The sequence below is a fragment of the Vigna unguiculata genome, chromosome 8 (assembly GCF_037176805.1).
Source record: "Vigna unguiculata cultivar grain cowpea cultivar isolate G323 ecotype 2 chromosome 8, ASM3717680v1, whole genome shotgun sequence".
NCBI classification, from domain to species: domain Eukaryota; kingdom Viridiplantae; phylum Streptophyta; class Magnoliopsida; order Fabales; family Fabaceae; genus Vigna; species Vigna unguiculata.
This window is the reverse complement of record NC_140799.1, coordinates 39,188,192-39,260,011: the sequence shown is the minus strand read 5'-3', so window position 1 is coordinate 39,260,011 and position 71,820 is coordinate 39,188,192. Positions and strand designations below refer to the sequence as shown.

General features: G+C 31.7%; 6 protein-coding genes and 1 pseudogene across 12 annotated transcripts; 1 reads left to right on the top strand and 6 right to left on the bottom strand.

Moving 5' to 3' along the window:
• Window positions 1–1,086: 1,086 nt before the first annotated feature.
• Window positions 1,087–4,564, top strand: LOC114194508 (F-box protein At2g26850-like). Its single transcript, XM_028084779.2, has 5 exons — window positions 1,087–2,059; window positions 2,223–2,302; window positions 2,464–2,642; window positions 2,837–2,911; window positions 4,101–4,564. Exons 1-5 carry the CDS (start codon window positions 1,382–1,384, stop codon window positions 4,286–4,288), a joined length of 1,200 nt encoding a protein of 399 aa, XP_027940580.1. The 5' UTR covers window positions 1,087–1,381; the 3' UTR covers window positions 4,289–4,564.
• Window positions 4,565–10,834: 6,270 nt separating this feature from the next.
• On the bottom strand, window positions 10,835–12,463 carry LOC146884475 (uncharacterized; annotated as a pseudogene).
• A 3,240-nt stretch (window positions 12,464–15,703) lies between these two features.
• On the bottom strand, window positions 15,704–16,889 carry LOC114195159 (uncharacterized). Its single transcript, XM_028085550.2, has one exon. The coding sequence runs from the start codon at window positions 16,884–16,886 to the stop codon at window positions 15,861–15,863; it is 1,026 nt and encodes a 341-aa protein (XP_027941351.2). The 5' UTR covers window positions 16,887–16,889; the 3' UTR covers window positions 15,704–15,860.
• An 8,793-nt stretch (window positions 16,890–25,682) lies between these two features.
• Window positions 25,683–30,275, bottom strand: LOC114193871 (hydroxymethylglutaryl-CoA lyase, mitochondrial-like). 4 transcript variants are annotated; one of them, XM_028083838.2, is made up of 10 exons: window positions 30,127–30,210; window positions 29,399–29,453; window positions 28,796–28,987; window positions 28,466–28,655; window positions 28,188–28,367; window positions 27,884–27,964; window positions 27,650–27,813; window positions 27,067–27,203; window positions 26,742–26,857; window positions 25,683–26,085 (listed from the first exon to the last, which is right to left on the bottom strand). In XM_028083838.2, exons 3-10 carry the CDS (start codon window positions 28,960–28,962, stop codon window positions 25,840–25,842), a joined length of 1,281 nt encoding a protein of 426 aa, XP_027939639.1. In that variant the 5' UTR covers window positions 28,963–28,987; window positions 29,399–29,453; window positions 30,127–30,210; the 3' UTR covers window positions 25,683–25,839. The 4 variants fall into 4 exon arrangements, with proteins under 4 accessions (XP_027939639.1, XP_027939638.1, XP_085521504.1 ...); XM_028083837.2 differs by lacking the exon at window positions 29,399–29,453 and having other exon boundaries at window positions 30,127–30,275; XM_085665378.1 differs by lacking the exon at window positions 30,127–30,210 and having other exon boundaries at window positions 29,399–30,098.
• Window positions 30,276–33,803: 3,528 nt separating this feature from the next.
• LOC114193393 (octanoyltransferase) lies at window positions 33,804–37,273 on the bottom strand. Of its 4 annotated transcripts, none has more exons than XR_003606262.2 (7): window positions 37,059–37,273; window positions 35,631–35,681; window positions 35,481–35,553; window positions 35,266–35,306; window positions 34,485–34,544; window positions 34,127–34,234; window positions 33,804–33,973 (listed from the first exon to the last, which is right to left on the bottom strand). XR_003606262.2 is itself a non-coding variant. In XM_028083166.2 (6 exons), exons 1-6 carry the CDS (start codon window positions 37,122–37,124, stop codon window positions 34,181–34,183), a joined length of 345 nt encoding a protein of 114 aa, XP_027938967.2. In that variant the 5' UTR covers window positions 37,125–37,273; the 3' UTR covers window positions 34,003–34,180. The 4 variants fall into 4 exon arrangements, 2 of the variants coding, with proteins under 2 accessions (XP_027938967.2, XP_027938968.2); XR_003606263.2 differs by having other exon boundaries at window positions 33,804–33,970; XM_028083166.2 differs by lacking the exon at window positions 33,804–33,973 and having other exon boundaries at window positions 34,003–34,234.
• Window positions 37,274–38,693: 1,420 nt separating this feature from the next.
• Window positions 38,694–68,865, bottom strand: LOC114193160 (ARM repeat superfamily protein). Its single transcript, XM_028082869.2, has 35 exons — window positions 68,460–68,865; window positions 67,552–67,719; window positions 67,235–67,324; window positions 66,595–66,731; window positions 66,105–66,195; window positions 65,405–65,487; window positions 65,168–65,274; window positions 63,155–63,307; window positions 62,315–62,379; window positions 61,531–61,618; window positions 61,367–61,445; window positions 58,471–58,579; window positions 57,069–57,128; window positions 55,257–55,375; window positions 54,174–54,540; window positions 53,848–54,023; window positions 53,677–53,746; window positions 52,234–52,378; window positions 51,964–52,133; window positions 51,301–51,648; window positions 49,658–49,825; window positions 49,239–49,532; window positions 48,695–48,871; window positions 47,088–47,351; window positions 46,291–46,389; window positions 46,013–46,197; window positions 42,906–43,241; window positions 41,912–42,065; window positions 41,687–41,797; window positions 41,396–41,563; window positions 40,480–40,603; window positions 39,825–39,983; window positions 39,628–39,740; window positions 39,491–39,550; window positions 38,694–39,086 (listed from the first exon to the last, which is right to left on the bottom strand). Exons 1-35 carry the CDS (start codon window positions 68,643–68,645, stop codon window positions 38,901–38,903), a joined length of 5,409 nt encoding a protein of 1,802 aa, XP_027938670.2. The 5' UTR covers window positions 68,646–68,865; the 3' UTR covers window positions 38,694–38,900.
• Window positions 68,866–69,663: 798 nt separating this feature from the next.
• ENODL18 (early nodulin-like protein 18) lies at window positions 69,664–71,613 on the bottom strand. Its single transcript, XM_028082954.2, has 2 exons — window positions 71,210–71,613; window positions 69,664–70,318 (listed from the first exon to the last, which is right to left on the bottom strand). Exons 1-2 carry the CDS (start codon window positions 71,424–71,426, stop codon window positions 69,822–69,824), a joined length of 714 nt encoding a protein of 237 aa, XP_027938755.2. The 5' UTR covers window positions 71,427–71,613; the 3' UTR covers window positions 69,664–69,821.
• Between the last annotated feature and the right edge of the window lie 207 nt (window positions 71,614–71,820).

Genomic DNA, 71,820 nt, shown 5'->3' with positions numbered 1-71,820 from the left:
TATATACGTTATCCAACGTAGTTGCCTTTTGTAGTCAGACACGTTTCCCTCCAAGTAGAACTTGGAACAACAAAAACAAGTTGTACAAGATTTTGCAGAGATAAATAAATAAAAATAGTACTATTGATAGAAGGGTTTAAAATTCATGGTTTTAATTATGAATAATTTTTTGTGGAAATCCGTGGATGATTGCATGATAAAGGAAGAGCCATAGGTGATGACATGGCTATGTTTAAGAGTAGAAATGTGTTTGGCATCCACAAAAATCTAACGTAACCTCAGCCTCCCATTTCATTATTTGTGCATAAATTACTCTGCCTTTTCCTTTCACTGTCCACCAATTGTTCTCTATATTGCCCCCCCCACACACACACACAACAAGAACAACAACAAGAGGAAAAAGAGAGAGAGAATTGTGTGATTGCATTTGCAGAAGAGAGGATAATAATTGAGGTGAGGTGAAGAATTTGGTGGAGTGAGGGGAGGCCCTACCACCCTTCACCTTCATTATCCTCTTCACCAGAGTCTCTTTTTAATCCTCTTCTTCTGTAACTGTCTATCCATCAATCTTACCCACCATCTCACAGATTGTCCTTTGCCTTCGTTCCATTGTTTTTGTGGATCTTGAGGCTGCTCTGTGGGCCTCTTTCTGCATAACTCCCAACTAGCTAGATCTATTTTATTCTAGCTGCACGCCAATTATATTCCCAGAAGATTTATTCACATACCAATAAGATTTAGAGATTCTGCAGATATACATATAATATATTTATACGTATATATATATACATACATATTTGGTTCTTGTTGCATAGACTCATCTTCCATCTTTTTTTCATTTTCAATTCCATTTCTAGGCGTTATAAACTGCTATCAGATCTTGGTGCCCCCACCTCCATTTTTCTTGCTGTGTTGATGTTCCCATCTTCTGAGGACTACTGTATACAGATTCTTCATTGAATGACAGCTGTTTAGGTTGACTACACGGTTGTGTTGTTGTGTTGTTCTCTCTCTTTATTGAAAGCCAATAAGAGAGAGTTATAATATTCAACTACTGTGGGTTTATTTCCATGGTTCATTCGTGTGGTTGTCTACCTAATTTATTCTGATCTAACTTCGGCCTAGGAGGCCCACCATTGGGTTTTGGTGGGCTTTAATTGAACCAATAAAACCCCCATCTTTAAAAGGTGTTTTCTTTTGAAGGTTCCAATTTGCTTCTTGTGTTTCTTTCCAACAGGGAAGGGAGGGTGTGCCATTAATCTGTGTCAAGTAGTGAGGTTATTTTGGTTTTCCTCTTGATACCCCATTGTTGTTGCACAATTGGCATTAAGGTTGTGTTATCCTATATGCCAAACTCAAACTTCACCTGTGAACCGTGCTAATGCTACTATACTTTATCACCTGCATCTCCTTCTTTCTGTTTCTAAAGCCTATCGTCTCTCTCAAACCACTTCCATCATGGGCTGGTGAGGTCAGGTTGATCTCCCCTTTTTTTTACAAAGACTTGTTAGTGAAGTTCATCTCTAAGCTCTTTAGGAACCAGTTTTGGATTTCTTTTTCTTGTCCAATTCCCACACCAATGTCTCTAGTCAAGAAGACTCTTACTTCCAAGGTGGAGAGTGTTGAAGACTCCCAAAACATGTCAGTGTTGGATTTGCCAGACCTGGTGTTAGAATGCATTCTTGAAAAGCTCCCTCCAGCTCCACTTTGTCAAATGGCTAGTGTTTGCCGCTCCTTGAGGGAGAGGTGTGTGAGTGATCACCTCTGGGAGAGGCACATGAAACAGAAATGGGGTAGAGTTATTGGTGAAGCTGCTTATAGGGAGTGGAAATGGCATGTTGCTTCTAAAGGGAATGCTGAAACTCTTAGATATGGCAGGCAGAGGAGCTTGATGAGGCTTGTGTCCCTTCATTGGCCTTTTTCATGGATGAGAACCAAGGTGGATACAAATAATACTGGCAAAGAGTCAACTTATTTGCCTCCTGATTCACTCATGAGATGGTATCTTGCTCTTGAGACTGGCGACTTCTGGTTTCCTGCTCAGGTCTATAACCGTGAGGTATCTACACTTCTGAATCAACCCTTTTGCGCCTATTCCTTTCCAAAACTTGTATTCTATCATGCCACCCTCAATACTGAATCAAGTTTCCATTTTTATGTTAACTGGAATACAAAGTTATTGTTTTTGTTAGTAACAATTTTTCCTTTCTTTTTTCCTGCAGAATGGCCATGTAGGATTTATGTTATCTTGCTATGATGCTGAACTTAGCTATGATCCTCAAACTGACACCTTCCAAGCCAGGTAATTGGACATGATTCTTGGTGGTTCTATGTTTGTTCCCATCAGCCACTGAAAGAAAAATTCTCTGCATGTTTTGAAGAGTTTCTACAAGGATTATTAAAAAAAGGAAGAAAAATAGGATAGATCTAGTGGCCTAATTATTGATTAATTATCGGTTTCAGGTATCCACCACATGGAAGAAGGGCTGTTGCAGTAGAGCATGGCATTCCATGGGAAAGGCTAAGAGCACCACCTATTGATACTCCTCCACATGATCTTCATGTCTCCGATTGTCTGCATGATTTGCATCCAGGCGATCACGTAGAGATTCAATGGAGAAGGAACAAAGAATTTCCTTATGGTATGTTCTTCTACTTTTACTGTTATTATAGATAGTCTTGTGATTGTTAAGCAAAAACATTAAACAAGAATGACCATGGACAGAAAAATCAAAACTTGATAATACTAATTACTTAATTTTATTTATGGGTCATCGTTTACATTTAATTACCCTTTCTTTGAATAGTTGCGTGATGAAATGCACCTTTATGGCAGGTTGGTGGTATGGTATTGTAGGCCACTTGGAGTTATGCAATGGGAACGAAAGTTACTGCCGCTGTCATAGTAGTGGTGAGTTCATGACTTTTCCTTTTAAATGAATGTGTTTCATCATTAGTTATAATTTCGTGGCTGTGTAGATTTTACCTTCTATCATTCATTTAATCAATGTTCTGTTCCTCAGTTCAAGTTGAACTATTTTCTGAGTAAAGTGGATCAAAATAAGGAGGATGTGATTTAGGGAATGATTGAAAGAATGACTCTAGAATTTAGATGAATTGTGTTGTCTTGGATTCAATTCAACTGAATAATGTTTAAACATTCAAAAAAGGTAACAACAACCCTTGCAGAATTTTGAAGAAAAAGGAATTGAGTGAAGGTTGAAGTATATTGGTTTATGGATTGATGTTTTGAAGTTTTGTTATTTACCATCATTATGTTTTTGATTGTGGAGAACAAATGGTGAAAAGAATGAGTTGAATGTAAAGATCACTATGGCAGACCATACCACAAATTGTGCTAGGTTCCTTTCCTGATAATATATCAAAATTTGGACCACCAGCTATGGTATATGATTGGTCCCCTAGACATATCATGGTCCTCATGTCATAATTCCACCAACACATTGATAACTTATGTCTCAGTGGATACATTCATGGCCAACTATGTTACAATAAACAAAATTAAATTAGTTTCTCTTGTAGGTTCTGTTTTCCTTTTATGTAATGTGGGGATACCAATGTCACTATAAGCTTCAAAAGTTTGCTTCCATTATCTGATACGACCAGAATAATCCACAACCTCTACTTAGCTACCCAATTTGATGTTTCATTTAGCATTCCCTTAACCATGGATAACAGTAGCAATAGGAGAATAATAATAATGCAAAAACACTAACTTCCTGGCCATGATTACACATTGCTTTTAGCTGTTATCTTTCTGACAGAAAACCTTTTTGTGATAAACTCTGTTGTCATTCCTTCATCACTTTGTGCAAGCATGATGACAGTTTTTACACATGTTCCTGTCTGTTTTTGTTTTGGGGTTTTGGACTGGACTATGTGATGCTGTGGACCACACAGCCATACATATATTACCATCAAAAACTTTTCTCCACCAATATTGAAAAAATGGGCCAAAATGAAAACTGCACATGCCAATTCTGTGAGTCATGGCATGAGGGTTTGTATGTTTACATTTCTTTTCTTAGGATTCAAATATGGTTTATTTGATTTGACACTGCATTATGTGTTGGTTGCAGACATGGTGGTGTTAGAGTTCAATCAATACACTTCTGACTCACGGTGGAGGAAGACAACTATCAGTAGAAAAGATCATAGAGAAGAAGGAAATGAAGCAGATGGGTTTTATGGTGGAATCAGAAAGCTTAAGACCGAGGCTGAGATTTCTCTTTGGAAAAGCCTTTGGCCTTCTGAAACCTTGGATTGATCTGATTAATCTTCCACATAGCATTATGGCAAGACTAGCATTCTTATGGAGCATTGGCAGAGCAGGTTCTTCTGAATTAGAGAAAATGGGATATAGGATTCTCATTCAGCCAAATGAGTGTTTGAGACTATCCTATATTCACTTCCCCTTTTTATTGATACATTTTTTTCATGGTCAACTTTAGCCTGTGATTTCAATCAATGTAAATTACTCATTTATGCACTGCTGCTGTAGAATATTCATTCCACAACATATAGAAGATTAAATTAAAACCTATCTGCTTTTTCTCAACTTAGTAAGCGCTGAAATCAGATAACAACATGCCTAAAAAGTTCACTCTCTACGCTAATTGGTTTTTCTTTTGGATATAATTTATGATTGAAATGGAGTTGCATTGCACCTAATATCCATTCAGAGTTTTTGTTTGATGCAAGAAGAAAAAGAGCTACAAAGGGAGTATATAGATTGTTATATATGAACATTCACTTGGGAAAAACTCCAGACAAAAATCGATACACAAAACCAATATCTGAATAACATTGCTATATGTGAACTTCTAATTTCGTCTGGAATAATTAAAATTATTTTCACAAAAATAAAAAAATAGGTTTTGATAAAAAAAAAATTCTTTCAAAATTTTAATTTTCTTTTAAGAAAAATGAAAATAAAAAAGGAAAAAGAAAAGAAATTTTTTATTTATTGTTTGATTTTATTAGTTCCAATTTAGTTTTGACATTTTTAATCTTTTATTTTTTCTTTTATATCTTTATTATTATTTTGTCGGTCCAATACTTTTATATTTTTATTTCTTTCTTTTTTTTTATCATATTTATTTTAAATAGAAAAAATAATAATTAGAGAAAATATTTTTTATAATAATTAAAATTAATGTTAATGATGTTGATCGATATCATCGGTTGACTTTCATGTGGAATTACGTTTGGACTGTAGTAAGGTCTCCACATCAACCCATTTCACTCTTCTCATCTCAAATCTCTTTGGAGGTGTTCATGTGCATGGAATTTTCCATCACGTTTTTTTCTTATATATGGGGTGCATTGTTATATGATTTTACCACATTTTAAAAATTTAATTTGCATCCTGGTAATTAGCAAATAAGAGAAATCGATGCACTGTGTTTGTGAATGGATTCACTTTTTACTGTAATGCCTTGATTCTGTATTGATTGTGTGATCCTAATATAATAATATTTTTCATCCTAAATCCACGATGTGGTTCTATTTCTTTCTTACAAATAGTATAATGAAATTAATTTATGTACTAAATGTGGCCCGTTTTGATCTAATATTTTTGGGTATGAGTGGGTTAATGAGTTTTTATGAGAGTAATGATTAAATGAATCTTCCTTTTTCCTACTTCTCATACCATCTTATTTGTCCTGACATATTTAATTTTTTATTTTTTTATAATTTTATTAAAATTTGAATTCATTATTTGGAAGTTCAATGTTGTCATTCACGTGTGTGAAACCCACCACAGACTCATTCCTCATCATCACAGAACCCTTCCCCAAACCCGATTGCATTTTAGTTTTCAAAAACTCCGAAATCCTGAACCTTCAATTACGAATCCTACCCACGTTTGACGAACTCTACTCCGCACACACACGAAACAAAATCTGCTCCCCTCCACCGTGAAAAATCGAAAACCAATCTCTCTTTTCCCTTTCCCTCCATTATCTCCTTGAACTACACAAGAATTGCGAAATCGTCGAACCTAGGGAGGAATCCCACCTGCAAGAAGGGCGAGAAATTCTTGTGTGATTCAAGGAGATAATGGAGGGAAGGGAAAATGAAAAATTAACTTTCGATTTTTCACGGTGGAGGGGAGCAAGTTTTGTTTTGTGTGTGTGGGGGGTTCATCAAACGTGGGTGGGGTTCGTAATTGATGGTTTAGGGTTTAGGGGTTTTTGAAAACTAAAAAGGAGAGAGGGGTTTGGGGGAAGGGTTCTGTAATGGAGAGAAATGAGTTTGGGGGTGGGTTTCACACACGCGCGAGTGACAATATTGAGCTTCTGTATAATGAATTCAAATTTTAATTAAATTATCAAAAAATAGAAAATTAAATATGTAATAGGTAAGGCGGTAAGAGAAGTAGTAAAATAAAGGAGTTATTTGATCATTACTATTTTTATAATTGGAATGTAACCGAATGGAGTGATGTAGCGTGTAATAACCCCATTCCTTCTGTTATTATCTTATTCGGTGCACCCTCACATTCACCGCACATCTTCATATTATTTTCTTTTGTTTTGGCCCTTGTTTATTTCTTGGACCCACACATTTACTCATATACTTCATATTCTTTTCTTTCCACTTTTAATTTTCTCTTAATTTTTTTTTCACACATACATCATTTCTTTTAAAATAATAAAAATATAAAAAATAAAAAAATGAAAAAAACAATTTTCTTTCTTTTCTTCTTGTTGGTATCTATTCGACTGCTTGCGTTACATGACACTCATTTCCAAATATTGATCGAAATTGAGATGGCATAAGCATAGTCAAGTGCAGAACTTTGTTTTCATCATTGTCCACATCTTCGGGTAAATACTTTGATAGATAATTAATTTTAAACTCTTCAACTATATTAGATCAAATAACATTAGCATAGGTTTATCCATCAAACTCCAAAACTCTCCTATTTCCAAATATCCAGCTTTCGTCCATATTTACTTTAACACTTGCATATTGGTCATTGTTAATTCTTTCATCACTGTAAAAAAAAAATAACAAAAAATTCATCAAACATTTTTCCAAATATGTTTTTTCTTGTAGGAGTGGGGAACATCCTTAACGAACCCAAAAATTAAAAAAAAAAAATTTGTTTCTTTCAATTATCTTTTATTCTTATTTCATAGGAAAAACACACATTTCAAAAAATCACATCATTTTACATATTTAATTAAGGGTATTGTCTTCTGATGGACATTGTGAGGTGCAAACACATCTCCTAAGTATAACCGACTCTCGGACCAAAAGTCTAGTTTCTTTAAATCTTTAAGTAAAAACATATTTCCTAAGTCCACGTCCTTCTACGTTCCCATTATGACCGACGTCATTTTTGGAAGCTAAACGTTAACGTTCTTGTAGTGTTTGTAACATCCCTTACTGCTTCCGATAACAACAAAAAATCATTGGTTTAGTGTTTTCATCATGACAAATGGAACCACATTGTTTCTATGGAGTTGTCGCCATAATTTATTCTGGAAAACTACGAAAAAATCAAAAAGATAAGAACAGGGTTTACGAAATCAAATTTTGGGTCGGGAAGTTGATTATATGTAAGGAATGTGTTTACACCCCATAGTGTTTATGTGAAGATGGTACCTTTAATAAAATATGCAAAATGATGTGATTTTTCAAGATCTTTATTTTTCCTATTAAATAAGAACAAAAAATAGTTGGAATGATTCCATAAATTTTTAATTTTTGTAGAGTTTGAATGTTTAACCGTGACTGAGTGACTGCTATATAGGTGCGGAAGGAAATAAGGATATGAAAGTTGGATATTTGGAAATAGAAGAGCTTTGGAGGTGGATGGTTAATCATGTGCCAATGTTATATAGTTCGACTTCTTTTCCAAAACTGTTAACCTTCTTAAAGAACTGTAATGGAAGAAACCCCTTCCATTTGCTTATTCTACATAACGATATGATATAGTTAGAGTTAAAAATGACTAACTTGTCATAGTATTTACCAGAAGATGTGGACAATGATGGAAACAATGTTATGCACGACTTTGCTTATGTCACCTCAATTTCGGTCAGTATTAGATTTAAGAAGGGCAATAGTTCAAATGGGAAGGGAATATGTATGATCACTATTTTATGTTTTCATATTCCTATTCAATCATTTTCCTTTTATTTATCAAAATCTAGTTTTGATTATAAAAAAGAAATGGAGAAAAGATTTCCTTATGCACTAACGAATGTTAGAAACTTGAAGGGAAAGACACCATATGAAGTGTTTTATGAACACAAACTCTTAGCCAAAGAAATCAAAGAATCTGCTAAAAGAATAATAGATTTTGGGATGATTGTCTCAGCTCTAATTTGTATTGTAACATTTGTAGCAGCCCTCACTACTTTAGATAACAACAACAATCATTAGTTCGTTGTCATAGTTTACTTTGGAAAACTATGGAAAAATCGAAAAGATAGGAACAAGGATTACGAAATTGGATTTTGGTTTCTGGAGTTAGTTACGTGTAAGAAATGTGTTTACATTCCATAACGCATATCTTAAGACGAGATAGTACTTTTAATTAAATATTTAGGAATAGAATATTTAACATTGAATGTTATGTAAGTGCAGGAGGAAATACGGAAGAAAGCTGATATTTTGAAATAGAAGAGCTTTGGATATTGATGGTTAAACCTAGGCTAGTGTTATTTTATGCACTTGAATCAAATAACGATGACATGTAATATGACTTCTTTTGCATGGAGGCCAAATACCAACCGTCGTAAAGAACTCAAATGGACAAAACCTCCTACATTTGGTTATTATACGTAGACTATATGATATAGTTGAAGAGTTTGAAATGAATAGTTTGTCATAGTATTTACCCAAAGTTGTGGACAATGATGGAAAAAACATTCTACACTTATTTGTGCTTATACATCAACATCTTAAGCTCTTTTATTTCCAAATATTCAACTTTCATCCATATTTCCATAAGCACTTGCATAACATTTATTGTTAAACCTTCCATCCACACAAAATTAAAAGTAAAAAAAAAATTAATCAAACATTTTTCTAAAAAAGTTTTTTCTTTAAAATTTATGTAACTATGATTTATCATTATATATGAAGATACATAATGGCGAAGTACATCCTTTATAGACTCAAAAATAACAATTATATTTTTGTTTCTTTCAATTTTCAACTTGTTATTATTTCAATGAAAAAAATAAACATTTTGACAAATCATATCATTTTACATATTTATTTTAAGGTATCGTGTTCAAATAGATGCTATGGGAGTGTAAATACATTCCTTACACGTAACCTATTGATGTGACCCCATTAAGGCTCGTAGCTTGGGCCATTGGCTAGACCCATTCCTTTTAATTTTCTTTTATTTTTAATTAAATAAAAGTTTTTCTAATTTGGTTTGTTTTGTTAATTCACAAAGTTCTGTTATGCAGAGTTGAATTTTAAGCATTCTGTTTGGCTGAATCATAACTGGCCTTTATTGTTGAGTGAAGTTTTGTTGGCGATCTCTAATTCCTTGAGTTAGTATCATGTCGATCTGTTTTTCTACAAGTGCAACATGTGTTTTGGAATTAGTTGTATCTTTGTGCATTGAACTAGTCCTTGATTCCCTACACCTAAAATTTGATTTCTTATGTCTTGTTCTTATATTTTCGATTTTTTTGTAATTTTCCATAATAAATTATGGTGTGGACTCCATACTCTATTTTTTATTTATTTTTGATTTGCTGCCCATTGCAATTTCGCTCGTGAGTTTACCGAAAAGTATAAAATGGAAAAGATGACAACCAATGAGAAAACAACCATGTACGCTCATAAAAAATAAGGTACTAGTCTGGGATGTTAATATGTGGATCAAATCAAGGCGTCGGAGAGACTAAGTTGAACGTAAAGAAACAAGAGTAATAAGAAAACTTCCATTAAAGTCACAAAATAAAAAACCTACTCACTACATAAGAAACCCACTCGGTTGTGATTACAAATATGAGTAAAGACGATGAAAAGCCATGATCATAGCAGTCATGGATATAAACCATAACACGATTCCAATAGTTAAGCGATGATGGAGTGCTATCACAAATTCACTATCTGCAAAACTAGATGTGAGATTTGAAAGAAAAGATGATATATAAACAGAAGAAGACAACAATGAGATTTCATTTATCATGAAGACACTAAAACAATGATGGCTCTTCAACTTCTATTTCCAAGTATTCAGCTTTTGTCATATCTCCTCCAACACTTGTATAATAGACATGTTAAACCTTCCATCCATATAGAAATTAAAAGAAAAATAAAGCCTCATCAATCACTTTTTTAAATATGTTTTTGCTTAAAGATTTACGTAATCTAATTCTTCATTTTTAATAGAGATACGTGGGAGTGAAATACATCTTTGTCGAGGCCAAAAATTAAAAAAATGTATTTATGTCTCTTTCAACTGTCTTTCATTTTTATTTCATGAAAAAACAAATTAACATTTCAAAAAATCACATCATTTTGCATATTTAATTAAAGGTACCATCTTCAAATGGACATAATGAAGGAGTAAACACATTCCCTACATATGCATAATCGACTTCCGGACCCAAAATCTGGTTTCATAAACCATGTTCTTATCTCGTTGGTTTTTCCATAGTTTTTCAAAATAAATTATGGCAGCGACTTCATACTCATTTCTAAAAAATTTTTGTTTTTGATTTGTTGTCCCGTCTCGATTTCGCTTACGATATTACCAAACAATACAAAATGGTTAAGATGAAAATCATTGAGTAAACAACCATGTACGCTCCTAAAAGATATGGTACTAAAGTCTGGGACGATAATATCTAGATCAAATCAGGGTGTCGAAAAAGTTAAAGTTGAAAGAAAATAAACAAGAGTAATGAGAAAACTCCCATTAAAGTCACTATATAAGAAACTCACTCGGTTGTGGTTTCAAATATTAGGAGAGACGATGTAATAAATGCCAAGATCATAGCAGTCGTGGACATGATCGGTAACACGAGACCAATCTTTTGACTAGGATATAGTGTTATCACAAATTCACTATCTACAAATCTCGAAGATGTGAAATTTGATAGGAAAGATAACATAAAGTAGAAGAATACAACGTGATTCCATTTGTCATGATAAAGATATTGAACCAGGATTTGTTCTTGTTACTTGGAGTAGTGAAGGATGCTGCAAATGTTACACTACAACCTAGAGCGGCCATAATCATTCAAGAATTTGTTATTCCTTTAGTAGATTCTTTGATTTTTTTTGGCTAAGAGTTTGTTGTCATTATAAAACACTTTAGTTGGTGTTTTTCCCTTCAAGTTTCTTGCATTCCTTAGTGCAAAACTAGAAGATGTGAGATTTGATAGAAAATATAATATAGAAACAAAAGAAGACAACAATGAGGTTCCATTTGTCATTTTGAAGACACTAAAATAATGAGGGTTCTTGTTACCTGGAGTAGTGAGGGATGCTGCAAATGTTATAGATCAAACCAGGGCTGCAACAATCATCCCAAAATTTGTTATTCCTTTAGCAGATTCTTTCACTTCTTTGGCTAAGAGTTTATGCTATCATAAAATACTTTAGTTGGTGTCTTTCCCTTCAAGTTTTTTACATTCTTTAGTGCATAAAGATATATTTTCTTCACTTCTTGTTTCTGTTTAGGTTTAATTACTCGGATGGTACCCACTTTGATAGGAGTGTGTGAAGTCCATGTTTTGACACGTGGCAATGTCAGTGCCACGTGGCAGGATAATGCCACGTGTGACAATTGTCATTGTACTGATTTCAATTTAATACCCATATGTATCTGGTTGTTTCAATTTAGTCCCCACTTTTGTGCCTTTGGTTCAATTTTATCCCAATTTTTTTAAATAATTGAAGATGATTTTTTAAGTTATTTTTTTTATAAGATTAAAAGTAATTAAGTATAAATATTTTTACAACATTAAGTACTCTGATATTTATATCAAAATTTAGTTGTACAAAAAATGTTATACTAATAGAACAATATAATCATCTACTTTGTTTTCAAAGTAAAACAATATTGTTTTTGTCCAATTCATGACCAAATCTATTATTTGTATAAATGTTATACTAATATTTTTTTTTATTAAAAATAACTTTTTAGCATATTATGTAATTGTATATTATTAACCCATATCTTGTCAATGTATTCTTTGACCACTAAGTTTTAAGATAAATATAAGTACTTAATTTTGTAAAAATATTTATACTTAATTAGTATTAATCTTATAAAAAAATGAATTAAAAATTATACTTCAATTATTAAAAAGAATTGGGACAAAATTGAACCAAAAACACAAAAAGTGGGGACTAAATTGAAACAATCAGGTATATATGGATACTAAATTGAAATTCGTACAATGACAGTTGTCACACGTGGCATTATCCTGTCATGTGACACCGACATTGTCACGTGTCAAAATAGAAACTTGACATGTGACAACAAAAATTTTTTACAAAAATATTTTAAAAATTAAAAAAAATTAAAAAAACGTGAGAGTGACACGTGGCTTACCGTTAACGGCATTAATTATTATTATTTTTTTGAAAGAGACCTGATTGATGCATTTTTTCAAAAGTGGGGACGCAATTGACACTTTTTTTTCGGCGGGTACCAAATTGACACACTTCTACCAAAGTGGGTATCATCCGAGTAATTAAACCTTCTGTTTAAAACCAAAAATATGTTTTAATACATATTTCAAAGAACGTTAAATAAAAAACAAATGTTTGAATAATTATACGGAAATGAATAAAGTGTTAATCTATATTCCCTTTCCATTTGAACTATTGCCCTTCCTGAATCTAATATTAATTGGAATTGAGGTGACATAAACACAACCAAGTGTAGAACATTGTTTTTATCGTTGTCCACATCAATTGGTAAATACTTCGACAAATTATTCATTTTAAACTCTTCAACTATATCATATCTTTATGTAAAATTAGCAAGTGTAAAAGGTTATGTCCATTAAATTTCTTTAAAGAGGTTAGAATTTGACCTCCTTATAAAAGAAGTCAAACTAGTTGGTTATCGTTTGATTTCAGTGCATAATAAAAGATTGACGTAGGTTTAACCATTAACATCTAAAACTCTTCTATTTCCAAATATTCAACTTTTGTAATATTTCCTCCAACACCTGTATAATAGACATATTAAACCTTTCATCCCTATAGAAATTAAAAGAAAAACAAAACCTTATCAAACACTTTTTCAAATATGTTTTTTCTTAAAGATTTACGTAACCTAATTCTCCATTATAAATAGAGATTCGTAGGAGTGAAATACATCCTTGTCGGGGCCAAAAATTAAAAAATCGTATTTTGTCTCTTTCAATTGTCTTTTATTCTTACTTCATGAGAAAAATGAACATTTCAAAAAATCACATCATTTTGCATATTTAATTGAAGGTACCATCTTCAGATGGACATTGTGGGGGTGTAAACACATTCCATATGTACGCGTAACCGACTCTCGAACCTAAAATTTGATCTTGTAAACCATGTCCTTATCTCTTTGGTTTTTTCATAGTATTTTTAGAATAAATTATGGTTGCAACTCCATACCCTATTTCTAAATTTTTGTTTTTGATTTGTTATCCCGTCTCGATTTCGCTTGCGAGTTTACCAAAAAGTATAAAATGGTAAAGATGACAATCACTAAGTAAATAACTACGCTCCTAAAAGATATGGTACTAAAGTCTGGGACGATACTATTTGGATTAAATCAGGGTGTAAAAAAAGTTGAAGTTGAAGGAAAATAAACAAGAGTAATGAGAAAGCTCCCATTAAAGTCACCACATAAGAAACTCACTCGATTGTGGTTTCAAATATTGGGAGAGACGATGTAGTAAAAGCCAAGATCATAGCAGTCATGGACATGATTGGTAACACGGGTCCAACAGTTTGACTAGGATGTAGTGCTATCACAAATTCATTATCTACAAATCTCGAAGATGTGAAATTTGATAGGAAAGATAACATAAAGTAGAAGAATACAACGTGATTCCATTTGTCATGATAAAGATATTGAACTAGGGTTTGTTCTTGTTACCTAGAGTAATGATGGATGCTGCAAATGTTACACTACAAACTAGAGCGGCCACAATCATTCCATAATTTGTTATTCCTTTAGTAGATTCTTTGATTTTTTTTGGCTAAGAGTTTGTTGTCTTCATAAAACACTTCAGTTGGTGTTTTTCCCTTTAAGTTTCTTGCATTCCTTAATGCAAAACTAGAAGATGTGAGATTTGATAGAAAAGATAATATAGAAATAGAAGAAGACAACAATGAGATTCCATTTGTCACGTTGAAGTAAAACTTATTTCCGAAAATTTCAAAACATAAATAGTAAAAAAATGGGTGAAAAGTTGTTTTTTTTTTTTTGGCCCAAATCATTTTTAATATCTACACCATCCATATTTTCTTTTTAGACTTTATTTTTGTTTCTTTTATTATAATCTATATTTTGTTTTTAATACACACACTTTGCTTTTTTAAATTTTTTTTATACCCATTTTCATTTCTCTAAGAGTTAATGACCCAAGTCTTCTTATTACCCACACCACTCAAGATTTTATCCACACCTTATTTTTATTTAGTTAAGGGTCCAAAAAGTTTCTATCATGTTTAATACAACAGGTTCTACTTGCAGACTATCATCTCTCCTGCACCATGCAAACCCATCCATACACATTATCAACCTTGTTGCATGTGGCATCAATTGTCCCGCGATGGAGGCTAAGTGGGCTGAGTTATAATCGAATCGTGACGCTTGGCCTGTTATACTCTTAAAGTAAAAAGTGGTGCGTCCTGACTAATAACTATAGCTTTTGGCCTAGTGGTAAGTGTTCGATCCTAACAATTAGTATCAGAGCCAAGGTCACAAGTTCAAGGTTCATAATTTAGTAACCAATAATTTTTTTATTTTGTAAATTAGTATCTAAATGTGTCATTATAGTGACCAACAACTTTTGATTACTAAAATTGATTATTAATGAAACATTTTCTTGTATCTTTTATTATCGAAATGTTATAGACATTTTACTTTAATTAATTATTTATCTTTCAAAATATTTAATTTATGAACTTGATGGATATATTTCGCTATGTATTTGTTTCTTTAGTTAATTTAGTATCACATATTTCTAATTTTTTGATATACTAAGACATAATTTTAACACAATATTTTAAATAAAAAAAAAGTATAACTGCATTTATCTTTTAATAAAATAAATGTAAAAGCTAGTTATTTAACTATGAAGTACATAGTAGTTTATGGTTAATTATAATTTTCCGTCATTATAATATCAACATTCATTTATGCACTACTGCAGTAGAATATTCATTCCAAAACATATACATCACTAAATTAAAACCTGCTTTCCTCAAGTTACTAAGCGTTGAAATCAGATAACAACATGCCTAAAAAGTTCACTCTCTACGCTACTTGTTTTTTTCTTTTGGATGTAATTCATGATTGAGGTGTATAGCTTCATTGAGATGGAGTTGCATTGCACCTAATATCCATTCAGAGTTTTTGTTTGATGCAAGAAGAAAAAGGGCTATAAAGGGAGTATGCAGATTGTTATATATGAAAATTCACTTGCGAAAAACTACAAACAAAAATCGATATACATGACCAATTTCTGAATAGCATTGCTACCATAGGCTTTACAAGACAGTATAAAATGGTAAAGTATAGTCAAAAGCTATTACACAAAGAACGAATTATAAACTTTAATTTTCACCATTCCTTTCGGCTATAACTTCTATATTCTACTGACACGTTGTATGGTTCCTCCTCATAACCCAAACAGGGAAAAAATCTTTGGCTTGTGGCATACCATTCTGGTTTTGGTTAACTCTCTATCACATTGCTTTGATTCTGTAGATGTCACACCTTTCAAGTCCTGTGCTTCCATTTTATCTTCTAACTTGCTCTGAGCATTGGCTTTTCCCATGTTACGAAGCCGAAACAAAAACTTCTTTATGTATTCCCTCTTCTTATTCCTTCTCCAAAACCCACTTTTTCTCTCATCTTTCTTTGTTCCCATACCAAGTTTTGAAACTGATGCCACCAGTCTCATCTTTCTAGCAAACACCAATCCTTTCGACTCAGATAGCACACTCATTCTTTCTGATGCTTCCTTTTTCTGAACCTCCTCACAAACCAGTTCAGCTCTGTCACTACACTGTGATTGACTTGACTTTGCTACTCTCACACTTTTCTTAAACTTGTGCCTGAAACCCCTGAATGAAGAAAGTGATCTACTCCTCCTGAAAACATGTTTTCTTCTCTTTTCTCCTCTCACATTCTCCAAAGCCACCATGAAGGGATCAGAGTCATTGTTATGCCGTGAAAGCCCAAGTCTAAACACCGAGGACCTTGAAGAAGACCTTGAAGACATGAGTTTTGATCTGTAAATGCTACCAACTTCAACTTTGTGAAGCCTTGGAGGAAGTTTGAGAGGCGGCATCAGTGGCAACACTTTGCCATCACAGAAAAGCTCATCAGCAAATGCCATAGTCTGCAATGAATCACCAAAAGGATTCTCATCCTTCTGCTTTCTCTCAGAGTCCAACTCACTCACACTAACATTGAATCTGCGACTTGTTTCAAATTCAAATTCAGACTCATCCCCAGTAAAGTCTGAATCTTCATATGCTGTTTCCGTCGGTGTTGTTGTGGGGTCTGTTTGAGAATCAAAGGGTGATCTCAGTTTGAGCCTGCTGGTAGGACTATTTGGTTCACTGTAGAAATACATTTCTGAGATGAAACTACATGCACTCGTGTAGCATGATTCGTTACAGCAAGAGTTGTCTGTCATGTTTCAAACACAACACAAACCTTAACAGACTTGTGTAGGGATTGTTGTTGTTGTTCCTGAAATGAAGGGATTTGAATTATATATATTTGAAGAACTTTGTTGTGATCTCTGAAAGTAATGTTCAAAGTTCAAAGGTCTACCTGAATTAAATGGAGTTTTTCTGCTCTTCTGTCTCTTTCTGTGTTGGCCTTATATTAATTCTGCATTTCATAAATTTCAAGCAAGTTAATGTTAATTCTAAGCAACTTAATTCACGATCTTTGCTTCTTATCATGACCCTATTGTTGTCTTCTTATGATTTCTTAATAACAATCTTGCACAATACACCAAGCCTATAATTTATCTTCATATACTCTCCATTGTACATATCATAGAATATACCAAAAGATCATAATAACAAGAAGAAAAAAAAGTTTATTTTAACAATATTTGACTGTGTCAGTGGATAACCTTTGCTAAAATATCTTAATAAAAATTCTGATATCAAAATATTGTTCCAATAACAAATTCAAGCAAGCTTTTCTATAACCAACTTTGGTCCATGGAGTTATTCAAATTCAAACAATTAATTAAATTAAAAAAATTTCTTAAAAAAAAATATTGTTAATGCATGTTTGGTCAACTTCCTATTACCTATGACATAGGACATTCCTATGTTGTCACAGGTCATATGGACAAATGAATATAGTGGGACTATTACCCTTTCACCCTTCTTAGGAGTCTACACTATTGGGAATATATATATATATATATATATATATATATATATATATATATATATATATATATATATATATATATATATATATATATATATATATATATCCATAAAATTCGTACAGTGGCACCGAATTTCAGGATATGCAATAAAAAAAATCATATATGTAATTTCAGTATTTTCAAAATTAAAATTGAAAAATCTTGTATTTTGTTTTCCGATCAAATAAACAACCATCTTGTCACTTTTAAAAAAACATTTTTTAAATTTTAAATATGTAAACTTGAATGTAAATTTTGGATGGTAGAAAATAAAAAATAAAAAAATTGAATTTTAAATATATTTTACAGATTTTAAAGGACCCAGTTTTGCTTTACACACAACAAACGAAAATTCAAAGGATTATTAGCAATGAAGACGAAAAAGTCAAGCAACTAGTCATATGCATCAATAGTTTGAGAAAAATATTAGAATAACTCAACAACTAAATTAAATGATGAACACTACAGATAACTGAATTATAGCTTTCAAACATTGGATGAAAAACAAATTGAACCAATTGAAATAGTAAAAATTATTAGATTGTTCTTACCCAGAATAAAATGTCTTTTGACTAAGAAGCAAGGGAGGCAAAATCTCCAAACTTTATGAACTGAGATGTTAAATGTGAGTTTTGGTTCACCTTAGATGTGAATATATAGTTTTTGAGAACCTTATCATAAATAAAGATAAAATTTATATATTCTTAAAGATAATTCTAGAGATAACATAAATGATCTCCTAAGAAATTATGTTTTATTATATCATAACAGTTTGGGAAAGATATTTTAAATATACAAATATTAATGAATCTAAACTCTTATTTATTAACTACTTGATGTGTTAATAATAATAACTTATCTAAACAAAGATTTAATTTTAAGTATATTGATATTGCAATATATAGATGTGTTTTTAGAAACAGTTATTATATAAAATAAGATAAAGTTTGAGTATCTTCAACTATAATATTTTTAGTTTCAACTACCTGCATTTAACTTTTTAATATGTAAACCTATTATTTGTTTTGTGTTTATTTTATAAACCACACACATACTTTAGAGGAAAGAACGTGTTTGAGTGGAGTAGAAACATTTTCAGAGATAAGAATAAACAATATGTTTAACACGATTATAATTATTTTATATAAATTCACAAATAAGCAACTTCCATGTTGTCATTTTAATAACAAAATTATTATTATTATTATTATTATTATTATTATTATTATGATAATAATAACTATGAAATTAAATATAAATAATTTATATAGATAATTTTTTTTTATTTTACAAATAGTTTTATAACTAAAAAGTGGTTAAATTTAAAAAATGTCAAATTAAAAAAATTAAAAAAGTATAAAATTGATAAAATAATTGTTTTAATTTAAAAATAAAATAAAAAATAAATATAAACACAAAAAAATGATTTTTTTATTTATATATAAATATATTGTTATTATTATAATTATAAAACTAAATATAAATAATTTTTTTAATTTTATAATAATTTTTATTTATTTTATTGATAGTTGTATAATTAAAAGGTGATTAAGTTAAAGAAACTAGTCGAATTGAAAATATTATACTTAAGAAACGGTATTTAAATAAAAATTTTAAAAAATAAACGTGGATATCAAAAAAACAGAATATATATATATATATATATATATATATATATATATATATATATATATATATATATATATATATATATATATATATATATATATATATAAATAAGTATAGATAACTATTAAATTAAATATAAATAATTTTTTAACTTTACTATAAATAGTTTTAATTTATTTTATAGATATTTTTATAATTACAAAAATAATTATGTTTAAAAAATAATGAAATTAAAAAACGGTTAAATTTTGAAAAACGTTAGTATTAATAAAATAATTATTTTAATTTAGATTGTTTTTATTTAAAGAATAAATTTGAAAAAAAATATAAACATAAAAAGAAATTGATGATAAATTATAACGTGGCATATATATGATTTCTGTAATTTTAAAATTATATTATAATATTATCACCTTATTATAACTTTATAGTTTAGAGATGATGTTAAATATAACCATGTCTTCTAGATTTTATATCTTATTTGTTATCTATAAGTCAGTAATATTTAATTTGAGATACAAGATAAAATGGAAGTATTTATTATGAGCACTCTAAAGTTTTTGTGTGAATTAAAATAAATATAAAAATATTTTATTTAAACTAATATTTTTATTGTGAATAAAAAAGTTTCAAATAAATTATTCATTTTTTATTAATTATATTTTAAAGTTAAGAATAATATAATCTGATTTTAGAAGTAATTTATATTAATATATTAAAATCTTTGAGAAGGTGTTTTGATTCAATAAGATACAATTTAATATATAAAATTATAATACTTTTGGATAGATAAAGTAATGTTGATTTTTATTTATTGTATAAATTATGAATAATATATTTCTCTTCAGTAAAATAAAATTATAAATAAATAAAATAATATCAATGGTTGATAAAATAAATATTTTAATTTAAAAAATAAAATAATTATTTTATTAATATAATATGATGTGATATTTGGATAATATAATCTAATATTAATAATAATTTAAATTATATAATCCATTGAGTTTGTTTTTTTAGAAACGTATTTGTACATAAGATGAGATTTGATTATATAAAACTGTATATAACATATTTAGTATCAATTATCTGCCATTAATCTTACTAATTTCTTAACCTTTAGATACATAGAGTAATATTGATTTTGTATATGTTTTATATTCATCTCTTTAGTAAAATAAGTATACGAATACCTTTTTTGTGCACCTTATTTTCAAATCATCTGCAGTAGTACACATGAATAATTTCAATGATAAAATTCGGGTTCAAATTCATGTTATAGACATTTTATATTAAAAATATATTTAATTTTTTTCACATAATTTCAATTATATATATATATATATATATATATATATTCTTTAATTTTAAATTGATCCTTTTAATTAAAAATTTATATTAATAATATCATGTTATTATATTATAATAGGTTAAAGGTAACATTAAAAATAATCATGTGTTTTATATTTTTTTTCTCTTTATTTGTCGGTAATATTTAATTTGAGATATAAAATAAAATCTAAATATTTATTTTATAAACAATATATTTTGTATTTATTTTGTAAACAATTTACATGTATTAGTAAGCGAAAGCAATAATAATTAAATAAAAAGAATTGAACATTTTATTAATACAAATGTTCAACCCATTTTTTATTTATTAAAAGATTTTTATTTTATCACTTTTTACATTATTACTTCTAATGTTAACAATTCAATATAACAACTTGATAAAAATAAATTTAAATATTATCTTTTATTTTTTTAATCAGTTTTTCTTAATTTATTAAAAGTATTTTATTTTACCTCTTTTTAACATTTGCATAAAAATGGATTTTAATATTTTTTTAATTTTTTAATTATCAGTTTTTCTTCGAATTAAACTTTTAAATAATAATTATAAGAAATAAAATATTTTTAAATAAGATGCAAACTGAATTTTAAAATATTAATATAATGAAATATTACAACAGTTTTAAAAGCATAAATTATAAAATAAAATATTGATAGTATAATCATACTTAAAAAACACAATAGCTAACTATTGAAAGTAACATATTAAATTTATATTTTCTTATTTTGTTTATATATTAAGTGTTTTCAATTTAAATAATATTTATTAATAATTTATCAATTGTAGTCTTATCTTATATTTTCTAAAATAAAACGAATCTTATCAAATACATATCTTATCTGATAATATGCAACTAAGATATTAATGATGCAAACATTGCATCTCCTTTTCTTTTCTTTTCTTTTTTTTGCATTTATTCCAAGAGTAAAAAAAAAAATAGAGTAATACATGAACTTGCACATTTTTTTCATAGTCTCTACCAGGAATTGTCATTTGTGATAATTATGTTAACTTTTTTACCATAATTGCTTAAAATTTACAATTAAAATGACCAGTTAACAACATAAAAAAGAAAAATCCTTCCCATTCTCTTTCTGTACACAGAAATTAAACTTCATTCCAAAAAAATTCTGGAATTAAAAACCAATCAGCCAATTTTCTCTTCTTTGATATTGAGTTGTAACATAACATTCTCACACATTGTTATTGACAATACACCAGAAGAAACTGGTCTACGAAAAATAAGTCACAGATTCTCACAAGAAAAGAAATGGCAGAGAAAGAACAAGACAAGAAAGAAAGAAAAAACCTATATATGTATATATACAAATTACAGAGAGAACTGAAAATAAACAAAAAAAAAAAAAAAAAAACCCTTTAGAACTAAAATCCTGCACTTATCTGTTATGCAGAGGATTAGGACCAGTGTAGATTATCCTTTTCTCATCACCAAGAACAGCTTCACCATTATTCTTCAGTCTTGAACCTTTATGACTGAGATTTGACAAAGGTTCACTTGCAAGGCTTTGAGATTCTGCATAACCTTCAGCAGCAGAGGAAGAGAATATGGAGAAGAACAGAATCAGCAGTAGGACTGAGAAACAAGGTAGTAGAGTCATCAACCTCATGCTCTCAGTTAGGAACAGATGGTGCATGGAAAGCTTATAATTGGCTCAAAACCCGGTAAAGTAAGAAACAAAATCAGGTTCTTTAGGATCAGATTGAAAAAGGGTGTCACCAGAAACACTCAGAAAGAAAAAATAAAGGTTAGAAGAAGAAGGGAAGGGAAGTAAAGTTGTGATTTTGAAGGAGGGTGACCCTTTTTGCTATGGTGTGAGGAACCTTGAAGTGTGAGCTCTGAAAATGAGGATCGTGAATGAATGAGAGGTGTGAGTCAATGAATGTGCATAGCATAGCATAGGGGTTGGTGCCTAGAAGCAAATAAATAAATAAATATGTAGCAGAATGTGTTTGGATGCTTTTTTACTTGGGAAACAACTATGGACCAGAGAGAGAGGGAGAGAGAGAGCTTTTGCTATTTTTGTTGGAGCTTAGGTAATGTTCCTGTGATCACTTATTATGGCTCATGTATCAATATTTTTCACTGCATGAATGTGTGTGAGAGAGAGAGCTTTGAACTTCAATAATATCATTGCATATCTATCTAACTCAGTTTATCAAATAAATCATCACTAGATTGTGTTGTTCTTTTATCTTCTGTGATGTGAGCACAATTATGCAGAAACTCATCATGTATACAGGTTACAAGAACAGAAGAAATTGAACAATATAAGTAACAAGAACAACTTCTGTGTACATATAACTTTATTTTTGTTTCTGAGATTGAACAGTAGAAAGATATAATTTGGTCAAACTGGTGAGGGGTTTGACAAATAAGCGATGAAAGTGTTAATAACCAGCACATGAATCTTTTTCTTACAAAGAATGATGTTGTCTTTACTCACTTTACAAAAGTGGAAACTTTCATGGCTTTTGGTTGTGGCCATTTTTATATTTGTTTTACTCCCTTGGTGAATGCCCCCCATGGCTTTAAGACAAGAACAACTTGACACAAATTTTGCTGAAAAATCTACTTTTGTAGATTACAAGCTTTTTCCTTTTTAATTTAGTTGAATGTGATGCCATGGTTTCTATAACACTTAGTATATATATTTCACTAGGATCTAAACATGAATTTCTGTAACCTCTCTATTGGAAAATGGAATTGATGAACATGGCAGAGACATGTCATTCTTTCCCATGCCCTTAGAATGAAACACAAACGTATCTAGAAGTTTTCACATGGAGCTGCTCTTATAAAAAAATACTAACTCAATATGAGTTTTTAAAATTAGATATATTTTTTCACCAATTTCAAGATAAGTCACCATAAAATAATACCCTTTTATACATTGCAAATATACTCTTATTTTCTGCATGTAATTAGTTGATGGGTAAAATTATTATCATGGATTTTTAAGAAGTAACACCATAAGTTATAAATAAAATTTCCTTGAAATTATATTGACATATGACAATAAAAAAGTAGAACAAAGTAAATGTATAACTCATATATTTTTTAGTCAAAATAAAAAATATAATTTCGACTTCAAACTCGTCAAAATAACATGGTCATCAATTATTACATTTGATTTATATCTGTTTTAGAGTTCGATTATAACATGATATTTGTAGGTAAATATCTTGTAGGTAATGTTATTTACAAATTGTAGCTACGAATATATTACTATTAAATCTTATCGATAAATAAATCATAATTTCTTTCATTAATCGTAAAGGAGATTTAGAAAAGATACATCAAATTCAATAATTGATCTTAATAATTTTATTTCAACAAATTTAAAGTAAAAACAAATATAATAAAATTTAATCTTGAATATAGCAATAATTGTTGGAAATAGTTGTGTGAGTCAAAAAGTCTCACATTAGATAGAATAAATAAAGTTAAATACTATATAAAAATAAAGACCCTTAACACCATATTGTCAATCCAGTAGAGAAACCAAATTCATTTAATACTTACTTTGCTAATTATTTGAATTTGTTCACCATATGATATTATTGATGGACTATATTTTTTCATATATGGTTATAGTCTATTCTGACCCCTTTTTCTATAGTTATGGTTATCGAAAAATTGTGATTATATATATATATATATATATATATATATATATATATATATATATATATATATATATATATATATATATATATATATATATATATATATATATATATATATATATATATACTACTCCAAAAAAATAAATTTGGCTTCTCTAGTGAATTTTGTTGTGTTGTTTATTTACTGTGTCTTCATAATACACTGACCACTAATTTTGATGTTTTAAAATCTATTAAAAAAATATTTAAAATACCAACACAATGTATTTTTAATACTCAGCAGAAGATAACATTAAAAAAAAAAAATCAGTAAAAAATCTGAACTCATTAAATAACTGCAATTTCGGAATGGAAGCAACAATAGGATTGCCTCTTACAAGACGAAAGGTCCCATGCATTGCAGGAGCCATGAGCGATGAAGAAATCATGTCATTTATTCTAAGCAGAAGCATTTGAGATTCCAATTATGGTAAAGGGGAGCCATGGCTTTGACCGGTAAAAAAGGTAACCAAAAGAAAAGCAAAAAAGAAACCTTCATTATTTCATTTTGCTTGTGCACCAATTTATTTCCTTGCCTTAATCATAGCCTCATGTACTCAACAAATTGCATGTTTTTTTCTTTTTAATCTTTTGACAGAGAAGAAAAAAGGAATAAGAAGAAGAAAATGTGTCTCTTGTGAGTGAAGACTTAACAGGGTGAGAAGATGATGATTTTGCTAAGTTGAACTTTGAGAGTGGTGGTGTCCCTCATCATCATGACTTATTAGCTTTGTGTTTGATAATGTCATAATTAAGTTTTGTGAGTGTTATACAGATAATTTGAATTTGCATGGTAAATTTTGCAGCATGATGGCATGGGCATGCAGTTTTTGAATTATTATTATTTTAGAATTGACATGATACGTAGGAAGATGAAATCATCCTATGAGTGTTGTCAGATTCCTGTTGTCACGAGCTACTAAGAACATCATCACACAATGACACAAACTACAATTTCGTATTTCAAAAACACCAACACTGTCAAACATTAAAACTTCTTTATCAGCATGCTCGTAAAAGGGGTAACTATGTTTTTCTTGCTTTTCTAAAGTTTAACTTAAAGAACCCTAACTTGAATTTCCCAAGATAATTAACAACTTTGTTGTAGAAATTTAAAAATAAAATCTTCTTCTTAAAAGAAAAAAAAGAAAAAAGCATGGCCTACATGCAGAAAAATTGGAATATATAACTTGAGAATTGTGTTGACCTCGTTCTCTCAGTTAAACATTATAATATTTTGTATCTTTTAAAGGTACACTTCATATATCAGTTTCCTTTTATTTTTATTAATTAACACATTTGATCCTTTTAACTTCGTACATTTGATCTTTTGTTTTTACTTTCATTTAGTTTTAGAGACTAAAATATAATTTCAAAGACTAAATTAATTATTTACTTAGAAGTGATTCCAGAGTGAAGATGTTGTTGCAGAAGACGAAAGGAACATAATATATGTATGCAAATGCAGTGGTGAAGTGTGAGTAGTTGAAGCATGATAATGTAAATTCCTTTAGTGATAAACTCTTAAGAAGATGAATCAGTTGTGACTCGGTTGAAGGCAATGGCAGTTTTTGAAGTTGAAGGCCTTCCCAAATGGGTGCTGATAAAGTCACCAGCCATCACAAGTTTTGGAAGGTCAACGTTGGTTTTCACACCAATTCCATTCAACATGTACACAACATCTTCACTCGCAACATTCCCAGAAGCTCCTTTAGCATATGGACACCCACCAAGCCCAGCAACTGACGAATCCACTATGCTAATCCCCATCTGTTCACAAATAAATCATTATTCCTTTTCTTCACGGTGCCAAAAAAAAAAGGTTTAATTAGTAATTTGATCTCTGTAGTTTGTTCCTTATATTTGTTTTTGACTCAATACAGTCGTTATTTTTGTATAAAAACTCGATGTCGTCTGATTTGTTAAATTGGTGTTAATACTCTTTGGAAGTGTCACTTGTCAAAATTTAGGTCTAACACGTGTCAAAATCTGATTCTAACACATGGCACCTTTCAAGTAGAAGATGACCTAGATTTTAATACGCGACAGACCCAGATTTTGAGACATGATACCTCCAAATGATGTTAACATCAATTTAATAGAATGATCACATCAAAATCTTTTTATAAAAATAAGGACTCAATTGAGTCTTTTTCAAATACCGAATCAAAGGCTTAAATATGACCAAATTAATAATTAAGACATAAAAAGTACAGTTCAACCATAACCAAACATGTTACATATGTAATGAGGTTGAGGTCCATATAACATTGGACTAAAGTATAACTATTTTTCTTACTGTCATGCATTTACTCCAGTGTTCCTTTTGCTTATTCTTTCTCAAAAAATCATAATGAAACAAGTAATAAACTGAACAAGTTTTACACAGTGAAAGGTCGAACCAAGCAATTTAGTTGAGGACTTACTTGAAGGGACACAAGTATATTTGGAAGGGATTGGCCATAAGTGTCATGGAAATGGACAGCTAGTTTCTCTATTGGAACAACACCCATCACAGCCAAAAGCATAGGAACTACACTTCCTGAATATAACACAATGAATATGACACAATATAAGTTTACAAGGAGCCAATAACAAAGTCTCAGTAAAAGACAGAAAAAAGACACTTAGTTTTACATTCATCCACCTTATCAAGTTCATACACAGAAAGGTCTACAACAATAGAGAATCTTGTCTATGAAGCATAGATTGCTCAAACTTCCAAAGTTCAGAACTCATCTAAGTTGTTACCTGGTGTGCCAACTCCAATTGTGTCAGCGAGGGAGATTTCAAAGCAACCCATATCATGAAGTTCTTTAGCAACATATGCCACTTTTGAGGGAGGGATTAGTCCTTCTACCGGGCATCCAACAACACATGATACATACCTATCACGTTTCAATATAAAGAAATTGATTGTCATATGGAATAAGAGAATAGAAAAAGTGAAGGTTTTTATTTTGTGGAGTTTCATTAAGAAGAGATTATATATATGCGACATAAGTCCAACTCATTTAAGGGATTGTCACCACTTTTAACGCAAAATCTCAAGACAACAGGTTTATTGGTTTTTGTTCTTATTTGTCTGACTTTGTCAGTCATTTTTACTCAATATATGACATAGACTCACATTTAGATTATTCTCAACAAAAGAACGTTGTGTCAGCAAAATCTACAATATCAACTAATATGACACTTTCATGCATCCAACTAGTGGACATTGACCTTGACCTTGCCACCTTTTGCAAGGTTTTACCCATTGCAGATATTGAAGCAGACAGTGATATCTTATGATGTAATCTTAGAATGATTAAGAAGAAAAATAAAGGCATACCCTCGAACAGGAATTGAGAGTTGTTTAGCAGCACGAATAACAGCTCGGTAACGAGCAAGGCTTTCTTCAATACTACAATTAATGTTGGATTTTGAAAATGATTCAGAAGCTGATGCAAAAACAGCAACTTCTCTGGCACCAGCAGCTACTGCAGCTTCAAAACCCTACAAATGTAACATGTCAGAGATCTGAATATAAATCGTATGGTTTATGGCTTTATCAAGATATTTGTACCTTTAAATTAGGGGTCAGAACTGGCATTCTGATGCTTCCTAAGTTATTTACCGCTTGCATTACATCCTTTGCATCAGCCAACTATAAGATAAAGAAAGAAACGTAATTGAAGTCATTAGCTTTTGTTCAATGCAAGATATTCAAACATTGTACAATTGAATGACTTTTATCCAACAGAAGCCACGAGATCCATGAGATTGAGAACTAATTTCAGATACAAGCACTTTGGTACAAATTTACTTCAACCAACACTCTTTAAAATCATCAATATCAATTTAGCACAAATAAGGTAAAACAGTTGTACCTGAGGGACCCATTTGGGAGACACAAAACTTGTAGCCTCAATAACAGATAACCCTGTAGAAGCTAGTCTATGAATCAATTCAATCTTTACAGCTGTAGGCACAATGTTCTTCTCATTTTGTAATCCATCCCTTGGACCAACTTCTACTATCTTAACAAACTTTGGTATATTGTTCAGAAACTGCATCAAGCCATTATCCAATTAAAAATTTAACAAAGAGGGGTAGCTGAAAACTTGAATAAAGAACACTGAAAACAATACAGCAGCCACTGAATTACCTTATATGCCAAACCTTGCAAATCTTTGGTATAGCATTTTGGACTGCTTTGGCTATCAGAGAATGAATCATCAGTCATCCCAAATTTCATTGATTTCCTCCCTTTGGTCATAGTCTTCTGAGTGAAGGAGTTATCTTGGGATAAGTCTCTTGTTTGTCTTTTCCATGGGAATGTCTCTTCATCATCTTCACTACATAAAGATACAAGGTACTATGATATAGTAGGCAGGTAAAAATCAAAGACTATATATACAATGAAAGTGATAAAAGTTGAATTGTAAAGCAATGAAATGTCTCAAGTCTCTAGCATGAATTGCAATATATGACTCACTTGCAGCTGTTAGATGTGCTGCAAATTCGTCCTTCAATCCAGCAGTTTCCCATGCCCAAATTCTCTACTCTGGGACGACAAGCCCCAGATGAGAACCTCTGAATCCTATCAATGGTGTTCATACTTGGTAACTTGTCAAGACCAAGTGGTTCCTCCAAACTTGACATGGTGAAGTGGTTGGGTTAAAGGGAGCTACCAAAAGATATCAGAGAGTAAGTAATGTGTATGAAGAACCTGTTCAAACTCAACTTAGCTATTTTCATCTGCATATCATGCTTCTATTTATCTTCGCAGAAAGAGAGTCAGTGGCAAGTAATACTGTTCCGGATTGAGATTTTGCTTCATAATCAGTTAAAATTGCAAGATAAATAAGTTTCCCTTTAAGAAATCCATTTACTACATATAAAAAACAGTTAAAAAAAAAGAATCATAGTTAGTTGCAGTTGATTTTGAAGTGATATGATTCATGTTTAGATGTTTTAATTCTAAAAGTATGTCAGCAGTAAAACTGAATAATTATCTCAGTTCCAAAAATAAATTCTTGAAGCAAAATCAAAATCATCATGAAACCTAACAAGTAAATCCAAACATTAGACAGCATACCAACGTGGTTGCAAATCATCTAACGTGAATCCAAACATATGGGGACAATGTTTGTCTGAGCATGTGGAAAAGGAGGGAAATGAAATGAGTTAGACAGAAGAAATGTTCAAATTTTCGATACTCGTATCCTCGTTTCATTGTAGTGGGCAAAAAATCACTTCCAACTTGCTTTGGTGCAATAATGAGGGCCAAAATTAGTGGTTGTAATGTAAAGGAGTTTCTTTCTCCACTTACAACCTTTCCGCATTTTGCAAAAGCACGTTTGAAGTGATTTTCGTTCCTCATTTTCCACCGATTCAAATAAGGATAGCCATGGTCACAAAAATGGTGACCAATAATAATCAGCCACAAGGTTATAAAAATTTGCTTGTTCTGTTCTTAGTATCTCAACATCAAATCAAAACCTTTTTAAATGGAAAGCAGAGTATAAATGAGAAAATGCATCCCTTCTAAGATCATCATGAAGATAAACTATGCTTCTGGGAATTTTAATAGCTGCTGATCACAGCTGACAAAAAAAATAAATCTAGAGCAAGAACTCAGTGGAAACTTGAAACCCAATTCCACAAAAAAATTAAACTTCGAAAAATGGGCATTCAATGGAAAACAACCATGCTCAATGAATAACCCAGAAGAAGACAAATTTATGTTTTTTCTTGTAATTTTGAGAGTTTGTTTGGCAAGTTCATATGAGGGGGAAGAAAATAGAAAATGGGAAACAAACAGACCTGAAAAAGTGTAGAGAGGAAAACCAAGAAATTGGGGAGAATGGAAAGAGGAAGAGGAGGTAGATGAAGAAGAAGAGTAGGAACAAAGGGAAATGACATTGACTTTTTATTTGATTATTTGAATTGAATGAAGACAGAGAAAGAAGAACAAGTTTTCAGTTGGTAGTTAGGTCACTAGTTAGTTTAGGTCACTAAGGTTTTAAAATAAACAAAGGTGTCTTTGATACAAAGAATTGCTTTGAAAAGAATCACTTTTTTTTTTCCTTTACAAAACACTTATTTCATAGCTCACACTCTTCCTTCAGTTGAATACAATTCTTATGAATGAGACAAAACTTTATGCACACTTCAAACTTAAAAGTGAAACTACTTTTGCTAAACTACAACAATTTTTTTATACCAAAGTTTTTCTTTTTCTCTCTGAAAATGCTTTTTTAGAGAAATTTATCTAAACATACTTTTAGTATATTTTCACAACCATATGCATAGATTGAGTGAAAAAATTGTCACCCTCTTTAAAAAATCCTTGTTCATTAATAAATGATGGATTTTTCTATTATGTTACAACTAATACATATTTAGTTTATTGTAGTAATATCAATAAATGTAAATATATTATTAATATTTAAAATTTAGTGTAATAATTATATTAAAAGTAATAATTAATTCAATATATAAAATTATACAAAAAGTAGCATATTTAGGGTTTTCATTTCAATATCCTAGAATAATGATCACTATCCTGTATCACTACTTAATTCTATTCTAATAACAATAGTGAAGTCAAATGTGTTGTAAAGTATAGCTATTTTTCTTACTCTTTTTTTAATTACAGTTATATTTCTAAAGAAAAAGAAAATATTTTTGTTTTGAAATGTATCAATTAATTAAAATAATTAACATTATACAAAAAGGTTGTTAACAATTGAAATAAGTATTCTCTGTTGTTATTCTTTTTTAAAGATTTTCGTTTTTAAATGATGTTTTTTTTATTGGTATTCTTTATAATTTATTTTTGATTTGTTATTAGTGTTATACCATCTTAATTAATAATATTTATGTTATCCGCATTTATAATATTAATGTCAAATTTTCATTTTGTGTTATGCATTCATTTCAAAATTAAACAATAATTTTCAACACATATTTATTATATTAACTAAATTATAATTTAGTTTTTGATGCATACATATATACTAAAAATTAATATCTTATTAAATAATATTCAGTTTAATTTTATATTTACCCTTTTATTATGTTATTGATAATACATTAAGTTTTACAGATGTCATTAACAAAATTCAAAATATAAAAATATATTTTCAATTTTTATAATATATATAATTCACTACAATTGAATAACTTAAAAATTTTGTTGTATTTAAAAAAAATAATCAAAATTCAGTTCCTCAAAATTTCCGTTGCTGCCAAATTCTTAACGCCAGAAGATACAAAACAAAACCATTTTGGTTTCTTATAATTGAAAAAGGAGACAGTGTGCAACACGATTGGTCCTGTGATATACCAAATCATTTGAGAGTCTCTTTAATTTTTTCAACTTCCTTTAGTTTTATCTTAGGTCAACAAACTATTTTAACATATTTTAAAAAAAGTAAACATAAAATCAAAGAAATTCAATTAAAAATTGAATATATATTTATCTAAATTTAGTTCTTACTAATAAAATTAATTATAATTATAAATGCAATGATATTTTTAAAAATTAAAAATTATTTTTTGAAATTTTAAAATAAAATTATTATTTTACAAAATAGATGTGCGGTAATTCTAACTCTAATTTAATTCATGTTTAGTTAGTTAGGTTGGAGTATCTGGACACGTTTTTTGCACAAGATTTATGATCTCAAAGACAAACGTTTTTAGGTTGAGTTCTAAGGAGAGAGTATTCCTACACACATTTATACGGAATGGAAGGTGGAATGGGTATAGGTATAGATTTTATAGGATAAGTATTAAAATATTTATATAAATATATATATATATATATATCAATTTTAAAAAAATAATATCATATTTATATTCATATCCATGATTAACGTGAGAATTCACATTAAAATCAATAAAAATTCACACAATACCAATACCTATAATAGATTTATTTATCATCCTTAACCACTATCTATAAAGAATAGTAGCATAGATTTAATGCAAGATATCACATTATTTTGTTTAAATAAATTTCAATATAAAGGATTACGTTAATTTTATTTTAAATAAAGTTAAAATCAAATTGAAAGCCTTTTAAAAAACATTAGAAAAACGTGGAATAGAGATAAATGTGTATTTGTCTTAATATAGTTTAAGAACTTTTCACTCATGTTAAACATATTTTTGCAGGTCTAAGTTGTTAAATATTATAGGGCAAAGTAAAAGGTGGTGATTTTTGAAGTTTTTGTCTGTGTATTTCTACGAAATAAAAGGCCATAAATTCGGTGGAAGCAAATGCCATTCTTTCCACACCACCGACCAACTATAGCAATATAGAATGAAATTATGATAGATAATTTTATAAAACATAGATATGGTTTTGTTATTTTTATTTGTAAAAGTTATACTTCGCTTTCTTAAGATAGGAAAGGTATAATAAATGAATGATAGTTGTGTAAGAATTATATAAACCGTGATTTTCTTTTAAGTAGTGATAACACATTTAAACCGATTAGATAAATAAAAATGTTAACCCTTATCAAGGATTTCCATGGGAGGCTTGTACATTTTCTAAAAGCAATAAAAGTATAATGAAGAATTTGAATAGATGAATGTAGTTCAAAGACAAGGTAAAGTTAGAGATAACCAATTGATTGATTATTTATATATAATTGTGCTTAAAGAAAGGGAAAATATATTTTAGAAGAAAAGGAAAAAATGACTAAGCACCAAAAAATAAGGTTTGATTGATAATGAAGTTATTGGAAGAGAAAGAGAAGAGGAATTGGTAGTATATTATGTATGGAAAATGCTTTGAATTCAAAATAGTTAAAAAAAAAAAGTTTTTAAAAAACTTTTCATTTAAGACACTCACGAACATGTAGGGTAAAATTTACATTTCTAAAGAAAAGTTTAGTAACTTTTTTTTTCATATGATATTTTTCAACTTCATTCCTATTTTTTTAAGATGAGTCAATAATAATTTTTTTTCTTATAAATTAATGGTGACATAGTGACAATTGACATTAATTGTTCATGTCACATGTTATCCCTCTCCATACCATATATTATTATTTAACATTATCACTATAAATTTGATAAAAAAAAGTAAATAATTTTATAAAACATCAATATCTTGATCATTAAAGAGGTTGTTGGCTTGTCCACTTTAGCCTATGCTGATTTTATAAGTAATGGTACCAGTGGAATTTTGTGGATCAATTTTAGACCAAGTTACTCCAAGGAAAAAAAAATTGTTAGTTAATTTATAATTTTTTATATAATTTTCGAAATCATTATTTTTTAGACTAATTTAAATTTATATAAAAAAATGTTATTTAGTGACAGTTGCCCATTAACTGTTACCATCATTAATGACTTGCCATAACCCAAAAGACAAGATACATATGAACATGACACAGACACGTTTCAATAATAAATTCAAAATAGTTTTTATTTTTTATAAATTAAAAATAAATTAAAGATAACTTTAAAAAGTAGATAAAAAGTGAAAAACTTTTGTAAGCACTTATAACATGCAACATGTCTTTTCTGTTTTCTGTTTACAGTTACAATACTCGAGAATGTACAAATTGTGTAAGTATCAATGCCAACAAACAGAGTTAATGGATGATGCTGACACGATCAGAATGACACCGAATGATGGAAACTCCAGCTTCTAGGCACATAAAAACGAAGTTCAAACAATTGAAATGAAGAAAAAAGATATATTAGTTCTTAATATTACAAAAGTAATAATAACTACAGATAAAAATTAAAAGGTCACAGGTATAAAATTATAAAATACTTTGATACAGTACAAAAGAATTACAATGGCCGATTGTTGAATCACAAGGAAAATGTTGAAAGCATATTCTTTGGAACTCTAGGATGATTTTAAGAAGCTTCGAGCAGCATCCAAACCCAACTCTTCATTCACCTAAAAGATCAAATATAATGGAAAACATAAAATCAAACAACAAAAATTTTCGTTAAATGCAATACTATTACGGAAACAGTTTCTATTTATTGCATTAGAAGCAACATTTTTAGTCTCTTTTCCCCTTTTTGCATTATCTGTAATTTCAGGGAGAAAATCTATTACTTTCTACTTTCAACTTGTGTAAGATATATTTTTGGTAGTGTTTATTATGGAACAATGACATATATGAAACTTAATTGGCACATACTAGTTTCTTATGGATTTGTCTGAATGCCTTGCAAAATCTCTCTGCTTCTTCTGCACCCACCTGTTGGAACATGACAATCAATGAGCTGAGTTTCACTAAAAGCATAATTGACAGCTTTATTTAATAATGACAGGAAATATCATGGATTCTCAATAACATCATCAAATATCACCACTGTCTGCAGTGCTTGCAATGGTTTAAGGGTAAATTATAGTTTGTCAAAAACAGATTTACAAAATAGAGAAGTTGCCTGTGAGTAACATTCATTCATGCACAAAATAATACGAATGTTTCTCTCCTATAACCAAAACGACAAAATCCCATTACATTGGAATGCTTCTATCCTTATCTCTACAAAATAAAGGTCCAACATTAAATGAAAATTCAACTGGGAAAATCAAGTAAACCAGATTACTGTTGTCCCAAGGGAAGGAGGCAATGATGCAAAACAGCTGATATATTGATATACCATATGGGACTCCAAATAATAATAATAATAATAATATGGAAAATACAAATTTTGGGTTTGATCAAGAAAATAGTAAGCAATTGACACAAATAAAATCCAATGCATCCCTTCATATGTCAAACTCCTCTTATGGAAGGGTAGGTTAAGCCATGTATGCATCTAAGACATGCCATTATTTCCCATTAAAACTTCAATATTCACATAATCAGCTTCAAACTTGATAAGGGTGTAAACAAATTTCTGATAATGTGCAATGATGCTAATTCTGGAACAAATTTCTATGCATATAATAACAGGTAAATTTTAGAATACCTTCCTAGCAGCCTCCGTCTTTAGCTTGCTCCAAAATGAATCTGTACATTTGAAGAATTCACACAAGAATAGTATGCATTAATTTTTCAAAAACATTATTCTGTTTCCTACAAGTTATAACCAAAATAAATAAATATATTGCCATGCAACTCAAGGATGTTGATGTGCTTTCTAGAAAACTGAAGTTGATAAAAACGTCCCAAAGATAGTGGTACCATGTTGATCAAGTCCTTGCTTCTCAGAATCCTTATTTTCCTTTTCATCCCATGCATCTTGCCATTCCTTTACCTGAAGATACAAATTCGTTAGCTAACAATATATGCAAACATCCATGCATATAACAGATGCAGGTTCAGCATTACCACCTCATTCTGTGCTACCCCAGATGGAATTTGTCTGGATGACGCTGCTTCTGCCTGCAATTTAACTGTTATCAATTTGGTACTTGAATGCATTCTCAGATATAATTCGTAAATTATTTTAGCTAAGAAACACAAATTTTGAATTATCCGTATCTCAATTTCAGAAAATGCCACTCAAAGGAGTAAAGGCACTTAAGGTACAGAAAACCAATTCATTCGTATAAAATAAAACGTCAGCATTGTGGACACTACATATGTAAGTGGACAAAAAGTGGGAAATTATTCCAATCTTTGTATCGAATAAAAAATAAGAATAAGATGAGCATGTACGTTAACATCATCCTAGCAACTGTTAGGCAATCTTCATAATCCAAACTTCGCAAAAAGGAGGCACAGATAGAGAAGGAGAAAGGTCAAGATTTTGTCTTTAAAATAGGTCAAGTAGCATGTGGATTAACATCATCCTAGCATTTCCCATTCATCAACCAACACAGAACAAAATAGTTAAATTAAATGATCCTTCAAACCACAACAAGCAAGAGAAAACTTTTGGATTTCAGTATCTTCAAATTGTTTCAATGAAGTTCAAAAGTTGGCGCAGAATACTATGACATTTGTAATTTTCTATAAAACAAGTATCATAATATGAAAAAGACAAGGAACACACAAAGGAAGGAGGATGAGCTATCCTCCTAAACGACTAAATAATAATAGTAGAATAAAAGAGTACAATACAACAAGGAAACTTGAAAGTATTCAGAACAGATGTTCCCTTATAAAAGCATGAGAAGGGACCCAGGTAAAATCCATGAATTGAATACAGCCTTGTCCCATGAAAACTCCACAGAGATGAATATCCTTAAACATAAAATCAATCCATTTCAACGAAATACACCATTGATTTGCAAAAATCGATAGTCTTACGCTCACTGCTCTCTATTCCTACCAAAGCCTCTGGCTTCAATCCAAGGTAAAACTGAGTACATCTTTTCTAAAATTATCTTTCAACTCGATTAGTATATAACTAAAATACCCAACTTCACCACTAAAACTGAAACCATATATTTCTTACCGATAAAGTCCACCCAATTCATTCTTGGACCTTGCCAAGATCTCATACCAAACCCTTCTCGTGTTTTATGGTATTCGTAACCTAAACCTTTCACCTCAAATTTCCTCAAGAATTGAGACACTAAAATACATCAATCTGCACTACCACCTTAAAGCAACATCAAAGCCAAAATGGATTTGATTGCATTAGAGAGAAGCATTACATGAAATGCGAAAATCATAACATGGGTCTCTGAAAGATCGAAACTTTAACCAACAGAGAAGCCAGATTGCTAATGCAGCGTTATAGAGATAGAAAAATTAAAGAGAAGGCATACAATTGTAAACCCTAAACAGAGAGAGAGAGGGAGAAAAAGGTACAGGGTAATCGCGAGAACGAACAACGGGGAAGAGTTGGAGAAGGCGTTGAAATTCAGCTTCATCCATGCTTGCACTGGAAACCCTTCTTTCTTCTAATTCTTCGTCTTCTTGAAGGAGAAGACTTCACTGAGAACGGAGAAACGCAACCTCACTCACTATGATTATTGCTTTTTATTGTATGATCATTTCAATTGTTTTGAAAGTGGTGTATATAATTTGTATTAATGGTTTTAATAAAGGATTAATTACATTTTAAACGATTCATTTCAAAATTTTCAGTTAATTCTTTATTAATTTTTTTTAATTAGATAACATAAATTAAACAAAATACAACTAATATAAATCCATAATAAATTTATTATTTTAATTGCAACATACGAAATCTGGAATAACTTTTATATCATCATTTATTATAATCAAAACAGGTTGTCGTGAATCGTGATCACTTATTTCTCACCACTATTACAAAATCTCATAATTTGTAATAAGTAAAATTATAGAATAAAATAAGAATCACTTCATTTATTTAACAAAAGAAATTAGACAATAAAAACTCAATTAAAACATTAATTTTTTAAATATTTAATAAATATTTTTTCAATAAAAAACAATTAAAAATACTTAAATTTATAAAAAATAAAAATTAATTAAGTTTTTAATAAATTACTTAATCTTAATTTCAAACTACTTAATCTAATTCTGTTTATGTTTAACTATGAATGAATTTCGTAAAAAAATGAATATTTATTTATTTTAATATTTAAAATATATCATAATTAAATTTATTATTGATAAATTTAATATATTTACTCTTATAGTTTTCTCTACTTTCTTTAAATTATTTAGCTTCTTTACTTTTACATAAAAATAATAATGATAAAAGATACAAATAAAAAATATTTATTTATCATTTCCTTAATTTACCAATCTTAACAACATAAAATTATATTAAAAAATAATAATTTTTTTCGTATCTGTTATTCCTCTCAATTTCATTGTTTTTCCTTCACTTGTTCACACAATCAAACAAATAAAAAAAAAAAAGAAGAAATAAAAGTATTTATTTTATCATTTTTCTTTATTCTATCAATCTAAACAACGTAAAGTTATATTAAAAATTCCTTAAAAATTGTATCTAAAAGTCAAAACTCAAATATAAAATTATTTGGTGAAAAATGTTGATATTTAGTTAAAGAAGTCACCTTCAAATCCGAGTCATCAAATTATAATGCAAAAATAGCACACGAAAAAATACAATTGAATGAGCTTTCATTTGACAAACTACGATTATTTTCATTAGAGTTGTTTATAATAATTGTTTAATTAAATATTGTTACTTAACATACGATATTATAAATGATAATTCAGAATGTTCCATGTCGGCGTTGCCATCATTAAGTTCTTTTTTAAATTGTCAGAAGAACAATTTTACTATTAATAATGGGACAACTATGCGTACAATCTTATTTTTACTCAAAATTATAAATTTATTTTAGTAACTTGCATAAGATTGATATTAGAGGTTGACACGAGTTGCCAGATGAAATTCAATTTGTTTAAAAAATACGACATTCTTTTCTTCTCAATATTATACGTTGCTTTGAAAGTTTTAATTTATGAAGAAACATCTGTTGCTTTAACAGAAATTGTAACCATAGTATTATCATAATAATCTGTATACACAATTTTGTTATAAAAATTGTAAATCCTTAAGACAAAATAATGGAAGTATAAAAGAAAGAACTAACCCACTACACCAAATAATGAACAAGAAGCAGGAGCTGTAGTGATTTATCATCTGAAAACTTAGTAATTAAGGATTAAGACCATGGCTTGTACAATTTATTGTTTCCAGTCTTGAAGAATGTTGACACATTTTCTTAATATTGACTTTGCACCTTCGTTCTTCTCTATCTCGTACTGATGAAGCAGCTCGTCCTTGAATCCTTCATTGACGTTGCCAACTAACGCCACGTCCATGGAAAGTTTCATGACTTCCAGAAGGCATTCTGAAGCTGAAATATGAACCTGAATTTCGGCACAAGAATCACTACTTAGTAACGATGATCACGCAAACACACAAAAAGTTACAAATCTAGTTCCTAAATTTCGGCTATTCTTTCCGTTTTGCACGTTAGATTTTTAAATAGGTAATATTTCCTAAAATGATGCATACAAATAGAACAATTTTTTGGAACAAGTTTCAGTAAACATTTCATAATTTACGTTAATCAAATATTTAAATGAATGCAATGAAAATATTCATGATTCCCAATTTAAATTGCACTTGTAATTCATGTCATTATAAATTAATTGTGTTGTCTATTGAAATTTATTTCCAAAAGTGCTGATTACCCCAGGGGTTTTTAGTTCTATAGGGCTGGGAAATCTAACTCATGAATAATGTTCAACCAAACAAGATAGTGACGTACCTGTGCAATTTTTATTGTGCTTATGCAATTGAGTATTTTTGGTGACAGAGTGTGAAATATCTGAAAAAGAATAAAGTTTATTTTAGATCATTCAAGAATTGAAGTTACTAGTCCAACTGAGAGTAAACCTCCATTACCTCCTGAACAAAAGAAGTTGCGCCAGAAAGTTCGTGATTTCCCTGGGAGTCTTTCACAACACTGTGGAGCCTTGAGCAAAGTTCTTTGATAGATAAAAAGGCTGTAGTTTTAACTGCACAACGATGGCTTTCTTAATTAAGACTAATAGAGAAATGGAAGGGGCTTTGAAAAATGAAAAATGAAGTATAAAGAATACCAGTCCATTTATGTTCAGGCGACAGGAATGCCGTATACATGTGCATTAAGCTCTTTTGCTTCTCAAGAATATCATTTATATGTGCCACATGGATACAGGAGGTTAAACAGTCAACAATTTTGTTATGTGGAACAGAAATCTCTTCAACACTGTCTAACTCTGCAAAAAGAAAAAAAAAGTCAAAAAGGGCAGTGGTCAGTAGCACTAAGCAGCTTGTAACAAGGAAAAATCAAATGATTTAAGTGGCTGGCCATTTGAATAGCCATTGAACAGTAACAGTAACAAGGAGAATCGTCCATTTCATCAAGTTTCTAAATGGGGTGATGTTATAAAACGTCTTCTATTTTCACTTTGTTTCCTATTTTCAGAAGTTTGTATTGGAACAAGTGAAAGCAAAAATGAAAATAAAAATATTTTCATTATTCCTATACAAACCTTTGAGAGTAAAAAACAATGAAACCAAATGGCCCCTAAATGAAAAATCTCGGAAAAAATCGGTTCAATATCATACAAGAAACAATTCTCTTAACTATTTCTTTGATCAGCAGCATCAAACTAAACCAACTTGGCATTAGAAACTTAACCTCAAGAACTGCATTAAATGATTCATAAACATGTTGCAAGATATAAATGAAGATCCAGAATTTGTCATAACCTGTTTCAGCGGGATCACTGACCAAAGGTGCTTGCCCAGACTTTAGGGGCTCTGAATTGCATAGATCAAACAACAAGGGAAAAACCATATTAAAGAACTCTGGATTGGCCAAGGCTTTTATAACCTGGATACATACAAAAAATAATGCAACTTAATATGAAAGAATATATGAAAAATTGCTGCATTTAGTATTGGGTTTTCTTATCACCAGTCAAGGAAACTGTAATGACAATTCTATGAGCTAATAAAAAGAGGTAAACTTAACATACATATCCTAAGAGCTGTACCGGAAATTTTCTAATCTGGTCTCTTGTTTACTCTATACTTACAATTTAATCAAACAAGAAATGAATAATAGATCCTCAGGTTCTTTCCAATGACTACAAATAAAAAATAAAACTGGCACAGCAAAATATGTTTTGCTCTCAGTTATCTTTGTAGTGTTATGATGCTCTCAGTTATACCTATTTTTATTTTTATCTTTGTAACTAATTCTCAATAAGGGGACAGAACAACCAAGTGGTTGAGAGCAGATCGCTTCGTGTTTTGAAGCTTCCATGGATGCAGTTTAATTTCAAGATTTTAAATGTGGAATACACAAGCATGGTAGCATAACAAGACGATTTGAGATTCTGTAGATTTTTCCTAAAGCTTGACTTCCCAATTTCTGCCATCAAACTCATCACTACAATTTGGAGTGTCACCATTCTGTACTCTTTTAGAATTTAGTAGTTTCTAACACATTTGATTTGTAACTTATTATGCGTTGAGTGGCAACTTTTATCCACTTTTGATTATAATTTATCTTTTTCTTGAAATTGATTATATAGCTTTGTTGGTTTCAATTCAATGTTTACCCCAAGGGAGAAAAGTTTCCCAAAATTACTAACCAGCACACACTAAATAAATTACTAACCTGTTCAAGAGAGGAAAGTGCTGCTTCACGATACTTTTTCCCCTTTCTGGTGCATGCAGATGATACCAAATTCAGAATGGCAATGGAAGACGAGGAACCTTCAGCTAAAATTGCTTTATGGCAGGATGTACATAGAGCACCTACTGCTAGCAATAGAACCTCTTTACCCTGACATAAGTAGTAAGAAAAACAAGCACATGAAACTTGAGGCAATCGTCCATGATTGATATTTGATAACAAGTTTCTCTGCCAAATATATAAACTTAAAAGTGGCAGTCTTCATTATTTTACCTCCCATAGGCGACCAGGAATTTCCTTCATGAGAGACTGAAGCAAAACCTTATGGTGAGAAGAAAGAGATTCACCCAAAACTTCACTAAGCCTACATATAGCCTGCGCAGACTGCAGGAAACAGAAGATAAATAAGTAAACATCTATACACAAACCATGAAATCACCAAGCTGAATGAGGTTATATGAAAAAAATAGAAAAGAAAGAAAACGGAGCAAGACTAACTTTTCTTTTACTTGCCCATGATGATGATGACATGCCCTCACAAATAAGTGAAACAATTTCTTGTAAGTATAAGTGAAGAGTGATTCGTTCCCCACTTGTATATTCTTCCCATAGTTCCTCAAATAGTCCAGAGACATTTTTATCATCTTCAAATCTGCAAGACAATTTTTAGCCCACGTGAAATAAGAATACTTTAATTTTTCAATGTGAAGTTCTTAGTTTGCTATATGAGCTTCATTCAACAAACAGTTTGCTCATCTACCTTAAAATTCAGAACCAAATGCCTACAACAATATACATGATTTTCGAGAGTTAAATATAAAATCCATAATTGGCCACAATGTGAGAGCTTAAGCTTTTACCAAGTATGGCCTTACAAGTCTGATGGGAACATTCTTCCAATTAAATTACAAATTTGAGACAATATCTGCTTGGTCAGTACTTTTTCCATGATTATAAACCATGATTGAGCTATGTCAGATATATAAAATTATTCCCAGCCGGCCTATTTAAACTTTCGGAGAGTTGGAACTTGGCTTGGTGTTCTCCATAATAATAATTTTCTAAAACAAAGGACACTGCAACCATAATTAATGGGACCTCAACATGGTATTCACAACTTCTCTATTGACCTACAGTTTGCTATATTCCAAATACAGTCTCAGAATTCTTTTTTTTTTTTTTCCACAGAACATGAAATAATTTCTGAAATTGATGAGAATGCAACAGCATAGATAATACTGCATCCTCTGAAATTGGTACAAGAGAAATTATAGGAAAAACAAAAGAACAAGATAAATCCTACAAACCTTACCTGGAATCACCCAATGTTCACAAAGAATAACAAACTAATATTCTAAAGGACAGTGGCTGGCAGCCAATAAATATCAAGCTTCGGCTTAAAATTATGATTCTGGATTTGAAATAATGTTGGATTTTTATAAAATATAAAAATAAAAAACCATAACAGAAAAAAAAAGAGAATGTTCATAACCTTGAATAAAAAACAACTGGAATGATAACTGCATGATATCCACCAACAACATCTGCTGCCATGGATGAATAGCTCTTTAAGAGAAATGCACATGCAATTTGAGAATTCTTGTCACCAGCATGCAGAGCCGCAGTATCTTCAATAAGCTTTTGTGCTTGTGAGGCCGGTGTATACTTTAAGATTTTCGCACAAGCACTTGCAAAGGCACGTTTTGCAGCAGTACTTTTTTCCTCCTTAACAACTGGAAACAATAATCTCACCAACATATTTGCATATGGCTTGATGTCAACACCAACACTTTCAAGCAACAGCGTAATGAAATTGGCAACACCAACCCTGCACAAGCACAGAAAGCATAACTAATAATGAATATTACAAAAGTGCATCTATCAGAGACAAAGCTTAAATATAGATTCATTCCATTTATAAGAATCATATAACTATCAGCACTGCTACAGTTGCGCTAAACATTATGTGCAAGAGAAGTAAAATTTACTCATAGGCATCTTGCACCGTGTATGCATGATTGGTTGACACTTCCAATACAAATATCAGAGTATTACAAAAGTTTCCTATACAAGCTGGTACTAGAGTGTTTGGTTTGCCATTTGGAACCTTAAAACCATGATTTGAGCAAAAATTACTAGTCGTGAAGCTCTGAATTGGCATCCCAGCAATGCTTCTGCACTTCCGCCAGGTATACTCCACCAGACCGTACACAACACAGTATCAGACATTTCGTTTGGGCCAGAGGTGGCCCAGTACTTCGATATGCCGGAAGTGATTCGGTCCAGCAGTTGGATGCATATCCAGAAATCATGTGCATCAATCCCAAAAACAAGTGTATCCAATACCGAACTAAGAATATATTTTAATTAAAAAAATAAAAATAATAAAGAAGTATGGAAGAAACCACCCCTTTAAATTTTACCATTCATCTTCTATATCTTGACCTTAACCCACTCCATCTCATTGGTGCAAAAGAAAAAATTTACCCAGGCATTCCACCACCGTTGCATGATAAAGAATCATAGAGAAAGAAGAAAAAAGGGGAAGGAGAAGAAAACTCTAAACTTACCAAGGTGCTTGTTGGTACATGTACCATATTATAGTATATTATTAGTCATCTAAATCTCATTTGTCAATTTTTACTATTATTCATTGTGGTAATAATATAATATTATATTCAATTTCAATGAGTACTTGGAGTGGTAATAATAATATGGTATTATGGTTGCTGGTTGCGTGTTGCTCACATGTGTAATATAACACTATATATGCCTGTGCTGGTTGCATGTTCACACGTTTTTACAACAAATACCATCTATCATTGACGTTCGACAAGTATTGTTTGCCACCAATGCTTTTCCGCAACGTACCGTTTTCTACCGATGTTCTCTCCACCAAGTATTGATTTTCACCGATACTTTCCCAACGAGTATTGTTTACTGCTGATTTTTTTTTTTTTGGACGAGTGTTGTTAATCACCTGCCCTATAACCATTTTTAACAAACTTGACTGATATGAATCATGATACATACGTTCCGGCTTGAGGGTGAATGTTGAAGATATAGTTTGAAAAGATGAAACATACTGAAGATTGATTGTCACTTTGGCATAGAGGAAGTCATGCCCGGGAAATATCTACTAACATTATGATTACGTGCACTATGAACTTAGGGGGTCTTGTATTGATAACATTTGTAACCAACATGTCTCATATAATACATATGCTCCTATTGGAGGGGAGTATTAAAGATATGATTTGACAGGGAAATATCTTATTTAATATTTCCTATTATTGGATATTGATTTTGTCCTCGTCGTTTTATCTTTTCATCGTAATAAACAAGAATACTCGGTGTCAACATATTCCTTCTTGATTTCTCTCTTCTCAACATGGTACTAGAGTGGTACCATCCTCTTTGACCCTATTTGTCACTATTCCTTTCAACAATACCAATGATAGGGGTATGGATAACTAAGGCCATGTTTGATATCAATTTCAGAGAATAATAAGAATGCTCCCTCTAAAAAAATAAGGCTAAATTAAGCTTGAAGTTCCTCATAAATTTGGGTATTTTCAATTGAGTTTCTAATAATTTTTCTTTTACCTAATGAGTATTTTTTATATTTTTTAACTGGGTTCCCATCGTTTAATTTTTCTGTTAACCGGGTAACATGGTTGTTATCCTAACTCGTTATATTGTTTACTTGTTTTCATGTGTTAAAAAATGTGAGGTTTTAGGATCAATATAAAACTATATTATGGTTAATGTAAAATTTTATTACTTTAATTGAAAACAAGTTAGATAACGAGATAATCATACTCCTTAATATCTTCCATGTCATCACTTACAATGACAAGAGACTATCTCTATCACTACTATTGATGTAGATGACACTGACAATCCCTTGTTATGCCACATGTTTTCAATGAAAACAATAAAATTTATTTGTCATTTTACATGAATTGCAATATCATTTTATATTAGTCCCAAAATCTCACATTTCTTAATACGTGTAAACAAATAAGAAAAATGACTGAATAAGAAAACAATCACTTCATTTGAGAGTTAAACGGCAAGAAATTAATTAAAAAATATAAAAGTTCTAAATATTCAATAGACCAAAATAATTTAATAGGGACTCAATTAAAAATTAAAAATACCAAAGTTTGAGCAACTTAAAACTTAATTAAGCCAAAAAGTAACATAGCTTGAATTCATTTGTTCTGTTTTTTCCTTTTTCATAGTGAAACAAAATTTCAATAGTAAAGAAATACAAATGTGCTTCAATGTAGGGCAGAATATTCCCAATAAGAAGCAAGAGGAAAAGCAAAGGAATATAAAAAAATCACTCAAATATAAGAGCTCGAGCATCAGCATCATAAGGGTGACAATATATTAATTCGTAAAACAGTGAACATCAGCCAACTACTGATTGTCACTAATCCTACATGCCTTTTCTACTAACCCACCCTCCTTGAATCAACATAAGCTCGTAAAATTTCAAGGGAAAATATAATACCAAAATGACTGGACAGTTCAGGCAGGCAAACAATGCAAAAGAAATACATTAGATGCGATAATAAGTTAAGAACAGACCTAGTATTGAGGCCCACACCAGATCGCACTAAATGAGCAAGCCGTGGGATCAATGTGTTCAATGATTCTGCATCAACAACTTTTATGCATGAATCTAAAGTTTCCCACATAGGAGAGCCTTTGGCTATGGAAATTCTCAAACTTTCAAGCTTGTCTGACTGTATTCCTACATTTGCTGCATGAAGCTAATAAAACGAAAAACATAAAAAGTTAACATATAAATAAACAAGAGTTAGCAGTGAACTTATGCAGGAATTGAAAATATAATTCAATCTAACCTCGACATAATTGAGCGATTGATCTTCTAGGCTTGATAAACTTTCAAGCATGCAGCACACTAAATCAGACATATGTGGACGAATTGCAGTTCCAGCATGCTAAAACAAGACAATAATAACAAGACACTCAGATTTAACAGCATCATAACTTAATGGAATAATAGCACTATGTTATCCTTACATCACAATCAATCATTATTCTTCTTACACAATCACAATCAGATAAACATAGTCAAAGGAAAACCAGAAAATACACAACGTATAAACTAAAAACGAAAACCCAAACAGACAATAAAAATATCCAAAATTGTGAATCCAATATGTGCAGGTTAGCACCAATCATGCTTACTGGGAAATGAATTCTACAACAGTTGGTATTCTAAATAATTGGTTTTGGGAAAGAGGTTTGAAAATTTAAGTACAAGAAATTAGGATAAGTTATACTTCTGAAACAAACAAATCTGGAAAATGTAGTACCAACCAAATCATCGGTAAGATATTAAAAATACCACACCAGAAAAATCATTGGGTAATGAACAAAGCAGAAAAAAGGAACAACCAACATCATATCTGATGAGAATAAAATAATATTTAAACAGTCTTGTGTTATATTCCATCTATATACACGACAGCCAAGTAAACATATACATCCTACTAAAGTTTGACCAAACAACTGAGATGTAAATATACAAAATTTACATATATTTAATTACAATTGGGTGGGAGAAAATTAAGAAAACCAAAGCAGAGTGTATGCAGTAAGTTGAAAAGCAAAGGGATAGCAAGCCATTCCTAACCTTCGTAAGCTTCATAACAACTCCAATTGATGCCTTGCGGACACTGTCAACTTTACTCAGTATACCTTCTGCAAGTAAAAAGGGTAAAACAATATCCATTGCTTTGTGTGCATCTGTCACTTCAGTTAGAGAAACATCACAGAGCCTTGTTGTCAAGGAAGCTACACCACGGCATAGCTTTTCACCAGAAATTCTGACAGTTTCCTTTATGTCATCCATTGCACGAAATGCTCCAGACCACAATCTCTTTAAATGCTTCCCAACCTGTGGGTGGTGCATGATGAAAGAAAAACACAAAAAAATTAAAATTAAAATCAACCAGAGCTCAAATTGTAGATAGGGATGGTAAAATGAATGGATTAGATATATTTATCAAATGAAACATGAATTAGATTTTTATATAATTTTTTAACGGATCAAAATGGATGGATATCCAATTCATCAAAAAAAAAAAACTATTACCTCAGGTCGTATATATTAGACAAATATATAATTCAAGAAGACTAATAAAAGTAGTTAAATTGGTTAGTTATAATTAATAATGTCGTAAATTCAAATTTTATTTAAGTGAAAGTTATATTTAATGAGGCTACTCATAATTCAATGAATCACTTATCAACTAATAAAAATTACTTATATTTGTAATGACCCAATAAAGGCATTCATCTATAACAATATGTAAACAAGATTCTCTTATTTGATGTACACATTTTATATTTCTATTTTATTCTTAATTATGTTTTAAAATTAGAAAAATGGAAATAAACTACCCACGCAAACTTCAACAGCACAACACAATATACTACAGATCACCCACTATTTTTTATCTGATTACCATTATTAATTTTATTTTCTTAATCTATAACAACATATAAAGGGGATTCTCCTCTTTGGGTACTCATTTCATATCTCTATTTACCTTTAGTTATATTTTAAAATTAAAAAACAATTGAAATAAACTACCGAAATGTTAAAAGTAACTACCCACACATTATAAATCAATCACATCCTTCAACAGCACAATATACCACAAATCACCCACTAGTTTTAATGAAAGGGAAAATCAACCATTAGTTTTCATGAAAGTGAATAGCACATCAAATATAAATAGCTCTGTAATATCTCTTCAAATAAAAAAATACTTAAATAAACATATAAACCATATTTTACCACCAGAATAAAGCCAAGTAAACAACACAATAAAAGTAGGAATGAAGAAACAGAAGACCAGAATAACTAGTACTATTTCTCCATTGACAAACATCACAAAACCCACAACGGAAAAATTTGCCCTGCTTTTTACAGATAGTGACTCACCATAACAGTAGTTACATAGGTTTCTTGTTGCCAAGTATTAGCGTCAAGAGAGAGAGAGAGACAGACAGAAAAGAGAAACCGAAAAGTAACTTTGTATTGATAAAATGTACAAAGAAAACAAGGGTTCTTTTTATATAGAGAACGAAAAGAAACTACATCAGACTGAATACAAATCAACACCTAGCATAGTTAGTTATTAGTATAATTTTCCGGATTTCTTGTCTATAATAGAATGATCAGTGACAACGCACACTTTTAAACTCAAGAAAAATATAAGTAATCTTAATGACCTCATTAAATTTCCGTCCTTGAATAATGTCTGTAAGGGCAAGACATGATGCCTCACGCGATCGCCAAAGCCTGGATCCACACTGCTCTAGTAAATCTTCAATTATGATATCTAAATTGTCATCAATGGTTTTTTTTGAATCATCCACAAGTGACTTCCATATATGTATCATTGCATCCTAGACACACAAAAAATGCAATAGCCAAATCAAGTAAGTGCCTGAAAATAAAAATTCATATACTCATTGGATATCATGCATAACATTGCATTCGAGGAAAAATGATTTTTACACTGAAAAAGGCCAGGAAAAGCTGCACAAAAGAGGAAAAATCTTACATGGAAATAGAGAACCAAACCAAAAATTTTAGGGGGTAAAACTACATTTTTTTTGTTTGAAGTTTGACAAAGACATTAATTATATAGCACTATAATCATTTATCATAGATTAAAACTAGGTAAAGAAATCTTCTGTATTCACCTGGAAATGCCCTAGGTAAGGATTCAATTCAATACCCGGCTTACCAGATTACATAAATGGAACTTACCTGCACATTTTTGTCAGGATCATATTGGTAGCGTACAAGCCTTGGAATTAAAGAACGTAAATATGGCTTAAGAACATCCCCTGCTTGCTTTGCTATTTTGGAAAAGCCAAAAGCAGCACCCCTCTTTGAATTCAAAGAAGCCTGATAATTTGCTAAATCCATGAACTTATATATCAAGTCCGGTTGTCCCATCTCATTTGCCAAGTTACACAACTCCTTATAAGTGTTCAGTTTTCCTCCACTAGCACTTCCACCAAGAGTTCCATCCATAAATACTTCAGTATCTTCAACAAGCTGCACAAAATAATTTCAGAAATGTAATTCAAACAAAAAATTAAAGGGAGCGAAAAAAAATAAATCACCAAGACTTATTCCACATAAAACAATTTAAAAGATATACTAGATTACTACCAACTTACTTTGACAGCTCTTTTCCGTTTCCCTGACCCAGTCAATGTACTCACAAGTGCATTCACCAAATTCTTTTTCATTGATTCATCACCAATGTCATACACAATACTCATGCCTTGAGAAGCCAACTCTTGTGTGAGTTCATTTTGTTCACCAAGAAGGTGAGAAAAAGCCTCCTGCATATTTACATTATAATCGTAAATCCAATAACACAAGTTGCAGGATTTTGCAAAAAGATAGATATAGCGAAGAACATTGTATAAAATAAATGGGTTAATGGTGTTTCCAGTCCTTAAAAAATGAACCATCTTTAGTTTTAGTGCCTGACTTTTAAGACTTTTTATTCTGTAAAGTGTTAGCTATTAATAAATACAAAGATGAAAACTCGTAAATTTAAAAGTTGGTAATTAAAACCAAAGGTAACCCATTTTAGGAATACCAAGTTACAAGATAAGTTGTGGTTTCACAGCGAGAAAAGCTCCATCATAACAATTAGTTTAGAGTGCTGACATGCTCAGCCTAGCATACAACTTATATAAGCATTTCACATTTGGTATGATGCCCTGCATTTCACTTTTGGAAACCTAGGTCAGAACCTCATTATTGCAAGCCTCTAATTGAGGCATAAACCTAGGTAAGACCTAGTAGTTCAAGTCATTTTGCAACTGCACAAAGTTTTGACAGTTGCCTGGCTGGACAAACATAAAGTTTGACCAGTTCTAACATTGTTATTAGGTCCACAGGATAGAGGACGGTTAACTGATCCTAAACCCAATCAAAACGAACAGTTAGGTCAGATAACACTGACCAAAACAAGGATGTGAGGTCCAAACATATAAGCTGTATAGCAAACCTTTCAATATTCAAACCACCACACTAACAATGAAAACTTCAGGGGAACAGCAGTTTAATCTGCAGTATTCACATGCAAACCTTCATTTGTATCATAGGAGATCCCGATCTCATGAGTCATGACAGCATACATCAACAACCACGGTAACTCATTTCCTTACACCCCTATGATCTTAACATTATGAGTTAGGCCTTTCTTTCACAATGACTGAGAACAGAAAAAGAGCCACAGATCCACTTTAGGTACCAAAAGTTATCTTAAGAACATCCGCCCTAAACAGAAACCTCTTCCAATTGAAATTAAACCTACCCAATATCAACTCTCAAACTACTCCAGTGGCGATCAATGGGATGGATGCATTTAATATCTGATACATGCAAGCACTTTCAATTTAAAAACTATTAGCACCCAAAGGATAGAACAACTGAGGGAATTTCAGACCATGACTCCTGCCTGGATGCGAAAGGTTATAAACCAGAAACCAGATAAAAGTCTAAAAGAACTCATAGGACATTTTTAAAAATATTCAACAAGTTTGAACAAAACAAAAAATAAAATTACAACGACAAAAGGGCCGCCTTCCAGTCCATATATCACACTAACTTCTTTCAGGAATTTCCATTTTCCTTTTTAAATATACATAAGAAACCCAAATATAAATTGAAGAAAATCAAATCTTTATTTATATCTGTCGCCATATAACCATGGAAAACAATACAATACCATAAGTGAAGTTTCACATTTTACTATAGAGATGGGAAAAAAAAAAATAGAAAAATTGCTTTGTTAATGAAAAACCTGAATTTCTGGAAGCATTTGCTGAATAGCAGGATGATAGCTGCAGTACTTTATTAGTGAAACAAGCCAAACAGTTCCAGCACATCTCTCTTCTTTCCTGGTACTATACAAAAGAACATCAAAGAGCTTTTTGGTAATTGCATCTCTCACAGAAGCATGATAATCTCCACTATATTCACTTTGTTCGTTAGAAAACTTCTTAGGCACCGAAGTCAAATCTCCCATCAAAAAATTTGAAGCCATCGACAGTGAAGTATAGTTAGTTTGAAGAATAATATCAGCATTGAAAGGAACACCACCCCACAAAAAAGACAGGGCCTCCCCTGCAGCAAAGAGAATATCCTCAACCTGAAAATTTAGTTAAACAAATGTGATACTTTTTAGTGGCTGCAACTTATAATGAAAAAAAAAATTACTATTAGTGTTTATTTTAGCTCATAAAGAAAAGAAAAAGAAGAAAATAACATCAAACTGTTTCCAATCAAGATTAAGGCATCCCAGAAACCAAAATCTAACTTTTCCACAATATAAATGGAAAAAAAATAATGGAGCCAAAATTTGAGAAAGGAAACAAAAAAAGGAACATGAAAGTAAACATCAATCCAACACAAGTCACTGAAAATAAGCTCATCAAACAAAAACCAAGGAAAGAAAGTGTATTACCTTGGATCGACAGAGACTGAAAATCAAATTTAGGGCCATATCGAGCTGAGTAGATGATGTTTCTTTTACACATATATGTCCAATAGAGATAACAATCTTCTGAATTGCTTTAATATCTTGACCCAAGAGAAGCTTGTTCAATTTATCAGATAACATAATCAGAATTCCATCTGCAGAGTTAATCAGACACCCTTATGATAGCTCAACACGTAGCTCAGTTCTAAGTTCAAATCAAAACATGTTCATCAGTCTTTTACACTTGAATTTTACCTGAATTAGAATCAAGTGGGGGTAATGAAATACGTAGTCCAATATGACCCAGTGCTTGCATTGCAGTAGCAGCTAGAGCGGAAGTTTCTGAATTAACCACATCAACTAGGCATCTAAGTGTATCCTCGAGAAGTATTTCTGGCATCTAAAGATTATGTATATACACAAAGTGTAAGCATATTTATGATCAAAGGAATGACGTTATATGCAACAATTCTGACTTCAGTTTCAGGGGATAAAAGTAAATTTTAGAACAGGTAATCAACACCTCAAAGAATTGATCAAGATCAAAATCACAATTGCACATTACTATCATACTCATAAAACTAGCCTTCTAAGTAACTGTGCTAAATCATAAAAGTATAAAATCTTAGAGAGATATATTCTTTTGGAATATCAAAAGATATTTTTACATAATAAAGTTCGGTAGAATTTAACAAAATTTGGTAAGAATGTAATGATTTGTAATGAAAAAATGAACACTATATCAATTGTTTATGAAAAAAATAACACTATCATGTCACCATTTCCTCCTTGTTTGTTGCTTTCCATAGAGTTCTTAATAGCTACGTTTTTAACTCGTTGACCATAAACAAGTAGATCATGTTGCTGAAAAACGATCATATGGTTAAAGGAAATTTTTTAAAAATTCAGTAAACAGAAAAACCTTGTTTTCATGAATTGAACAATCATATAATAATAGCAATAACCCATAACAATTGCAGAAAACAATTACATGGAGGAAAAAAAAATTAATTTAGAAGAGATTACTCTACTATCATCACTGTTGAGAACCAGAAAAGTTTGAAATGAAGTAGAAAAGTTTTACATACTTGGATGAGATTTTTCATGAGAACGATATTTATACATACAATTAAAAAATCACAGAAAATCCATAGAAATCCAGTCAACAAAATAATCCATTGAACTAGTATAAATTTGAATACAAGATGATTCTTCTTTTAGTCTTGTAAATCTGAAATGAATGCATCCCCCCTTAAAGTCTATTGCCCCAGCCAAAACTCGTGCTGACCCATTTAGAGGCTGTTTGGTCCAATGGAGTAAGGGGTTAGGCAGATCATAATGGAGAGACAGGGAGGGGAGGAAGTTTAATTAGACATTACATTTGGTTGAAAGAAGGGGAGACTAGGAATTTCAATAGAGGGAAGGGTTGTTTGGTTCACAAGGGGTGGTGAGGGATTTTAAAAATTAATTCACATTCAGACCCTTATAACCTTGGGTTTCAAAATTAAAAGAAAGATCATTTTAGTTAATATGCTTGAAATGTTTTATATCATATCTCCTTCCCTCCAAATTCCCCCAATATTGGATGAGAGCAAATATTGTTCCCACCTAAAAATAAACCAAACAAGATTTAACAAAAAAAACTCCCCTCCAACCAAACAGTTAGTAATTAAAAATGTGCAGTAAAATTGTACTTACAGGTGTTCTAGATAAATAATTTGCAGCTATATATCCTATAGCACAAAGAGCACCGTGCTGAGTTTCAAACCTATCAATAAATTAATTCAGCATGACCATATATCAAACTGGGAAAAAGCAGCAATTATCAGAAAATGAGCTAAAAGATTTTAGTTCCACCAGCACACATACCTTGACTTGAGTGTTTGGCTGAATAAGGAAGTCAATTCAGAAACAACATCAGGGATGGAAAGAGCAGAAGACACAATACCAAGTATACGTGCAATGGATTCACGAGTCTCCCAATCCACATGACTTAGCAGTTGCTTAAGCCACGAAACCTTTAAGGAAAAATGTGATGCTATCACCTAGAACAATAAATGTGTCAGATGGAACACAATGGAGTTGCTTAAGCTTTGAAACCTTTAGTGAAAAATGTGATGATATCACCTAAACAATAAATGTATCAGATGGAACACAGCGAAGAAAGCAATCAAAGAACTTTTATAATAACTGACCTCTGGCATATGTGATCCAATTATAAGCAATGCCTTGGAAGCATTGACATGCAACTCAACAGAGCCTTCAAATGACATAGAATGCTCCAGGATTAAACTGAATGTCTTCACTGATGACACAATTTCAGATGATCCTTCAAAGGATTTGTTCTGCTCCAACTCTGACTCAAAGCACTTCAATAAAAATTTAATCATGGCCACATATGTACTTGAAGGAAAAACAAGGTTTTGTTCTCTAGTTTCACTGGACTCCAACAACTTTGGCTGTTGTCGAAGAATGTAATCTAGCATCATGCCCAATTTGGGATAAATAAGACCAGAAATTTGACTTTCACTTTTAAGATGAAGACCTTCGTGTGACATTTCTCTGTTTCAAACCAGAAAACAAAACTTAATCTGAAGTCGATAAAGCTATATATAAGACTTCAAATTATGAATAAAATCAGAACTTAATTAACTATAATTACAACTCAAATTTTTCATATTATACACAAAATAAAGTTCCAAAACCATCCGTTTGGAACAAAAGTAGCTATTTACAGCAACAAGAAATGCATTACGAGAATCATAGTCTCTGATTTTTCAAAAAACAGTTCAATGTAAGGAGATAACATGTTCAAGATAGATGATTATTACAATTGAACACATGCATTTGGCCTTTTCTCTTTAGAGTCATGGTAAAAAAATACAACCAGACAAAGTAATCTTTTAAAACTAGAATATAAAAGCCATGCATGGCACATACGTTTTCATGTGCATATTATGATGTTCTGTATATGCTTGATGCAATATCAAAATAAATATGCAATAAAGTGTTCAGTCCTGAAATTGAACCTCCTTTGGGAAAAAAATATGCACAATAATAGGTTTGGAGGGTTCCTATTTTATTGATGAAAGAAGAAAATCAGTTGGGAGGATAAGGGAGGATAAGGAAATCTCTCCAATGTAAAAGGAAAACACGAAAAAAAAAAAAGCAAAGTGAAACATTCCCTCAATATTTGTAGCAGAAACCCCCTTTTAAGAAAAATACATACTTTCAAGCATCATAGCATGTCAGATCATCACCAGAGGAATTTGTAATACCTGATATCTAATTTAGCATCTGCTGCTCCAAGCATACAAATAAAGCGACTTGGACAATGTTGCAGATCAAACAGAGATGTTGCCCATCTTATGGCACAAAAACGTACTTCACTTTCCTCCTGACATCACCATGCAGCATGTTATAGTTCAAACCATGTGTCCATTAAATTTTTAATTGGATAGGATATTATAATAGCACTAATTTCAGAGGATTTGATTAAAGTAAAGATGCCAAAAAGCTATATGGTGTTCTCAGGCTGCAGTGTATTAGGTTGGAAAGGAACAAAGGAATCTTCTTCGGGACTGAAGTCTTGTATTTGGTTCATTTGGCATCCAATATTTTCTCTAGCTCCATTAAGACGTTCTGCTCATGGTCTTTGAGGGGTGCGCCCTTTGTTAGATCTCCGTAGAGATTGGTATTTTTGTTGCTTGTTACTTAATTTTTGTTGTATCATCTTTAGACCTTGACAATTTCTTATCTTCTTTCTGTATCTTCCTTCTCTATCTTAATAAAATCTTTTCTTACAAAAAATTTATGATAATAAAAGTAGAAGTTCTATGTTCTTCTGATTGCCTCATGAAATGAGCCCCATAAGAAGCCGTACAAAGTGCACCAAAGAGAAGCTATTGAAACAACCTCATTCAAAAGAGTGCACTCTCGCCCCAACCGAAGACAGCATAGGATAGAAAGTTGTACAAAGTATCAAAAGGCCTATCCAATTGTAACTAATGTTGACCAATGTAAAACAAAAACACTGTGTAGTTGTCTCATAACAATAACAAAAATATCAAGTACCAAATTCGTGCAGGTCTTATTAAAATATAACATAAGTCCAAATGGTAGCAAAGAATGGGTCAATTCCACATTCAAACCTCTTCCCAAATATTGTCACCTTAAAAGAATTTTATATGGGACGATAAATGAGAAAACACAAAAGCAAGGAAGGGTCAAAAGGTTTTACTAAGGTAATATAATTTGGAGAAAAAATAGAACAATAAAAGAAAACCATTAAACTTATAAATTGAATGTGTAAGACGGGTACCATACCCAAAACTCCAAATAGAGGCCATAAGATCTTTAACATCCAAAAACTTATATTTCATTATTTTGAGAACTAATCCAAGGAAAATCATTTACAATCGACTTTTCTTTTGTGGGGAGCATATCGACTATCTCAACTTTTATAACCAGAACAACAATTATTGATCACACAACTTTATATGGATGGCAGGATTTGTTTTATTGAATTCAGTCTAAACCATCCATGTATATGATTGTATAATCTCCCTCTCACAAAAGTGTGTGTGTGTGTGTCTGTTTTGAACTGTAAATATCATCATTAGGAAACCCACAATCCCTTAGATCAAGGGATTTATTTCAGGAGCTAACTTCACAATTATCTACTTTACTAGGATTGATTCTGTTTCACTATTTATCTACATAAATTATATTATAAACTCTTGACAAACTACCAGCCTGTCATTCCAATTTCTTAACAATATTTGAAGAAGGTACTTCAGATTTTAAGGACAGAATATTTTAGCAGAATATTCGAGTGAAATTGCATGATGAAAAGTTGGAACGCACTCAGCCTAGGACATATGAGCAGAATAATACACGGGAAAAATAAATACAAGCAATTTACAAGAAAGAACAATCTTAGTCAACTCCCGAAGTTAAAATAACTTGGGCAACTAGGAAAGAGGAGCATGTTTATTATCATGCAATTTCCAACATGACACTGGCAGAAACAAATAATACATCTATACAGTACCATAGACAAGGGAAAAAGTCAGTATGTTTTGTCTTACCACTTGAGAATTTTTTAGCAGAAGTGTCTCCAAATCTTGTAACACAGCTAATGGGGCTCCCTGATACACAAGACAGTACAGTGAATAAAAAAATGAGGAAAAAAGAGGAAGGTAAAATCCTAAATCAACCATAAGTTCAAAAGTAAGAAGAGGTTTGAAAAAAGAGTCCAAAATTATATTTTTATACCAAAACCTAAAGTCTTGCTGGTAAAAGAGTTCAACAACATAGCCCATAAAACAGAGTCTCAGGAAAATTGAGTTTCTACTCTAATTTTATTAAATAAAAGAATTCAACACAACAAAATCACACGGACGCAACCATTAATGAACTCTATGTATGCTTTACTAGTTTAATAAGTGACAACTTTTTAAAATAATATGCTTCAAACATCCTTGAAGAACCAGTACAAGAAATAATAGCAATGGGTATTGAAAGAAACTATGAAAATAAATAAATTAACTATGGCACATTGAAGGATCTGGAAATGGAATCTCCAGCAAGTCTTCGAACTATGTAACCTTCGAACTTGTTCTAATTCTCAACATTAATGGTGGTAGAGGTGGTGGATTTGTTGGGGATTAAGGGACACTATGTGCAGAATCAACCAAGTCTGAGCATGATGACATTTTCAGTGGCTTGGAAATTGAAGTGTGGTTTGGTCATTGTCAATTGACTGGAGTTGATTATAGCCAGAGAAGAATACACCTACGTTTGCTTCCAATGTTATGCATGCAAAGAAGTGAAACAAAAAACTGGAAGCACTCATTCATCACTGTTTCATATTAAATAAAATATATACTCGAATAAGTCTGTGGGGTCATGTCTCAGGTTTGCAAACCAAAAATACACTTATTACCAGACTTGATTTGTTCATTTTCTTCTTTTGAAATTTAAACAATTTCGGCCAAACCAACTTATTTGGGTTCAGATCGATTCAGGTGGGTCTAATCCATGTTCACCGCTATCTAAAACAAAAGCTCATTGGTTCATCATAACTCTCCAATCTCTTGTACTAATATAAATTATCATGTAATGATCAAAAGGAAATCATGGAACATTTTCCTCTAAAAGAGATGGATTATGTTGAATAAAAGGCAGCTAAGCCTTGGCTCAACTTTGGGTGTCCAATGGCTTCTAATAATTTTCTTATAGCATAGACTTATGAATAACAGTTGTACAGCAATTCATTAGTTCAATTGTATACTTTTACTTGTCAAAATATCTAAAGAGACATGCCACTATATGATGCATCCTGTATCATATATACAAGTGAGGTAAGCCTTAACTGTGTGACTATACTTGACAAATTAGTTTCACTTTCACATCAACCATAATACAATTTACGTGATCGAAGAACATTAATGAAAAATAGATTCATCCAAATAGTAGAAAGATACATACTTTGTATGCTGAAGCAAGAGATATAGTTGCCTCTTGAACAACAAATCGAAGAGACTGGGATTCATCTTTCAAAGCATGAAAAAGACGAGCAGCCATGTCAATCTTTTCCCTGCCAGAACAGGGAGCAGCTTAGTCAGTAACTAAGTAGACCGCATAAATGACCTAGCTCAAGGCAATTCTCTTTTCAGAAAAGAGTTATTTGTTACCTTAACAAAGAGAAATACATTAAAAAAAAAAAAGCAATAGCAAACCATCCTAAAACAATGCAAATTTAAAAGGGTTAATAAAGAAAGAATTAACTACAAGCTATCAAATCCCACTCCACAAGGATAGAAAGAAGAAAACTATCCCATAATGTAATACACACATAAGAAGAAAGAGTTTTTTGATGCCTACTACTCTATAACAATCAGAATTAGTAATTCTATTGTGTATGATAGTCCAAACAAAAGACGCCCCCCAATATCACACTTCCAAGATATAGCACAGGTAAGATTAAGCTGAGAACTCCCCTGACGTGCTGCCCTTTCCTTGACCCAGCCTGAGTTTTATTGCCTCAAGTGCACCTATAACTATATGGTCTTGACCCATGGCCATAGAGCTTTTTCCCTTGTAACGCCTTGTAGGCCTCTCAGATGGCCTAAGCATTTGGTACTTCAATCTTTTATTAAGTTGGAGCCAAAGCAATGTTGCCAAAATCATGAGTATCCTCACAAACGTATACAATCCTGCAAGAAAGGGAGACGCATGGTGGATTGAAATGAAATTGGAAGATTGTGCACCATCACCACGTCGATTCATTTGTGCAGCCTAGAGTTTAAGTTACCCAACTCATGCAGTTGGGCTTTTCTAAGTCAGGTTTATGATGACTTAATTTAAAAAAATTAATAAAATGGTCTTTTCCCCAAGGGTTCCCAAACCTAAATAAGAACCAAACTCAAATGCGCTCAACATTGACAACACTCTCATTACCATTGGCAGCCATAATAGCACTCACATTGTGGTTGCCAAGGCTTGCTTCATTATCAACAAGGTTCACTTCACCACCTTAGACTATTGCATCAACATCGTCAGTGGTGCCATCATAATTGCGATCATTCCCCTCTTCTCCAACTCTGTTCTGTTTTGTAAATTTTCTTCTTCATATTTTCTTTTGTTCTTGCTATCATTTAGACCTTGAAAGTGTTTTGTTCTGCTTAGAATTTGAAGAAAAATAATGGCATCAACTAAAAGTGGTTCAAAAATAACGGCTAACAGTGAGAAGTTTTCATATCCCACACATTTTCACTCTACGTCAAATTCCAACTCACTTTCTCTACAAATCTTCCTCATCCTTTTCTTTCCATCTGAAAAACTTTCCCCACAGTACCAAAACTCTTCACATTCCCTTTAAATTGCTTTCTTTTTCTAAATTTAAACGCCTTTCTCATCTCCTGTCAAGTAATATTGATATTTTCTTCAGTTCTTCATAACAGCATTGATCCATAGAACCAACAAAGGAAAAATTGCAAGCAAACTCATGGAATCGCATGATTCCACAATCTAGCCACCCACAACCATGTGATGTGAAATCTTGAAACATTAATTAATGGGACCAGCAGATAGATCATAAAAGGGTGGAGTCGTGCAAGAATTGTCAGCCCAGAAAATGTCAAGGCTTTATCTATAAAAAATGGGCTTTGAGCAAAACCCAAGACCAATGGTTATAAAAAACCTTAAAAATATAAAAAGTCAAGTTTGTTTTACAGCTTCTTAAACGACCTATGCATGTTGTCATTTTTGCACAAAAAGGTCTTCTTCCTAGACTCCTCAAGACTTCCAACTGCACAAGAGCACTGGCTTCTCTTCTCTACTAAGCAAACAGAACACACGAAACACATTTTTCTGCTCCACAAACAGTTTGAACCTCCTCAGCCACGGCCCACAGGTATGAACTTTATCAGTCTTCTCTGCTCTCACAACACCCCTCTGTTTCACTCATCTCTTTTGACTCAAACACTCCGTTTTCTCTCATCACTTTTTCCTGTTTTCTTTGTTTTCAGGTGTCCATTTTCGTTTCTGCCCCCTCATAATGTATACTTTGTTGCATCATAAACACAACTTCTAATGCATCTTCTGCCAAATTCATTGTACAGCTGTCAATGACAGTGTGCTCATGGTGATACTAGGAAATTTCAAAGCAAATACTGTGAAAAGTTCTTAACTGGAAGGATTTATCACTTGAAGCACCACATTGCTGAGAACTCAAAAGGATGTAGTAGGTGCTAGCAACAAAGTGACTGGAGAAGTGAAAAAAGATATGTTTGGAATTATTGTGGGTCTTCCACAGAGACTAATGAAGACAAGCTTAGATGTAGAGGATGATGATGCACAAACTGTAAAAGAAAAAGGACTTAAGGGTATGGGCAGCACTAGAAATATTTTCAAGACGGGAATTAGCTCATATGCCTCAATTAATCAACTATTTAAGAAGGATCATAGAGAAACTACTTGTAAAGATGTTGCAAGGATTTTCTATGAAAATAAAATACCTTTTAATGTGGTAAGCAGCAAAGCATTTAGGAGTATGTTCGGTTCAGCTTTAAAACATGGCCCAGGATTCAAGCAACCTTCATACCATGAGATCAAAGTAAACTATTCAAATGAAGAGGTTCGGGCAAAGGGCAGAACTTATTTTCATGACTTATTTTAGTATGTTACGTGGACACGATAAAGTGGCACAACTGTGAATCTCCTCTAAATGGCATGAGAGCTACAGCCTACATGATTATCCTTCCTAAAAATATACTGTATATTGTCCATTACGTGTCCCGGACCATTCTACCCTTCCAATGAAAAGGGAAAGATAAATATGAAAAAATGGTAAAAATGATGACCACAAGAAAGAGGTCCGAACCTGAAGAGGTGAGGCATGCGCTGTGCAAGCAATCCAATTGATTGAAAAGCATAAGTTTTGACCTCCCGCGCAGTGGCATCTGAGTCAATACTCAAAATTGAATTCAAAACAAAAGAAATTTTATTCAAATAACATTAAAAAGAACTTTCAAGTCTCCAGCAAACCTGCTTCAGAACTTGGATAATTGTCAAGGGACTTCATAATTCCACTTAAAATAACAGGACCCATTAACTTAAGCTGTTCGATTTTTGCCTGAAATTCCAGTTACAGATATTAGAGGTTGAGGAAACAAAAGTTATACTGCTTCAGTAACGAACAATAAATTCATAGTGAAGTACAACCACTTTCCAAAAAGCTAATCAAAATATAGAAATAACACCCACACAGTAAAATTCGTTTCAAACTGCAGATTCATTGCAAAATTTGAGCAGTATCTTATCTTCAACTTAACCATTTCTAAAACAATGTCTCAGTAGGCATTTTAAATTATTTGAACTGAATCATTTAAAAAAAAAAAACACACAAATGCTTCAAAATGGTATTAATATCCATGTGTTGTGTCAGAAAATATTTGTATAAATTCTTTTCTTTTATTTTTAAACTTTCATACCAATAAAGATGAAAACACCATGGTAACTAGAAAAATGTAGCACATTATTGACTTTTGCAATTATGCATGCTCTTTTTAAAACATCAATTCGCTTTCTTGATAAAAAAAATCTTGGGTTGTTTAATGCTAATTTTGCATTAAATTTATACTCTGCATGATTATAATCATAGCATATCCTTTAGTTTTAAAATTTGTCATATCACTGTGCTAGTGTCAATATCCATGCCCCATGTTGTATCCGTACTTTCTATTTTCTAAACATTTACTAGGCAAAGAGACTTTTATTCAATGGGTAAAACTTATGACGAAAACCAAAAGCCAAGTAACATTGCACTCACATGCTTAAATACCCACACGGTGAATTCCATCCCCAATTGCTTCAACCTTGATGTCGTACCATTCCCTATTAAATTCAAGAATATGAAATACTAAAGATAAAGATTAAAAAACTAAACAAAACAAAAAACAATAGGAGGGAAAAGATAGAGCAAACAAAAATCAGCACAGAAAACCCAATTATTGATCCACATATCATTGTGTCTGTCTCTCATTTTGACAATGAAAGAAGAACTCTGTTTTAAACAAAGGAAGTTGGAAATTTTAAACCATATAGAAGAGGAAAAACTTCGTAATATGAAAGAAGCATTATTTGTAATAAAAAAGATGTCCACTTGTTATTAAAATTTACCAATGAAGATTACAGCACCTACAATCAATACAAAGTTATAATCCATTTTTCCCCTCCAGCATTCATTCCATGATTTAGTTAAGGATACAACTTTGTTGAAGACAAGAGAAATTGGGGGTTTTATTGGCATGATCCATGTTTACACGGTACCATTGAATAGATTGTTTGATCAAAGAAAAATATTATCACAAAAAGAAGGTTATTTCAACACTTTTTTTATTTCCGTCCTTAAGGATTTGCCCATTTGCATTTTCTATAAGCTCTCCTTTTTTGTAACAGAATCTATTGAGCGATGAAGCTGTCAATACAAGTGCCCAAGTATCATTACTATAGTCCATGTGTTACGGATGATAAAATAAAATCTTAATTACACTGGCCAATTCTTAAACAATCAACTTTGCAACAAAGGAGTTACAAGTTTTGAGAACAACAAAAAAACATTAGTTAGCAAATATGAGCTCAATCATTAAATAAAAGGATATTCCAGTACCATAAATGCAACCAAAAATGCACTGCAAGGTGGATGGGAAATTGTTTGCTGCTGCAATTGATCTGCAGAATATAGACATCAATTTTGCCTTTAAAGCATAACTCCCAGGACTAACTCTTGATTCTGAATCCGCATTTTCAACTCCAACGGTACCTACATTCAACATCAATAATGTATTAAAATATTGAAGAGCAAACAAAGAAATATATAAAACTCAAATTTAGTTTAGATAAAATAGGGCAGAAAACAGAATTCACTTTCAAGATACAAGAGTTCTCTCTGAAAATAGAAAATGAAAGTAAAGCTAACAGCAAACAATAAATGTCTATAGTATCACCCCCAAAATCATACAAACACCACAATAGGCTAAGACCTGGAAGAAGAAAACCACTAATACGATCAAAAATCACAATACTTATATCATCTAGGTTTTCTATTTTTGGAGTAAATTAAAAAACCAAGGAAACAATTGTAGCAGTTATATCTCGAGTTTTTTAATGATTTAAAAAAATCATAACATGGAACAAAAGCAGTTTCTTGATCAATTTTTTCTGTATGCTTTTTCAGATAGACTTGTTAGTGTACAAAATTATTTTGTTATTTATTTTAATAAAAATTGCCTTAGTAGTGATGTTGTTCTAACAAACCCAAAGGACTTGGGTTCACCCAGTTCACAGCCCGAGTTGATGACACTACCCCAGGTTAAATAACTTTCCAATCTAAACAGAATATCAAATCAGTTACAGGTCAGTTCCCAGGATATCCAATCAGGCTGGTCTGGGTCTAATAACACTGAGTATATGATAAAGACCAACTCTGCTGATTGAAGAAGCTTTTAGGGTGACAACTAAGAATGGTCTTATATTTATTACAGCTTCAAGCAAGAGCATAAACAATACATACTGTCCTAAGCTAACCGACATTCCAACTCGTCTCTTAGATGACCAGTATAGTCCTTCATGGCCGAGCTACAAGATTGACCTAAGGAGGAAGCAATCTAGTCCTTTATGGGCCGAGCTACAAGATTGACCCAAGGAGGAAGCACTCTAGTCCTTCATGGACCAAGCTACAAGATTGACCCAAGGAGGAAGCACTCTAGTCCTTCATGGGCCGAGCAACAGGATTGACCCAAGGAGGAAGCACTCTAGTCCTTCATGGACCAAGCTACAAGATTGACCCAAGGAGGAAGCACTCTAGTCCTTCATGGGCCAACCAACAGGATTGACCCAAGGAGGAAGCATTCTAGTCGTTCATGGGCTGAGTCATAGAATTGACCCAAGGAGGAGGCATTCTAGTCATTCATGGGCTGAGTTATAGAATTAACCCAACAGGAAGAAAGGGGCTGACCTATGCGTAATTGTGTTGTTTCCGAAAGTATACAGAAGGTTGTCCTCAGGCTGAACTACAACGATGGCCCAACATCTACAAGTTCATGGTTATCTTGTCTTTGTAATCTTCAAGCCATATTTGATTAATTTGTTTTTATCTTTGTAAGCATGAATATTTCCCAAAATCAGGGGAATAATAACAACTTGTAAAATACTCAATCTACAAATAAGACGTTTACTCCCACATCCGAAGGACGAACTATTTTTTGGCTTGAGAGTTCTTAATTTCACGATTAGGTCAAGAAGGTTCTTAAACACTTTGTTTTCGGTAGAAGATATATGACTTTTTGCCGAAACAATAGGCCATTTAGCCTGTGTTTAAACATTGAGCACAACCAACAGGGCACACAGTTCAAACATGAAGGATGCATAAAATGTTTACAAGTAAACACATGATCTTAATTAATTGAAATGTGAAAAAATAATAGGAAATTAGGCACAACCTCTTTAGAATCAATTATACTCTCATGCATACACATTTAATTTATGTAAGAATCAAGCAGGATCATATTTTAAATTCAGGGGAAACATATAAATATTTGCATATTATCATAAACAAATTGAAGAAAAAATAATTGAAAAAAAAACATGTCAGAACATGTTAACAAAATCTTTAATAGCATACCATTGAATAGCAAAAATAATCTGTTGATCAGATTTAAATCATCTAAATTAGCACCATTGGCCTTCTTCTTTAAAAGCTCCTCGCCTCTCTTAATAACAGGCTCTTCACTTGAGTTAATTGATCAAGAAACAGATGTGATTGTGATCATCCACAAATGAAACACCAAAAGATATAAAGTCAGTAAGTTACAAGAAAGTGTTATAAATAAATTCGGGTAAAATGGGAACTACAACGTACCGATCTACAGAGGCAGCAATATATAAAGGATAAACAAGCTCAGGAGAAAGCTCCATAGCTTGAATGACATTCAAAATACCCAACTGCACCAACAAAGATCAAGATAAGACAGATTGCAGTAGCTTTCTGAGTAAATGCAAGATTGGACATGACATGCTTGTATGCTTTCAAACATACTGACATGTTAACCAGTGTATTTAAATGAAAATTTGAAGAGGTAACATATGTCAGAATAATATAGTTAATATGTAGTTGCTATCGGTTGCAGTAGTTAATGGTTGTTTATCAAGCCAACTCTACTAGCCCAGAATGTCAATAATGAAAGTTAGCTCGAGCTGTAACTTGTTAGTATTACAATTTACAACCATCCAATATGACTTCTATATAAATATCATATAATTAGTACAGCCAGAACAACACAATAATATAAGTTCTGATTCTCGAACTTGCTATGAATATTTTGTTTCTCTTCCTCCATTTCCTCTCAATCTTCATATTATAAGGTTAAAAAATCATCATACTAGATTGAGTGATGGATTCTTCAATTATGTTTCTTCTGACAAGAGAATAAACGTGAAGGATAACGATATATAGCAGTTGAGTTATTAGTTTTTAGCAGCAAAGTAACAACACCAACAACATATGCTATTTGACCTTCACATGCCAAGACAATATTAAAACCATTACATGATTATCTTACCTTTCTTTGTAAAATTTCATTACTTTGCAACTGCTGTTTCCCTGTAACACGATTAACTTGTGCTATTGAAAGCCCGGGAGGTAATCCACCACTGCAACAAAATAAAATCTAAAAAGAGTTCCAGAGAGAGAAAGTCTGCCGATCTTTATGCAAATCAAACTGAGTTTTCACTTTTCTATTCATTGATTCAGATTCTGAGTAATCTGATTCTTATGCATACATTATTTTAATGTGTTCTAACTCCTAACTTACTGAGAATAACAGCAATTACCAACTAACATTCTAACAGATGACCTAACTTAGGACATTTTAGATTACAATTTACAATGAACAGCAACTAGTAAAGGAAAATGCACATAAAAAGAGGCACATATTATATACTCTACCAAAATGTCATTCAATTGAAATAAGAATGAAACAAACTAATTCATGTCAGAACAAATTCAAATACCATAAGCTCCCTCCCTTTAGCAGAAAGTGAGTTACATACCTTTGAGAGACTCGCTGGTACAATATTGTATGAAGACAAAACTCAATAAACAGCTCCCTATCTTGAGGATTGTTCACTTTTTTATACTTTGCTGCAACTTCCTCACCAATTTGACCAGTGTGGCATTCACCAATTACCTATAAAGAAGCAGAAATCCATTGGCAGTCCAAGAAATAACTGAGGATGACCCTTGCTATTCTATAACATAGTAAAAAGAAAAATAAAAAGCAACTAAGATATATAAATAATGAAAATAGAGCAAGAAAGTCCCTTTTAAAAAATTGATGCAGGAAAGAATCCCATGGATCCAAGAAATCCAAGCGCTCTTAATGGTAGTAATGGACCCTTCTTCCCACTAAAAGATACCTTTATTTGAATTCCCAAGCTTAGAATTTCCATCTAATTTTCCTTATATATCCTTTCTAATTTCCTAGAAAGAAATATCTGCAAAACTGAAGCCTTTCATAGATAGAATAAGGAGAAAAGTGTCCCAATGCATTGAACAATTATAGTTACACCAACTCAAATACTGTGTACCGATACTGAAAATTATCAATGAAAAACTCTTCCCCAACTGTAATTACAAGTTATAACCATCACCATTAAAATTTGGGAAAAATCCGATAGTGCGTGTTGATACCTTAACAATGATTCTAAGAATAATTTCCTGATGTTGAAGTGGAAGTTTTGAGATGTTCACCAAGAGATCAGGAGCCAGATCTTCCTTTTCCTATTTGAAACGCGTGGGGCATCAGATAGTCTCCACAGTAAGCATTCAAGAGCAGAAAACAATATTCAAGAATCCCAAACCAATCAATTTAACTATTTATTCTATAATGAAACATTATTTACTTCTGAAAATTCAACCAGGTGCCAAAAAAGGAATTATCAGCATCAAAATTCACATTAAAGTCACAAAATAATAACAAACAGGAACTTAGATGTAAAAAACGAGACCTTTGCATTAACACGCTGAAATGCCATCTCTATATACACAATACAAAAATTCCTTATGATAGGGACAGCACTAGAACCCGAATACAACTTCCACAGGTCAGACAAAGGTAAACCAATTTGAGGCTGCAGCTTAACTCTCTTGTTCACGTGACTCAAAATCTCAAGCACCTGTCAGAAACACAAATCAACAATTGTGAAACATTTGCCATATCGCTTCACAAAATTATATCAAAGAGAACAAAATATACCGTCCAAAACTGATATACGTGTACACAAACTAAAGTGAAAAATGTGATCTCACTATGCCAAAGCAAAAAGTACTCTTAGTAAACACCAACAGCTTCTTCTGCTGATTCGTATAGCAGAGAGGAGATATTTCATCTAGCCGATAAAGTTCACACGGCAAAAACACACTATACTTCATAAATTTACATCAAAGAGAGCAAAATAGACCGTGCAAAACTGATGTTCATGTAGGCAAACCCCTCGCTATCCTTACAAGTGCGATTCACTCGTACTATGCCAAAGCAAAAAAATCACTCTTAGAAAACAGCAGTGATTTATGTCAGTTAACTCAGCACTAGCAACAACTAAGAAGAAACATTTCTATTTTCCTGTAGACGATAACGTTTGGAGAGTCAAAATACAAGTAATTTCCGCATTCGCGGATTTATTTGGAAACGGAAGGTAAGCTACAAACAGCGAAGTGCATGTACGCAAAATGTTCCTTATTCATAAAAGTGTAATACAATCTCACTACCCCAAACAAAACCTACTCTCACTGAACAGCAATAAGCCGCTATCCGTACACTCAGCAATTTCGACAACAGATAGATGTTTCAATTTTCAATTTACGCATTCATAGTTTGATTTAGAAATAGCGTAATTGAAATTTGGCGGTGGAGAACCTTGTTGCGAACAGCGGAGGATTGCGAGGAGAGGGAGGAGATGCAGAGAGGGAGAAGCTTCACGAGCAACCGTTCAAGCTTGGAATCGTCGCACAGAGCCAAACTAGTCAGCATCCGATCCAGCATTTCCTCTACGTCCGCGTCGGACTTCGCTGGCAACGAAGACGATGATGATGATTGCGCCATTTTTTTTCCCTCTTTCTTCGATTCGTTTCTTGACCAACAAACTCAAACTCTTCTTTGTGCACAGCGCAAGTTAATAAATATGAATTAGGAAATGACCCTGCTTGCGCTCCACGACTGTTTTGACTCTTCGTTCGAGCTGGTCTCTCCTCAGCGAATTGCTTCCTGCACCCAGCTTTTTTCTACATGCACCGCCATATATTTTGAAATGACAACATTGTCCTTCCGAGTTTTATCTGATTTTGGGGTTGCACCTGTCTTTCTATGGTTGAACTTTATGGTGAGATGTTGGTGCTGGAGCACAGGTGCAGTGCTGATTATGTTATGGTTTTTTTAATGTCTAGAAAAATTCTTGTTAAAAATGGTAGAAACTCTGTTCAAAAATTCTTTTACAATATGCAACATGGAAGGATAGTATCGATGAAGTTAAATTTGTAATAAGTGGGAACTTCAAATTTTATGGATAATGAGTTTTGGAACTTCAAATTCAGAAGTTCATCAATAATCGTTCTGAAAGTTTGTAGACATTCTTACAAAAGAAGTATTCTGGAATCCGTGAGTGTTAGTCATATACAAAACTTGTTTTTCATGTGCTAAGCTAACAAAAAAATCATACACCGGTAATGGACCACGAGTATTACAAAGTTATGAAATGAAAAGGACATATTTTTTTTTTCCATAAATCTTGTGGATGGAGTTCATTATTGTGTTAATTAACAATGGATGAAATAATACAAAGAAAGAAATTGTATTCATATTTTTTTCACAATAGATTATGTAAATTATATTTTTTTATAATTATTTTCGTACATTAAAAAGATCATATATATATATATATATATATATATATATATATATATATATATATATATGTGTGTGTGTGTGTGTGTTTTTACCATTACTACTTAACACAACCAAATAAATAAGTAACACTCTTATTATAACCTTGTATTTCTTGTTAATAATTAAATTACATATGGCCGGTGAAATAAAGTGATTAACTTTAGAAAGTTAAATGATGTAACACCAGCAATAAACGATGTAAATATATTTATTATTTTAGTTTACAAATAACATATGGTATATCCTAACTCGCAATTCAATCTCTCACAACCCCACTATCTCACTCACCCAATGAAAACATATACCTATAATTAAAAAAATAATAACATTGACTCATCAAAGGAAGAAAAGCAGCGTCCCTAATAGGACAAGGTGAAGTTGTGCAGACACTGAAACTGAGAAAGAAGTAGAGTTTTGTTTGTCACTAGCTTTGTCATCATCATCACTTTCTTCATCTTTCGGGTGGTTGAAGTTGGCAGGGACAATAGTGTCTGGTGCTGAATCATCATCTCCAGAAACAGCACCAGCCGGAGATGGAGCATCTTCTTCTGGGGCTTTCAGACTTTTGGGTAACCCTTCTCCATAGGTCACATTTATCTGGAAGTGTTGTCCACTCCTGCACTGATCACCATCATAATCACCAGAAAAAAAGTACGTTTTTCCCTCCTTCATCAGAGGAATCGCCACTGTCACAGGATGTGTTTGGGTGTTGGATGGATCAGATGCCGACCACTGCGTTGTGTCTTTGTCTTGAGCATCATCGTAATCACATTCTTTGTATGTCGTAAAGTTGTATGTCTGAACCACAGAGTGGTTAGTGTCTGTGTTGAAAACTGCAGAAACAAAACAAAACAACACCCACATGTCAAAAGTGTTTAGCACTTAGGTGAGACTATAGGGTATATCATAAATATTCATACCAAACTTCCAACACCTCCATGTTCAAACAATTCACTAGGTCATGAATTGAGAATTTAATTGTCGGCAACTGTAAAATGTTCAAAGAAGAACCTACTTTTCAGCCCAACAACTCATTGCTGTGGTGGGAATGGCTTATTCTATGTTTGTTTGCCACAATTCTATGTTTCTTTTATGGTTTTTTTAAATGATAGCTTAATCATACCCAATTACAAGTGTAGTGGTTAGCTTTAAAGCAAGTCCCTTTCATCTCTCAGAACATTAAAAAAAAATTAATCAAGTAAAATTGAGTGGCCACTCAAGAACAGTATCAAAAGAGAATGTTCGTACCAAAAGAAAAGAATAAGAAAAAGCAATTTGTCAACTAGTCATTTTGGGTATCAGATTTTCCTTTTTCCCCTTTTAACCCAAACGAGACAGATGGTAACTAACAGTAATATTCGTTGTTGGCTCTTATGGCAAATTAAGAGTGAATGAATACTTGATTAGTGAGTAAAGGTTGTGGATCGTGACAGACTCCATGAAAATACCAGCAAGAGTGCTTCCAATTTATAAGCCTAACTTTTTTTCTAAATCTACTGACACTAATATATTAATATAAGCCACAACATAGTCAAAAGAAAAAACAGCTGATATATGCTGCAGAGGAAACACACAATAATTGAAGCCAATCTAATTTCTGTGTCAGTGAGAGATATATGATATATGATATATGACATACGGCATATTCTGATTTAAATCTGATTAGATATGATAGCAGTGAAATATGAAAATGTAAGAAGAAAAAGATGATGTGAGAAACTTACTGAGGAAATCTCCTAAGGTGAATTGTTTAGTATCAGCCCATTTCTGGTAATTGACATTGGATTTCTCAGTGTTGTCAAACCAGCCTAAGGAGTCTCCCACAGTGTAGTTCTTGTAAGCATGAGCAGATCCTAAGAGACAGAAGAAGAAAAGGAGAAGACAAGAGAGAAGTGATGACATAGGATGAAAACAGCTTCTTCTTCCTCTTCCCTGTTTCATTCTTCTTGGGGTTTGTGAAGACAGAAAAACTGAACTTTTATCAGTGGGTGGTGGCTTGAGAGAAAGGGAATGTGGGATTCTTGTGCTGCCAGCTATGGACAGATTATGAAACTCTCTCCCTTTCTCTGCTTAATTACTAAAGTAGTCACTGCTCCATGTTGCTCCAATTATTTGTGTCAGACAAGTTTAGTTCTTTTCTTTACACTTTCTTTTTCAGTTACACTTACTTTATATATATATATATATATATATATATATATATATATATATATATATATATATATATATATATATATATATATATATATATATATGTATGTATATGTATATATATATATGTATGTATATGTATATATATATATATATATATATATTTGGGTTAAATATGTTTTTT

Bases quoted from the DNA above. Each gene is read 5' to 3' on its own strand.
- LOC114194508 (XM_028084779.2), top strand. From the start codon at position 1,382: ATGCTACTATACTTTATCACCTGCATCTCCTTCTTTCTGTTTCTAAAG. The intron at 2,303-2,463 runs GTAATTGGACAT...TATCGGTTTCAG, and splicing joins ACTGACACCTTCCAAGCCAG to GTATCCACCACATGGAAGAA. The intron at 2,643-2,836 runs GTATGTTCTTCT...CCTTTATGGCAG, and splicing joins GAACAAAGAATTTCCTTATG to GTTGGTGGTATGGTATTGTA.
- LOC114195159 (XM_028085550.2), bottom strand. From the start codon at position 16,886: ATGACAGACAACTCTTGCTGTAACGAATCATGCTACACGAGTGCATGT.
- LOC114193871 (XM_028083837.2), bottom strand. From the start codon at position 28,962: ATGTCAAGTTTGGAGGAACCACTTGGTCTTGACAAGTTACCAAGTATG. The intron at 27,965-28,187 runs GTACAACTGTTT...TTTATCTTATAG, and splicing joins CTCCCAAATGGGTCCCTCAG to TTGGCTGATGCAAAGGATGT. The intron at 27,204-27,649 runs GTATGCCTTTAT...GAAACGTGATAG, and splicing joins CTCTCAATTCCTGTTCGAGG to GTATGTATCATGTGTTGTTG.
- LOC114193393 (XM_028083166.2), bottom strand. From the start codon at position 37,124: ATGGATGAAGCTGAATTTCAACGCCTTCTCCAACTCTTCCCCGTTGTT. The intron at 35,682-37,058 runs GTACCTTTTTCT...GTTAAATTGCAG, and splicing joins TTCGTTCTCGCGATTACCCT to GCAGAAGCAGCGTCATCCAG. The intron at 35,554-35,630 runs GTGGTAATGCTG...TTGTATCTTCAG, and splicing joins CTGGGGTAGCACAGAATGAG to GTAAAGGAATGGCAAGATGC.
- LOC114193160 (XM_028082869.2), bottom strand. From the start codon at position 68,645: ATGGCGCAATCATCATCATCGTCTTCGTTGCCAGCGAAGTCCGACGCG. The intron at 54,024-54,173 runs GTCAGTTATTAT...TTATTGTTCTAG, and splicing joins TTGGATCACATATGCCAGAG to GTGATAGCATCACATTTTTC. The intron at 39,741-39,824 runs GTATTCTTTATA...ATCGTTGTGCAG, and splicing joins GCCTGAACATAAATGGACTG to TTAAAACTACAGCCTTTTTA.
- ENODL18 (XM_028082954.2), bottom strand. From the start codon at position 71,426: ATGAAACAGGGAAGAGGAAGAAGAAGCTGTTTTCATCCTATGTCATCA. The intron at 70,319-71,209 runs GTAAGTTTCTCA...TTGTTTCTGCAG, and splicing joins CACCTTAGGAGATTTCCTCA to TTTTCAACACAGACACTAAC.